The sequence below is a fragment of the Eriocheir sinensis genome, chromosome 11, assembly GCF_024679095.1.
Source record: "Eriocheir sinensis breed Jianghai 21 chromosome 11, ASM2467909v1, whole genome shotgun sequence".
Classification (NCBI taxonomy): domain Eukaryota; kingdom Metazoa; phylum Arthropoda; class Malacostraca; order Decapoda; family Varunidae; genus Eriocheir; species Eriocheir sinensis.
In genome coordinates this window covers 16,886,404-16,958,492 of record NC_066519.1, presented here as the reverse complement: position 1 = coordinate 16,958,492, position 72,089 = coordinate 16,886,404, and positions in this window count along the sequence as shown.

Here is a 72,089-nt window from a genome sequence, read left to right as displayed (position 1 = left end):
TCATTCCCTCCTCCTCCTCTTCCTCCTCCTCTGCTTGCTACAGTGTTCACCTCGTTGTTTATTCCCCGTAAATGTCTTTAAACACCAACAAACAGAATCGGTGTTTATTCCGGGAGTGTTTTTAAACATTAGCAAACAGTGGAGGGCGGGAGGCTTTGCAGCGAGGTGTGAACGAGTGTGTGTGTGCGTGTGTTTGTGTGTTTGTGTCACGTACTGTTTGCGAATGTTTAAAGGTCCGGGAGATGGGAACGCGAGGGGGCGGGGTAGTGAACTCGAGCCGGCACACACATGTATCCTGAATGACACAGGGTATGTTTCCCTCTCAGTACAACGCAACACACACACACACTCAACACTACCGACCCTCTCACTCTATTTTATCTCGCTCAATACAGCACAACACTCACGCAGTCCTCATTTCATCTCGCAACACAAGACAACACTTACATACTCAGCTATGTCGACACTCACACTCTGTCTTTCATCTCACAACATAACTCACACATACTAAGCTCTTTCGACATTCTCACTCTATCTTTCACAACACAACACACACATTATAAGCTCTTTCGACATTCTCACTCTATCTTTCACAACACAACACACACATTATAAGCTCTTTCGACATTCTCACTCTATCTTTCGTCTCGCAACACAAGTCAACACTCACATTTAGCTCCTTCCGTCAATAACAACCCACAATATCAACAAACTCCTCATCGGATCTTTATTTCATCTATTTTTTCTAACTATTCTAAATGCAACTTCACTAAAATGCGTTCTTTGTAAAAATTCTTTCTTAAAAAATTAAACTTAACTTCCTTTTTCTTTTTCTCACTCCCATAATAACAATAAACTTCTCGGATCTTTATTTCATCTATTTTTTCTAACTACTTTCAAATGCAACTTCACTTAACGCATCTTATATATTCTTCTGTAAAAATAATAAACAGTATAAGCGATTTTTTTTTCTTAACTTCCTTTTTCTTCTTCTCACTCCCATAATTATACCAGCCTCCTTTTCGGGTCTTTATTTCTTCAACTTTTCTAACTAATCTATATGTAACTTTACTTAAGACGATTTCAATATATTCTTCCGTGAAAATAATAAACAGTATAAGCGATTTTTCCTTAACTTCCTCTTCTTTTTCGCACTCCCACGGTAGCAAACAACTCCTTGGATCTTCATTTCATATAAGTTTCTGTCTACTGTAAATACGACTTCACATAAAAGGGTCTTCCATCTACAACCGTAAAAAAAGTATAAACGGTATTTTTTTTCTTAATTTCTCTCTCCGTCAGCTTCCTCGGTCACCCTACCATCAACGGTCCCAGTCTTTGATCCCCTTTCCACTTCCTACCTTGACAAACCTTAATAACACCAATTTGTTTTTACTCTCTCTCTCTCTCTCTCTCTCTCTCTCTCTCTCTCTCTCTCTCTCTCTCTCTCTCTCTCTCTCTCTCTCTCTCTCTCTCTCTCTCTCTCTCTCTCTCTCTCTCTCTCTCTCTCTCTCTCTCTAATTCATTTTTGTTCTTTTCCTTTTTCTCTTCATTTTTTCTCCTTCATATATTACTTTCTCCTTACTTCGTGTTGTTTCTATATTTCTCTCTCTCTCTCTCTCTCTCTCTCTCTCTCTCTCTCTCTCTCTCTCTCTCTCTCTCTCTCTCTCTCTCTCTCTCTCTCTCTCTCTCTCTCTCTCTCTCTCTCTCTCCTCTCTCTCTCTCTCTCTCTCTCTCTCTCTCTCTCTCTCTTTCTTTCACACACTTTCTAGTCACCCGAACACCAACCCTTATCCTAAAACTGCTTCCCTCCTCTATTCTTTGTAAGCACCGTGTTAGAACCATCCTCTCTGTTGCTATCTTCCCTCAGCTTCCTCCCCTGACAACCCCAGCAGCACTAACCTCACTCTTACACTCTTACGCCCTCACTCTGTCTCCCTCGCTGTGTTGTATCGACTTGAAAATGCTGTGCAGAGTTTTTAGTGCATCTGTGTACGCGAAAATCAATACTTTTTACTGCCTATCAACCCGAGCTAGTGTGCATGTGTGTGAGGGGAGGTGGGTGGAGGGGAGTGAGGCGTGCGTGTGTGCGTGTGCGTGTGCGTGTGTCCAGCATGTGTGGTTCTCAGCGGCCGAGTCTCGCTTTCAATTAATTTTAGAATTGGCAACGAACTTATTCAATTCCCGGGAAAATGCAGACTTTTTTCTCCTTTTTTTCTAGTTTTGCATTGTTTTATTTTCCCCACGGTTATCCTCCACTACTACAACATAACAGAAAATACTCCGAGTGTCCCTAAAAGCAACGGCCCACTAACACTCTTTTCCTCCTCTCCTCTTTGCTATTTCAGTTTCTCCTCCCTTTCTCTTTACCCTCGAGAGCCTCCGCTGAAGCTTTTGCCTGATCCTCCCTCTTTTAAGGCCGCCCGGGAGGATAACTAGAGTCGGAGGAAGGGTCAAATATCGAGCAGCAAAAATGGAATAGAAAACAGCGCAAGGAGAGGTGGCATGATATCACTTCCACGTCCCTCTCTTTTGTAAACGGCTGAGGAAGAAAAAATATGCATCCAAAAATCAATTAAAAGAGATACTAACAGCCTGAATCACCCCAAAAAGGTCAAATATCGGGCATCAAAAACCGGAATAGAAAACAGCGCAAAGAGAGATCACTTCCACGCCCCTCTCTTTTGTAAACGGCTCAGGAAGAAAAAATATGGATCCAAATATCAACTAAAGGAAATACTAACACAGCCTGAATCACCTAAAATGGTCAAATATCGGGCATCAAAAAAGGAATAGAAAAGACAGGAAGAGAGGTAACATGAGGTATATTTGCCTTTCCCTCTGTAAACGACTCCGGAAGAAAGATAATTCCGTATACATCCAAGAATCAAGTAAAAGAGGTCAAATATTAAGCATAGAAAATAACAGAAAATAACTGGAAGAGGTGCCGTGAGGTCAATTCTCCTTCCCCTTCCTTCAATAAACGACAAAAAACTAACACAGAAAATAACTGAGAGAGGTGCCTTTAGGTCAAATCTCCTTCTCCTTCCTTCAATAAACGACAAAAAACTAACATAGAAAATAACTGAGAGAGGTGCCTTGAGGTCAGATCCCCTTCTCCTTCCTTCAATAAACGACAAAAAACTAACACAGAAAATAACTGAGAGAGGTGTCTTGAGGTCAGATCCCCTTCTCCTTCCTTCAATAAACGACAAAAAACTAACATAGAAAATAACTGAAAGAGGTGCCTTGAGGTCAAATCTCCCCCTTTCTTCAATAAACGACTCTCATAAATAATAAACATTCAAAAATCAACTAAAAGAGAAAAAAAATAACAGCTTGAAGGACCTAAAACCTAAGAAACAATAATAACAAAAGTCTACGAATGAACAGACTCATTAACACACCTCACTAACACAAGCAATGAACACCAAAGAAATCAGTGACTAAAACACAAGAAGAAACAAATAAAAACGAAAGCAACCATGACATTAATTACAGTCCTTCCTTTATCCACAACTCATTAACACACGAGTAATAAATGATTCACTAACAACGTAGCTGAAAATGAACAAATTGGACGCAGCCTGGACGGTAATTCTTTCCTCACACGCCTCATTAATGCAAAGGGAGACATCTGAGCATCGAGTAAGGAGGGATCTAATAAGGCCAGAAGGATATTGAGTCGGTTACCAATACCATAATACATTTAAAGAGGAAGGAGGATCGGATGCCAGTTCGAATCGCCCTTTCATCTCTTAGCTACTCGTAAACACATAAACACGAGAAAAAAACGTAAGAGAGTCAAGGAAGAGGATAGCTAACACATCCTGAGACGTATAACATTAAACATCATTGAGGATATACCAAAAAAATAAATGTAAAAAGTGGCAAAATGTAGATCAAGTTAACTCTCTCTATATTCTGTCGCCTTATCAGTAATGCAAATAAGATACATCCGAATATTTTAAAAACTGACACAGCCTCAAGGTATTACATCAAATATTAATAACGTCAAGGTAAAAAGAGAAGGAAAGAAGTGAAATACGTTAATCTCCGTTTCCTTCATCAAACACTCTGTAACACAAATAATATTCATCAAAATGTCAACCAGGAGGGGGAAACTATAACAGATTCAAGGATAGCATATAAAATATCAGTAAAAGTGAGGAAAAGAACACTATGGAGATTAGTTTTACCTTCCCCTCTCAATGCAATCTCCTCTCATTCAATTAATCACTAACAATATTCAACAACAGAAAAACAAGGTGTATTACAGTTTGATAATTTACCTGATCCGTATATCTATTATTTTCTTACATGTAAAAGTGGACACAAATTCATAAAAAAAAAAAAAAACAGAAACGACAAGAGAAAAAACAAGGTGCATGACAGTTTGATAATTAACCTCATCCGTATATCTATTATTTCCTTACATGCAAAAGTGGACACGAATTCATAAAAAAAACAAAAAACAGAATCAGTAAGAGAAAAAACAAAGTGAATGACAGTTAGGTTAATTTACTTCATCCCTATAACCACTGTTTCCTCACATGTAAAAGTGGACAAGACTATAAAAAAAATAAAAAAAATAGAAAAACAGAAATCAAACCCCTATTAAAACAAGGTGGAGCATCAGATATAATACTCCGGTAAGCCTTGGATCAATCGAAGCGAGGGAAGGACAGTAAAAGCGCACAAAAAACGCATAAGTCCCACACTGTCATTCATCACGAGTCGCAGCCAGGGACCTGACGCACGTATTCCTAGCCAGCACGCCCGCCACACATCCGTCCCCGCGAGGCAGTAACTTCCTTTTGGCGGCCCGGCGTTACACGGCGTCACGCGGAACTTTTACTGTGTACGGGAAAGTTGAGGTAGGATGGTGGAGTTCCCAAGTTATGATTTCGTTGGAGTTCATGAATATTTGCAAGGCTTGAAGCGTTTATCGATAGCCGTGTATGAGTTCAAAAGGTAGGTTAGTTAGTGAAATGTTGGATATAGATGAAAATTAGTACTTGAGATGTTATTTTATAGTTACATTACGCTGTGAGAAGTTGGTAAATGAGACAAATAAAGCTGTTGTTGTTTTACCCTAACTTAAGAATGCCTAATTATTTGAAACATTTATTTATAGTGTTATAATTATTAAAACCTGACTGGTCGAAATCTTTACCTAGATTTACCATAAAACAGTTTGTATATATTTAGACATTCGAAACTTTTCTTTGTTATGGTTACGTTACAATATCTTAGGAAAGTATACTCGTATTAACACACACACACACACACACACACACACACACACACACACACACACAGACGCACGAGGGCAGCACCGGCAGGGGTTCATTTCAGTCAGGCCTTGATGAGTAATTAGAGCAATGACATTTTCGACGAAACTAATGACCGAAGCGCCTAATGACCCTTTGTCGGTGATTCGCCGCAGCCTCGTAAGTGAGAACAGCGGAGAAGGGAGACAAGGGGAGATGACGAGAAGGAGAGGAAGGGAGATAATGATGAGAAGGGAGCTAGGTTCAGAGAGGACAAACAGGGAGAAGAGGAAGGATCAAAAAGGAAATGATGGAGATGAGAAGGGATGGAATGATAAAGGATGGAAGGGGAGAGGAGTTGGGAAGAGATGATGATAAGAGGTTGGAGTAAGAGGTCAAAAAGGGAAATAGAGGGGGTTAAAGAAAGGAAGAGAGACACAATAGAAAAGAATGAAGGGAAGGGAGGATAGAGGATGGTTACCTAAAGGTTGAAAGGGGAAGGGCCGTGAACAATGATGAGGAGGGGATGGGGTAATAGAGGATGAGAAGGGGGCGGGGGGTAGGAAGAGTTAGAGAGAAAAAGGGAGAGACATGAAAGGAATAAAGAAAGAGAAGAATATGGAGAGAGGATATTAAAGAATGAAGGGGATAAAAAGGAATCAAAGGAGAGAAAGAAGGAAAAAAAGGAAAACAGTAATAAGGAATGGCAGGAATAAGGAGAGAGGATATTAAAGAATGAAGGGGATAAAAAGGAATCAAAGGAGAGAGAAAGAAGGAAAAAAAGGAAAACAGTAATAAGGAATGGCAGGAAAGGGAAACCAAAGAGAGGAGGAAGAAGGGAAAGGAGAGGAAATGAGAGGGAGGTCCTTTTTAGGGTTAGCGACGTATTGGTAAACAGAGAACGTCAATTATAGACGAGATAAATAAATGTGTCAATTATCGGCGACGGAAATTAGCTGGTGGCAACGACAAAGAACTTACTTCCATTATCTCCGGATCAGCGGTTGTCCCTTGTCAAGACACGGCCACAATTACCTGGAAAACAAGGAAAAAATAAGGTTAGTGATATGGTTAACTACTACTACTATTACTACTACTACAGCTGTTACTACTACTTATACTAATATTATTTTTTACAGCAGAGGAGACAGTTCAAGGGCGTAAAAAATAATAAAACTAATGGAAAAAGCCCGCTACTTACTGCTCCTGAATAGAGTAGAGAGGATTGCCCATAAAGAGAAATCAACCAATACCTAAAACCTATTGATATTTGTGTTGCTGTTATTACTGTTATTGTTATTATTATCATTACCATAAATTTTCATCTCCTTTCTTCCCGTCATCTCTATTCCTTACTTCCTCTTCCTGGTTCTCCTATTTATCCATCTGCTTCCCATAGTTCAATTTCCTTCTTCTCTCCTTCCTTCCCCTCCTCCCCTATATTAAGATTTATATTATCATTATTACTATTTATATCATGATCACTTTTATTATAGTTTCCTTATATTTTTTCTCATTCTCCCAATACTGCTTTTTGTTCATCATCTATTCATTTTCTTCGTCATATATATACATACTTTGTTTTACCTTCCTTCCCTCAGTATTCCTCATAATCCTATAATGATCACTTTTATTATAGTTACCTAAAAAAAAGTATCATTCTCCAAATACTACTTTTCATCATCTATTCATTTTCTTCGTCATATATATACATACTTTGTTTTACCTTCCTTCCCTTAGTATTCCTCATAATCCTATAATGGAGGATAAAACAACCTAAAAACAACCTAAAAACAACCTAATCAAAAAAAATAACACGACTAAACGGCGGAACACGAACCAAAACCAGAACAAAAAGTAAATAAATATAATTCCCAAGAACAAGAATAAAGAGATGAGGTCCCGGACAAACCATTTCAGCGGCGCGCGATGAAGCTTTCGCAGCGCGCTATTCCGTGACAAAATCAATCCCGGTGTCAAAGAAAACGATATATTCAAGAGTAACTGCAATAAAGGTGAGGATATATTGAGATGGGCAGAGAGAGAGATGTATGCTTTCGAGTTCATCTTTCCTTTCATTTTCATTCTCATTATTGTTTTCTTTCCACTTATTCCCATTTTCACTTTCTCTTTCTTTTCTATTTGTATTCATTTTCCTTTTTCATTATTTTCACAGATTGGAGGAAGAAGAAAACAGGGAGAAGGAAGAGGAGTGAAATAAAGCAGCAGAGAATCAGGAAAAGAAAAATAGAAAAGGAGGAAGAGGGGGAGGAGGAAGAGGGGGAGGAGGAGGAAGAGGGTGCCGTGAAGTAAGCGTGAACGATGGAGGGAGGAAGGGCAGGGAAATAAATCCAGAATAGAGGAAATTGAATGGAGCATGAGAATGGAGCTGAAGTGGCCGTGAGAGAGAGTCAGTATTATCATATTCATATTTTATTCTCGCATCTGTGTGGCTTAGGGGAAGTAGAAATAAAATGTATAAATAAATAAACAAGTATCCAACAATTTATCTCAATTTCATCATTTTTATCATGTTTACTAGGTACTATTATCATCGTCATTATTTATATTATTATTTTACTCTGGTCATTGTTATCCGTAATTATTAACTTCACTTATTATTATTACTATCATTATGATTTATGTCCATCATTATCGTTTATATTCACTTTCATCACAGCCGCCATTACTCAACAGTCATTGCTTTCACGCTTTTTTTTTTTTTTACCTCGGTGTTGTAATAAAAATAATGCATTGTGGAGATTGGTTATGCATTAGTGCGGGCGTGGCGGCTAGGTGGTGGGGTGGGCGTGGCGGCTAGGTGGTGGGGTGGGCGTGGGTCATCTTGCTTCCTCCCTATCTCATTCACAATTTTCAGTTCTTTCACTTTACTCTCTTTTACTTATATATTATCATTATTTGTTCGATTTTGATATCTTTTTCACTTCCCTTGCTTCCCTTTCTTTCCTTTTTTATTCTCATTTTCTTATATATTATCATTCTTTTTTATTCAATTTTGATTTTCTTTCATTTCCCTCGCTTCGCTTTCTCTCCTTTGTATTCCCGTTTCTTCCCTTGCTCTCCTTTCATTTATCTTTTTCCTCTTTTCCATTTCTAATTATTGCCAGTTTTGATTCTTTGCGTTTCCTTACTCACCTTCTATCTAGTTTCCCCTTCGTCTACTTTCCTCTTACTTCTTCCTGTGGTCACTTTTCCTTTTTCTTTTCTTCTCTTTTCTATCTTGTATTCCCTCTTTTATTCATTCCTGTGATTCCTTTCCTCTTTTGCTTTCTTCTCTTCCTCCTTTTTATCAAGTTTTTCTACCTTTCCCTTTGCTTTTACACTTTCTTTTCATTAATTTTCCTTTTCCTTTTCTTCTCTTTGCCTTCCTTTTCTCTAGTTTCCCTGCCTTCCTTCTTTCCTTCTTTCCGTACTCAGCAAAGCCTCCATGTCTGCTGCGATTCGGGGTAAAAAAAAAGCGAGTGAGAATTTTTGGGAGCAGAAAGAGCCCGCATATCTCTCTCTCTCTCTCTCTCTCTCTCTCTCTCTCTCTCTCTCTCTCTCTCTCTCTCTCTCTCTCTCTCTCTCTCTCTCACATTAAGTTTCTTTCTTACATCTTTCCTCTGCCGCCATTCTTTTCCCTTCCTTCTTTTTTGCCTTTCTTTTTATATAACTCGTTTCCTCCTCCTCCTTCCTTCTCTTTTTCCTTTGATATGTCCCTCAATACCTTTCGTTCTTTTCTCCTTTCTCCTCTTTTTTTCTTCTTTCCTCTCCTTCGCTTATCTCTTTCGGACGTTCTGATGGTCATTTTTACCTTCTTTTGTTATTTTTGAGTTATTTCTTCGCTCCGGTTCTCATTATCGCCAACGTCCTTTTCTTTGCTCATCATTATCTTCTTCCTTTCCTTTCCCTTCCATTCATGCCCCCCTCATACGCTCTCTCTCTCTCTTTCGTTTAGTCTCCATTCCAACTGTGACTAAGATTTCGTTTTCTTTCGCTAATCTCCTTTACTATATATTTGTCTCCTCCTCTTCCTCCTCCTCCTCCTCCTCCTCCTCCCCGACCATTAGCTTCTCATATTCGCTTTCTTTTTCTCCATGTCTTTTTGCTATGTCTCTTTTCTATGTGATTCTCATTCTCACCTTAGTCTACTTTCTTTAATTTTTATCTTCATCTTCCTCTTGCATTTCTTCTTTGTCCTCTTTTCTATTTCTTCTTCTTCGTCCTTTTCTTCTCCTACTTCTGTCTTCTTTTTCTTTCCTTTTTCTTTTTTCTTTTTCTTCACCTCTTTTACCCATTTTTTCCCAATTTCATATCATTACTAATACTTTACTTATCCTCCTCCTCCTCCTCCTCCTCCTCCTGTTTCCTCAAATGCTGCTGTATATTTTTTCCGCTTGTTAGTCTCACAGAAGGTTGAAGGAACGAGTCTTAGGGAGAAGGGCTGGAAAGAGAGATAAGAGAAAGGGAGGAAGAGAAGGAGGGAGAGAGGGAGGAGGAGGAGGAGGAGGAGGAGGAGGAGGAGAGAAAAAAAGGTGATTAGTTGTAGCATGACGCTTTAAAAATAATGAATTAGGGTCTTTGCTGGATTGTGGCATTTGGAGGAGGAAGAAGAAGAAGAGGAAGAAGAGGAGAGGAGGAGGAGGAGGAGAAGGAGGAGGAGGAGGAGGAGGTATCCGTCAGTACAGATTTAAAAACTGTCAAAGATTAGGTAAGTCTGATGAGGGTTCAGAATTTATAGTGGTAAGATACGAAGAAGAAGAGGAGGAGAAGAAGGAGGAAGAAGAAGAAGGAGGAGGAGGAGGAGAAGGAGGAGAAGAAGGACGAGAAGAAGGAGAGAAGATGAATGGATATATTGCGGTTGAGAGAATGAAGGGAATGAATAAGATTTGTGAGAGCAATAGAGAATCAAAGGAAGGAAAAGGAGGGAAAGGGAGGGAGGGAATGAGAGATACACGGTCCAATGAAGAGATAGGAGAAGGGTGTAAGGAAGGGTTATTCTGAAGACGTAAATAACCCGCGGGAAGCCATGGCATCGGGTTGATATGAAGAAGAGGAAATGGTGGCCGCCCCTCTTGTGGTATCAATAAGTTTGGAAGTTAGGTTATGTTTTCAGTGATTTTTGTTCCTCCTCCTCCTCCTCCTCCTCTCCTTCCTCTTCTTCTTCCTCATCGTCTTACTTTTCCTCCTCTCCTTACTCTCCATCCAACTATTTTCTATTGGTCATCTTCTATATATACTGTTTTTCTCCTCTTCTTTCTTCTTGTCTTCCTCTTCCTTTTCTTCGTCGTCGCTGTCGTCCTCCTCCTCCTCCTCCTCTTCCTCCTCCTCCTCCTTTTCTCCATCTAATTCCTTTTCCATTGATAATCTTTTGCATTCACTATTTTTCTTAATCCTCTTTCTTCTCCACCTCCTCCTCTTCATTTTCTTTATCATCTTCCATCTCCTCTTCCTTCCCTTCATCTTCTGCATTTTATCTTTTTCTTCTTCTTCCTCCTCTTCCTCCTCCTCCTCCTCCTCCACCTCCTCCATCGACACTTGCTTATCTAATACATAATGTTGAAGACAAATAAAAAAAACTAATAAAAACGTGTGTGTGTGTGTGTGTGTGTGTGTGTGTGTGTGTGTGTGAGAGAGAGAGAGAGAGAGAGAGAGAGAGAGAGGGGGCTGTTAGGCGTGATAGGTAGAAGTGACAGGTGAGGAACAGGTAAGATTGAAGAGAAAAACACAACTGGTCAAGAAAGTTTCCTCTCTCTCTCTCTCTCTCTCTCTCTCTCTCTCTCTCTCTCTCTTGGCCCCACTCTTTCTCTCTCTTTCTTCCCTTCCTTCGCTTCCCTTCCCCACTAATTCCTCTTCCTCTCTCTTTCTTCCCTTCCTTCTCTTCCCTTTCTCACTAACCCCTCTTCCTCTTCCTTCCCTTTCCCCTTCCTTCTCTTCCACGCCCCACTCTTTCTCTCTCTTTTCCTTCTCTTCCCTCGCTTCCTTTTCCCCTCTAACTTCTTCCCTTTTCTTCAGTCAGTCAGTCACTCACTCGCTCGGTCTGCGGGTGCATTTAACGCCTTCAAGAGCTCAGGGACAGGCGGGGGTCATTTAGCTGCAGCGGGTCGTGGTAGTAGCCGGGGCGAAGAAGCATCAGGAGGGAGGTATTCACGCGACGCTCTCTCCGTCACCAACTCTCCAACTTTTCCAATCAGAGTATTGACAACGACACTTCAATCGCGGGTCAGAAGGCGAGAGAGGGTGGGAGAAAGAGAATGAGAGGGAGAGAAAGAGAGATAATGGGAGTGTGGGGGAAAGTAAGAAAGGAAGAAAAATACACTAGCTCCCTCTATCAATTAATGTATTAATTTCTTTCTCTCTCTGGTTGAAGAAGAAGAAGAAAAGGCAGAAAAAGAAGAAATAAAACAAAAAACACAAAACAAGAACATTAACTAAAAGAAAACAAAATCAAGATGAAAAAAAGAACAAAAAACAATAAAAAATGACAAAAAAAGAAGACAAAACCCCCCATAGAATAAGTCACCCCTTCAAAACAACGCCAAACAGACCATCCATCCATAGACACACACACACACACACACACACACACATCCATACCTTACACACAGACACTCACACGTTCGTTATATAAGGGCGTCGTTATTTCGCTAATATACGAGGGCGAGTTGCTGCTGCCGACGTTCCTTTCTTTCCTATCCGTGAACACATTCGGCAGGAAGTGGATCATTTGTTTCGTCCGGCACTACAGTCTTCCATCCCTCCCTCTCTCCTCTCTTTCTTTATCTCGGGTTCTTGCATTCTTCCCACTCTCTCTCTCTCTCTCTCTCTCTCTCTCTCTCTCTCTCTCTCTCTCTCTCTCTCTCTCTCTCTCTCTCTCTCTCTCTCTCTCTCTCTCTCTCTCTCTCTTTAACTCCCTCTTCAGCTCCTCGGTTCCTTTCCTTCAGTTCCTCACGCCCTTTTCCATCCTTCGCTTTATCCTCTCACTTGTCTCTCCTTATGCCTGTCTGTCTGTCTGGAGGAGGAGGAGGAAGACGAGAAGGAGTAGAAGGGAGGGAGAGAAAGAGATAGAGGGAGGGAGATATATAGATTGACAGAATTTATTTAGGCCTATGTTTGCTGGTCTTTGTTTAGATTCTATTAATACTCAAAGTGGTTAACGGAAGAAAAACATATCACGAGGATGTACATAAATATCGTTACCATTATTGTTAGTGTTATGATTTATCTAACTATTACCATTACACAATTAATATTTTTCTCATCATTAATACAGTCCAACACGTCCTCTGCAAATATTTTAGGTGATGGGTACTCAGGTGACAGCTTAAGTAAATAAAAACTAAAGCTAATAATTGCTATCATCATCATCATCATTAGCATTACCAATAGCAGGAGTACGTATAATCCCTCGTATATGTGTACTCATTATCCTCTTAAACATGATAAATACGTGTTTTAAAAGAGTACTAGGCATTTATTTTCTGAAGAACGAACCTGACTTAATCCCGCTCTTTTCCCATCTACATACTGAAGGTCTCTTGACACACACACACACACACACACACACACACACACACACACACGAGGCGCTAATCAACTAAAGAGCAGGAGAGTCAGTGGCCAAGAGGAGGGAGAGAAAAGCTACTAAGCCTCCACTTCCTCCTCCTCTTCCTCCTCCTCCTCCACCTCCTCCTCCTCCCGTCCATCTCCATCCTCATCACCACTGCCAGGTCTAATAACAACCAAAAACAACACCAAAAATAAGAGAAACTTGCCTCCATCCACCACCACCACCACCACCACCACCACCACCTCCACAACCACCACCACCACCACCACCATTAGACAATACCTTTATACAGTCTTCTTTATTTCTCTATTATTTCCACCGGGTAACAACGCAGCTTTAAAAATAGATTCTTTACCTTCTACGAAATTTAACTGATTAATGTTTCTGCTTTACAAATCTCTATGTATTATTGTTTTCACGCAGTCTTACGCGAAATCATTGTTGTTCTCGCTTCTAAAAGCCAACCTGATTCTTTACCTACATCGGAATTCGTTGCTGACATTCAATAACAAAAGATTCATTCAAGGTGACCTATTTATTTTTACCTCAATTTGAGAATGATAAAGCAACAAAGTATCAAAAATCCACAGACACTTCACCTAAATATTCGACTTCGTTAATGAGATGCGATAACAGACAAAAAAAAAGAACTTCACAGAGATCTACAATTTACCTCAAGTTTCACCAGGTAACGAAAGCAAAACAATATCCAAAAGCCAGACAGTTACTACATCAACTAACTCAACTTTTGACCTCGATATTGGATTCGATATACGCAAATTCGTGTATACAAAACTTCCACCTAAAACTATACCTTAAAACAAAATTGACTGCCGATGAAACACACACACACACACACACACACACACACACAACTCAACTCTCTCTCTCGATTTCTGTATATATATATGACTCGATGACAAAATTTCTCGACTCAAAATTTCTACACATGTACTCCAAAGCCCTCGTGACGGATCAGCCGCGTCCTGCACTTCACGTTTTCAGATATTTTTCCTCCGCGCGCTGTTCCCTAAATATTTCTCTTCCCCAACAACAACGCGAACCTTTCCCCCCGTATGCCTGTAGCCTGGTCTCTAACACTGGCTCCCTCTTTCTCTCTCTCTCGCTCTCGCTTTCTCTCCCTCTCTATCCCTGGGCAGCAGCGTCCCTTGTCGTTGGTCCTGATGCTATTTCTGTTCTGTTTTATTCCGCTCAGTTTTCCGGTGACCCGCCGCGTGTGTGTGTGTGTCTGTTATATTTGACGGCAACGATTTTCATTCTCGCTCCGTCCTTTTCTGGCCTCGCGAATCCATGTGTGTGTAGGGTGTAGGGGGAAGGTGGGGCTCAGTGTAGTAGGGGGTAGGGTATGTGTGTATGTGTGTCTGTGTGTAAGGGGGGACGTTGTGTGTGTGTGCGTGTGTGTGTGTGTGTGTTTACCGTTACACTATAAAAGGGATTTATTATATTCTGTCGTAATCGTCTTGGAAATTCAGTGCAGGAGTAAACGGAGCAGACGTGAGAACATTTTCCTTCTCGTCCCCCTTTTTTTCGTTATTCAATGTTAGATTCGTCTACTATTTATATAAAAGATAAAGGCTACGTGGCTCTCTGTAGGTCCGAATGAAGATAAAAGGGAAGAGGATGCATAGGCTTTCCGCTTTCTCTGCTGTTTAATCCTTCGTTTGTTAGTAATGTGTTTTTTCCTCGTATGGTGCGTAATATTGTTGGGTTAATCCACAGTGTCTTCAATACTCAAGGAGACTCGCTATACTGCTAACATCTGCGGCCACCTGTTGCATGGACGCTTACATATGTCACGCCATTGTCCAGAGAATGTATTATACCACTTTTCCTGCCAGTATTCGCTCCGAAAAAAAAACTGTACTACAAAGGATAATGTCTATACTAAGTGTAAGTTGTTGCTTTAGTTTCTGTACATCTTTTGGGGGGGCTAACTATATGATGTACAGCGTTATTAGTCGACCGTCTTAGGCCTTGAAGATGTCTCAGTCACCCCTGTATGATTTAGGGCCGTATTTTAACATTTCGTCGCCCAAGTTTACATATTTTACAAGGCTTTCGTATGACTTGAGGGTATTTCCAGTAGTAGTTTTATGACCTTGGTTGTAAGTTGACCCTTCCTCAGTAGCATAAGCCTAAAGAAACACTCATTAGAACCCGATTGACCCCCTCTTTGACCCTTATAAATAGTTGATGTGAGAAGCAAAACTGTCTTATAATACCGACCTTAGTTAGAAGTTTAATAGCCCCTCCGATCAACAATTCAAAATTCTACAAAAAAAAGGATATCTTGAGGGCACACTGGTACTTCTTGACAAGGAAATACATCTTAAGGTGAGAGGAATGTTCAAATGTGCTAGGGGCTTATATGGATAATGATAACGAAGAGGTGTGGGTGAAAGGAAAGTCTTAGTACAGGCATCCATCACACAGCTTCACCACCAAGCGATCCGCCAGCAATAGGAAGTGTTTTTGGGTCTGTATCCCTGCAAAAAAAAAAATCTATAACGAAAAAAAAAACTGTCTTAGATATTTTTTTACATGAAAGGAAGCAGCTCAAGGGAATAAACTAAATGTAAAAGAAAAAGTCCGTTAAACGCTGCTCCTAAAAAAAATAAGATAAAAGCGAGCAGCGAGTAGCGAGCTTTTTTTTATTATTGTTTCCATTTTGTGTGCCCTTGAGCTGTCTCCTTTGTTGTAAAAAAAAAGACGTAATCGCTACAGAAACGTTGACAATGCAATACGAAGACGTTGATAATTCTATCGTCCCTGAGAACCAGAGAATGGAGCCGCTGCACACAACCTTCCCTCGTGGCAAGTGCAGCCGAGGGAATGAAAACGAATACGACTCCCTCTGTCTTTCTCTCTCCTCCTCCCTTCCCTGCAGAACCCCGCCGTCCCGTGTTCGACCCCCACCACCTGAGGGGTTGATGGACGGAAGGGGAAATACATACACGAATTTACGTCTATTGGCAGCGTCCGGTTTGGAGGCACACGCCGAGCCAACAACGGGAGGAGCAAAAGAAGAAAAACAAAAAGAGAAAAAGAAGCGTGAAAAATTGCGTCCAAATGTCAAAGATGAATGACTGTCGAGAAGTTGGAGTAATAGTTTTTTTTTTTCTTCTTTTGCTTGAATGGGAAAGAGGAGAGCCAAAGGAAGAGGAAAAGGAGGAGGAGGAGGAGGAGGAGGAGAAAGAGGAGGAGGAGCAGGAGGAGGAGGAGGAGTAAAGGGGTACGAGTATGCAGAACCGGAGGACAATATGGAGGGAAAAAAAGAAAAAAATAAGAAAATAAGAAAGATCTGAGCAATGTTGTAAGAGGGTGTATCTGGCCTCTCTCTCTCTCTCTCTCTCTCTCTCTCTCTCTCTCTCTCTCTCTCTCTCTCTCTCTCTCTCTCTCTCTCTCTCTCTCTCTCTCTCTCTCTCTCTCTCCGGCACTATCTTCCGCCCTATCATCAGCAGGGACGGGATTGGATGGTTGCGAGAGTGGGAATGCTGCTGTTGGGAGGTGCAGGTGGTGGAGGCGGTGGTGGCGGTGTTGTTGTTGTTGTTGTTGTTGGTGGTGGTGGTGGTGGTGGTGGTAGTGGTGGTAGTAGTAGTAGTAGTAGTAGTGGTGGTGGTGGGGTTAACTGGTAGATACAGGATTAAGATACATAGATAGAAAAATAGATAAATAGACTTAAAATGGTAGAAAAATAGACATGAAACAGTAAATAAAAAAAAAACAGAGACAGACATGAAGCAGTAAAACAAAAGTGGATGAAATATGACAAATCACAAAAAGACCAAAAAATCACACACACACCCCCACACACCCACACACACACACACACACACACACCAATAAAACTCGTCCTTATCGCCATTAACACACACACGCACTCACCCAACTCTGCCTAACAAACTATAATTTCCTTGCGTTTAATTATTGGCGTTAAAATGCAGTTCATGAGCCGCCAATTACCTCGAAGACCCACCTGGCCGCTGCGTTACCTCGTTTTAGACTAGAAAACGTTATATATATTTCTTGGGGTTTTATTTACAGTGCTTGGAAGGAGTAGAGGTGGAAATGAAATATATACATAAGATGATGAAAGTAGAAGTATATAATAAGAAAGTGAGTATAAAAATGCTATCAATGGAGAAAAGGGAAATATAGGAGTAATTTTTTTTTTATTACTTTGGGGGAATGAAGTTACGTCTCAAGTGATGTTAAATTTCGCTTCTGGAGAAAGATTTGGAGAGTATTTATTTGTGACAAACTGATTTGATTTTTTATTGATTTTCTTTAAGTATCACACTTTATTTATTTGTCTATCTAACTATCTATCAGTCCTTCTACTTAACTCTCATTTTATCTACCTCTCTATCTCTTCATTTTTCTCTCTTTCGTCTATATCTATCAATCTACATATTTATCTATCTATTTATCTATCTACCAATCTATCTACTTAACTATCCCTATCTATTTGTTTCTCTGTCTCGTACATATACACACCAAAAAATGAAGTAAAGATAAATAGAAATATATATACACTAACATATATCAAAAAGAAGTAAAAAAGTTAATAAATACATAAAATAATGCTTTCATGAATATACTAAAGACAAACTTCAACGTCAAAACATCACAACAACTAAAAAAAAAAAAAAATCCCTCGGTTATTTTTTTGGGGGACGCATGAAAACAGAAGTAAATTAAAAGACGAAATAAAACAAAAGAACGAAAGAAGAAGAAGGAAAAGAAGAAGAAAAGGAACAGCAAATTTAGGAGACTCTGCAAGACTACGGGAAAATTAGGAGGGAAGGGAAGCTAGGAGAAGGGGGAGGTCGGAGGAGGAGGAGGAGGAGGAGGAGGAGGAGGAGAATGAAATACAGAGCAAGAGACAGAAAGAAAAAAAGGCAAGGGAGAAAAGGAAGGGTACAGAGCTATTGGGTGAGAGAGAGAAGGATATGTCAGAGGATGTAGGACTTGTCATGAGAGACGGAGGGAAGGAGGAAAGAAAGAGGTGAGGAAGAGACGGAGATGGAGGTAATTTATAAAAGGAGGAGGAGGAGGAGGAGGAGGAGGAGGAGGAGGAAGAAGCAGAAGAAGAAGACGGTGTAGGAAGAGGAAGATACACAAGGAGGAGGAGGATGAAGAGGAGAAAGAGATGAAAGAGAAGGTGAAGGAAAAGAAGGATCGACAAAGAGGAGGAGGAGGAGGAAGAAGATGCACAAGGAGAAGGATTAGAAGGAAGAGGAAAAAGAGAAAGAAAAGAAAATGAAGGAAGACGAAGATTCACAAGAAGAAGATGAAGGAAGAGGAAGAAAAATAAGAAAGAAAAGAAGATGAAGGCGAATGCAAAGGAAGGAGAAGAAGAAGGAAACCAAAAAGTATGAAGAGAAGGAGGAGGAAGAAGCGGGAAAGAAACAAATTAAAGATAGGAGGAGGAGGAGGAGGAGGAGGGGGAGGAGGAGAGGGAGAGGGAGAATATGGAGAGAAAGAACGGAGTAATGGCAGACTCAGACAGACCAATGTATACGTATGGGTATTAAGAGTGACATGGGAGGAAGGGAAATGGGAGAGGAAAGAGAGGAAGAGGAAGGAAGAGATAGGGAAAGGGGTAATAGTAATATGAGGGGGGAGGAAGAGGAAGAGAGGGAGGAAGGGAGGGAGAGAAGGGAAGGGGGGGGGGGGGGGTAAGAGTGATATAGAAGGGAAGAAGAGGAAGGGGGGAGCAAAGAGGAAGAGGAGGAGGAAGAGAGAGCAATAGAGACTTCCGTTATCTGCTCTTTTTCCCTCCTTCCCTCTTTCATTTCTTTTTCATTATTTTCCTCCTTCTCTCTCTACCTATGTCATTTTTTTCCTATCTTTTCTGCGTTGCTTTTTCTTTCTTTGTCTCTGTTTCCCTCCTGCTTACATTATCTGGCTTTTTTCCTCTTTCTCTCCTTCGTTCTTTCTTCTTTATTTTCCTCTTCCTCTCTACTTATGCATTTTTTCCTGTTTTTTTTTTTAATTTCTGTTTTTCATTTCTTTTGTTGCTTTTTATCTTTTTTGTTGGTTCTTATATATTCTCTCTCTCTCTCTCTCTCTCTCTCTCTCTCTCTCTCTCTCTCTCTCTCTCTCTCTCTCTCTCTCTCTCTCTCTCTCTCTCTCTCATCTTCTATTCATGCTTCCACTCTCGTCTAACTTCAGTGCCTTGCTTCGTAACTTAACTTTTCTTTCTTTCTTACTCTTTAAAAATTAGCCTTTCATTTCTTGTTTTTTTACTCTTTTTTTCCTTTCTACTCATTAACTCGATTGCTCTTAATTTATGTTTACCTTTTTAATTACCTTCCTTTTTTTTCTTTTTATTCTTTCTACATTTTTGCTTTTTCATATATCGTTTCCGTTCATCTCCCACCACGTGTTCATTCTCTCCTATTTTATGTTTCTTAATTATGTTTCTTCTTTCTGTTTATTTCTTTTCTTAGAACCGGTTTCCTTTATCTCTCTCTGTTCTTAATCCTTCACCTTTTCAGTTTTCTTCCTTCTATTTTCTTTCATTTTCCTTTCCTATATTTCAACTTGTCTTCTCTCTCCAGTCTCCACCATTGCAGGCCTTCTTTCTTCACTTTTTACGTTCACAATCTTTCTCTATTTCCCTTCGTTTTCCTTCTTTTTTTCCATTTCATCCATTCCTTTTCTTGCTTCAATTTCTCCTCACTTTCTTTTCCTATATTTCACTTTGCCTTCTCTTCACGATTGCATTCCTTCTGTCTACATTTCTTACTTTCGCAATCTCTTTCTATTCCCTTCGTTTTCCTTATTTCTCTTCCAACTTCAACTTCCCTCTCCTCTTTCTTCTTTCTCTATCTTTCTTTTCTTTTACCCATCGAGTTCTTTAGGCTCCACTTCTTCCTTCCCTCACTTTCGCAATCTCTCTCTCTCTCTCTCACTATTTTTTTTCTCATCCCCGCAAACTCGTCTTCACGCTTCAAGCAAAACTCGCCTTTTCTCAACCTCGGGAGACTCAGACGAACAAACTGAATATCATTTCGCATCCTCTCGACTCCACTAACGGCCCTTTATTTTCTCATTTCAGACTCAACCAAATTCACGCTCACACCCACCCACACCCACACACAGACACCCACCCATACCCACACCCAAAACCCACCCACCCACACACACATACATACATACATTCCTTTTCCTACTTCAATTTCCCTTCACTTTCTTTTCCTATATTTCACTTTGCCTTCACAATTGCATTCCTTCTGTCTATACTTCTTGCTTAACCAATCTCTTTATATTCCCTTCGTTTTCCTTCTTTCTCTTTTAACTTCTTCCCTCTCTTCTTTTTTCTTTCTCCTTTCTTTTCTTTCACCCATCGAGTTCTTTAGGCTCCATTTCTTCCTTCCCTCACTTTCGCACACACACACACACACACACACACACACACACACACACACACACACACACACGTACACATACAAATAGCCACCTAATACATCCAGCATGGGTTATCAATAGACTGTATCGCGATATATATAAAAAAAAAAAACATACCTATTTTCAGTGAGTGGTTAAAAAATATGTTTATCCGTCTCTATGTCAGTGTCGATTCTGCCCCCACGTGTCTGTCTATCTGTTTGTGTGTCTGTCTGTCTGTCTGTGCGTCTGTCTGTCTGTCTATCTGTATGCATGTGTCTGTGTCTTTCTGTCTGACTGTCTCTGTTTATATTTCCTTCTGAGTTTGCCTGTCTGTCTATTTGCTTGTATGTATGTCTTTATTTTTCTGTTTGTTGTCTGTTTATCTTTACCTATCTCTTTCTATCTATCTGTCTGTCTATTAGTCTCTGCATCTGTCTGTCTACATATATATTTGTCGATTCTTCTGTCTATCTGTCTATGTCTGTCTGTCTGTCTGTCCATCCAACTTTCCGTCTCTCTCTCTCTCTCTCTCTCTCTCTCTCTCTCTCTCTCTCTCTCTCTCTCTCTCTCTCTCTCTCTCTCTCTCTCTCTCTCTCTCTCTCTCTCTCGTTGCATTACCGGCTCACGGCTTTATTTCCTCCGATCGATTATTGTGCGTCGTAAAGAAACTCGCCCAACGACATCGTTACACTCGCGGCCACTTACGCTTATTTTCATTATTTTCACTTCCTATTGCGCTTGTGGCTTGGCGGTGGCGGTGGTGGTGGTGGTGGGGAATAAAGTGGAGCTGGAGTTGGTAGTAGTGGTGTTGGGAAGGGTGGAAGAGGTGGTACTTGTTATGGTGGTGATATTAGTAGTCGTAGTCGTAGTAGTAGTGGTAGTAGTAGTAGTAGTAGTAGCAGTAGTAGTAGTAGTAGTAGTAGTAGTAGTAGCAATAACAGTGGTGATATCCCTCTAATTATTTCTCCTTTTAAGCCAACTACAATCAAGGGAGAAGAGAATGAAGAAAGAACGAAAGAGAGAGAAACGTTACTTTGATGAAGAGAAGTAGGGAAGAGTCTGGGAACTGGAGGAGAGAAAATAAAAACAGGAAGAATAATTAAAGAGAACAAGGTAGTGCAAGAGAAACAAAAGGAGGGTAAGGATGAAGAGAAGGAGGAAAGAGGAGGAGGAGGGTCAAAAGGAGGAAAATTTCGGTCTGAAGGTCAAACTAAGCCAAAGATGAGTCCCAGAAAATTAAAGACGAAAGAGATGGATGAGAGACGGAGAGTGAGGATATCAGCTGAATGAAGGAAAAAGAGAAAGACGAGGAAAAGGGGAAACAAGAAGCGGAGGAGGAAAACAGGAAAAGATTGCAGAAGAGGAAGACACGAAAGAGGAGTAAGAGAAAAAGACGTCAAAAGAGGAAAAAGTAGGAGGACGAAAAAGATAAGTAAAAGGAGGAAGAGGAGGAGAAAGATAAGTAAAACGAGGAGGAGGAAGATGAAGAGACAGAGGAAGTGGATAAGGATGACGAAGAGGAGGAGGAAGAGGGAGTGGAGAAAGAAGAAAACGAAGACAAGGAGGAGGAAGAGGAATAAGAAGAAAAAGAGAAATAGAACAACAAACAAGAACAAGCACACACATACTAACAAACAACCCTCCCTTAACCAACTACCTAAAAATCCTAACTGTGCCTAAAAAAATAACCCCAAAAAAATTACCCTTTATCTTTTTTACCTGGAACTTGTCACCTGGCGCCGCTCGGTTCGTGGGCTCCGCTTTGTAAACTTGTTGCGGTCACGCGGAAGCAGGGAAATGCGAGGTGAGTGATGGTGATTCCTTAATTAATTTACCTGGCGTGAAAGTAGGCCGCGGCGGTGGTGGTGGTGGTGATGATATTGGTGGTGGTGGTTTGGGGTGTTAGAATGGCATGGTTAGGTGTAGTAGTAGTAGTAGTAGTAGTAATAGTAGTAGTAGTAGTGGTGGTGGTGATGATGGTGATGGTCATGAAAGCAGTAATTGTAGTGGTATTGAAATATATAGTTGTACTTGTAATCATATAGTGAAGGTGGTGATTGTGTAAGTGGTATTAATGGTGATGACTGCATTATTAGTGGTGGTGGTGGTGGTGGTAATATATGATTCGGTGTCGTATAATTTATGTTAGTGCTAATGATAATTGCATTGGTGATGGTGGTAATGATAATGACTGTTTGCTTTCCTGTGCGTTGTGATGTTGTTGATGATGGTAACACAATAATCTGAGGTCGTAATGGTAATACAATTTAGTAGATGTTTATGGTTATGGAAGGGATGACGTTGGTTTGTGTTGATGTAATGTTAGCGATGGTGGAAGTAATAGTTATAAGTAAGAGTAGAGTAACAGTAAAGTAATAGATGTGATAATGGTGAGAGGATTCATGTTAGAAGGTGTGGCTGTGGTTGTAAAATTGATAATGGAGATAACTGTGGTAATGATAGTTGATAGTAATAGTAATAGTAAAAATAATAAGTAATAGTAATAGTAATAGTAATAGTTGTGATAATGGTGATATAATTCATGTTAGAAGTTGTGGTTGTTGTTGTAAAATTGATAATGGTGATGATGGTGGTAATGATAGTTGATAGTGGTGGTGGTGATGGTGGTGGTGTTGCCGGTGTGTGCGTTGCGGTAGTGTTACTGATGACGCAACACAACATGATTCACTACAGCCTCCCACAATCAGCTTTATAATCCCATTCTGTTCCCGTTCATCCGCGTGCTTCATCTTTTTTTGTGTGTGCGTTCGCTAATCCGTTCATAATTATCAGCCTCTGTATTCATCAAACTACTTAGTGGGCTGTGTGTGTGTGTGTGTGTGTGTGTGTGTGTGTGTGTGTGTGTGTGTGTGTGTGTTGATTAATCCACATATGTTATTTTCACCTGTCAGTTACTACCCACACTCCTAATTATACCTGCCCACACTTACCTATTCTAATCACCTCAATAAGCTTACGCCCACCTGCCTCTGTCTGCATCCTAAATCTCCTTAATCAACATCATCCTACGTAACTATGCCCAAGCTCACCTAATATCAAGAGCTAACACTAATTAAACCCCACTTGCACCTGTTTATATACACTCTAAACTTTCGCTGATGTACTTAAGAAACCCGAACACTTGTCTATTCTACCCTACACCTATTTTCACCTATTATTATCTACTTATGCCCACTACTAAGTTATATTCATCTATCTATGCACTCTTTTTTTAACCCATCACTGCCTGCCTCTACAATTTACCTATTCATTTCGTTTTAAAGTAAAGGAGGCAGCTTAAAGGTAGAACATGAAGAAGAAACGAACAAAACCACTCCTAGCAACCTATCTACTCTCTTCAAGTACCTCCATCTACCCGTTTACCTTTTTTTTATTTCGTTTTATAGTAAAGGAGGCAGCTCAAAGGTAGAACATGAAGAAGAAACAAATAAAACCACTCCTAGCAATCCGTCTACTATCATCAAGTACCTCTATTAACCAAGCTAAGTCCCATTCCACTCCCTATCCATCGTATACACTTTGCTATCTATCTACGCACGGCACTTTAGCGCATTACCGACTGTCAACGCATATTACATACCCAATTAATCTGTCTACATTTACCACGTCCATCCAACTATTTAAGCCCACCGTATTCACCTATATACCTATCAATGCACGTCAATTAAAACCATTACTGACTGTCTACGGGAATTATAACCTTATCAATCGGTCGACACTCACCACGTCAATCTATCCACCCATTGCTAAGTCGACTGCCTACCCTTTTCCACCCCTATCCACCGTATTCATCAATTTAGGAACCGTAAGTAGCGGGCTTTTTTTTATAGTTTTCTTTTGTTTTTACGCCCTTGCACTGTCTCCTCTGCTGTAAGAGAAAATCTATCTAACTATGACCGCTACTTTGAGCCAAATTACTTAGCTGTTTAACTTGTCTACCTTCACCATATCCCTATATATCCAACTACCTAAGCCCATATCCACCCCTTCCCCACCCCTATTCACCTGTTTACGCCGCCACCTGCTTAAACCCAGAGTAAGGAGGAAGCGCGTCCTTGCTCCCTTAATGAACGATACAGGGGCGTCGGCGAGGCCCTGAACGGATGGCCCATTACTGCAACAAACGGTGTCCTGCGCTAATGGGTGACTTTCTGGCCCTCTCATGGGGACGCCCGGCCACACCCTCACGCCGCAGGGGGTCACACGCGCTCCCCCTAACAACCCCCCCCCCTCCCCCCGCGGACCCTAACTGATGGAATGCGCAGGATATTGGCTTTACGTTAACAGTTTTTGCCTTTGTGCCCAGTTTAAAATGTTTGGTAGAATGTTACACTTATTTGATTATTCTCTCTGCATGCACAACGACCCTGGCTAGATGTACGTGTGTGTGTGTGTGTGTGTGTGTGTGTGTGTGTGTGTGCCCCTGTGTGTGTGTGTGTGTGTGTGTGTGAGACCGCAGCGCACCACTGAACGCCCCCCTCCCTCCCCTGCTTGACTCCACCGGCCCCCTCTTCCTCTCCCGTCCCTCTTCCTTCCCTCCACCTTTCCACTCGCTCCTCCTCCCTTTTCCTCTCCCTTCCTTTCCTTTCCACTCGCCCCTTCCCCCTTTCCCTCCCCTCCCTGCCTGACTCCACCGCCCCCCTCTTCCCTCTCCCTTCCCTCTTCCTTTCCAATTGCCCTTCCCCCCTTCCGTCCCCTCCCGGCTTGACTCCACCGCCCTCCTTTCTCTCTCCCCCATCCCCTTGTCATCCTTCTCGACCTCTAACCCTAAGAAATTGCGGCGCGACCATAAATTATTTTGATTATTATTTACAGCCTGCTTAGTTATCCCTGTCCACACTGAGCCCTAACTTCTGATTGCATATTAACTCCCTTTGTCTTCATCCCTTTCTCCTTTGGTCTGCTTCAGTGTGTCTCTTTTCCTTTACGCCGCGTGGACCCCCAAAAAAGAAAGAAAATTACTCGCTGGAAAGACTGATCTATATGGAGACGTTACTCACTTCTCTCTTCAATCTGTTCTTATCTACTTTTTTATCTGCTTTTGTCTATGTTGCTTTCTAGGTTTTTCTTCCTTTTTTTATTTACTGATTTGTGGGTTTTTTGTGTATACTTTTTCCTGTTTTTTTTTTACTTTTTCTTGTCTTTTTCATCCATTGTTTCTTTCTAACTTCTTTATGTGTATATTTTTTCCTTTTTTTTTCACTTTTTCTTGTCTTTTTTTATATATTATTTCTTTCTAACTTCTTTATGTGTATACTTTTTCCCTTTTTTTTATATTTTTTCTTGTCTTTTTCCATCCATTATTTCTTCCTCACTTATTTATCTACGGTGTTAATGTGTCCCGTTCATTATTTTTTTATCTTCTTTTTCTGTACTCAGTTGCGGATTTTCTGGTTATTCTTCTTTCTCTGTTTTCTCTTTTCTTCGGTCTTTCTCGTGCTCTATTTTCACTTCCATTCACTTTTTCGAGGTTCTTTTATTTCCTATTCACTTTTTTTGATCTACTGTTGTCAATGTGTTCCTTTCATTGCTCTTTTTCTCCTTTTTACTAAGTTCTCTGGCTACCCCTTTTCCTTGTTTTCTCTTTTCTTCTGTTTTTCTCATCCACTATTTTCACTGCCATTCACTTTTTCGAGGTTATCTTATGTCATTTCTTTATCTACTTTGTCCATGTTCTTCGTTGATTCCTTTTTTGTCTTCTCTTTTTTACGAGGTAGTTGATTCTCTGGTTACTCTTTTCCTGTTTTCTTTGTTTTCCTGTTCTTTTGCATCCACTACGTCACAATCATTCACTATACATCTTTATCTACTGTGTTTCGTTAATTCCTCAATCTTCTTTTCTTACTAAGGGAAAAATTCTCTGGTTACTTTTCCTGTTTTCTATTTTTTTCCTGTTCTTTCTCATCCACTACGTCTTAATCATTCACTATACATCTTTATCTACTTCCTCAATCTCCTTTTGATACTAAGTGTAGAATTCTCTGGTTTCTCCTTTTACCTCGTTTTCTATTTTTTTCCTGTTTTTTCTCATCCACTACGTCACAATAATTCACTTAAGTACTTTTTTATCGACTGTGTTTCGTCAATTCCTCAATCTCCTTTTGTTACTAAGTGTAGAATTCTTTGGTTACTCGTTTCCTGCTTTCTAATTTTTTTCATGTCCTTTCTCATCCACTACGTCACAATCATTCACATTACTTCTTTATCTACTGTGTTTCGTTAATTCCTCAATCTCCTTTCGTTACTAAGTGTAGAATTCTCTGGTTACACCTTTTACCTCGTTTTCTATTTTCTTCCTTCTTTCTCGTCCTCTATTTCACCTCCATTCACTTTTACGAGCTTGTTTAATGTCTTGCTCTGTCGTCTTCTCGTTCCAACTCCCCTACTGTCATTTTACTCTTCAAGTGTTGTACTCCACTTCAATCCACTGCTTGTACAAAGGTCAGAGGTGGAGAAGAACATTTTCCTTCCCCTAATGTTCCCTGTGATTTGATTTTTCTCTCTCTCACGACTCCTGTTTATTTTTCTATCTTTTTTTTATTTCTTTGATGTTATATTTTTTTTTCATTCATCGTCTATTTGTTTTGATTTTTTGTGTTACGACCCTGATTTTTTTTTCGAATATCTTTGTCTTTCCCTTTCAATCATTCTGTACTCTTCCACTTCTCATCTTTTTAATATTTGACCCACGACTCCTATTCATTCCTATTGTTTTCCTTTTTCATATTTTCTTCCTGTCTTTTCTTCCCTTTTAACCTGTACGGTCTCACTTCTTGTCTTCTTTTTATACTCATCAACGTTGTAAATGCTGTCTTTTCCTCTGTCTTCTTTTTCTGGCTCTCTTTCTCTCCCTCTCCCTTAACTTATACTGATCCACTCTCCAAGGTATAGACGAACTTTCCCCGGTTTTACCTATTAATCTATTATTCTCTTTACTAATTCAGTCTTAGTTTTTATGGTCCTATTCCCTATTTTAACTATTTCATTATATTCTTTTATCTTACTCCTACTTCTTTACCTAGTTTATCACATTCCTTTTGGTTCTATTCACTTTTCTTCACCTATTATAATTCTTTTTGGCCTACTCCCTTTTCTATATATATTTTATCCTTCTGTTTGGTCCCACTTCGCTGACGCCTTCACTCTCCTTCCCCCTCCTTGAGCTTGTACTATAGTTAATCTTCAGTCCAACTCGCAAGCACTCGTTAAAGGCGTCCACTATACATTTTTTCCTTAGTTCTCGTTCTCTCCTCTCCGCCACTATCCCGTGACCTCGTATGTTCCTTTCTTTTCCCTTCACCCCCTTCTCTTTTGTGCTCAATCGCTCCATTTATTTCTTTTTCTCTCCGTCGGTCCTTCCCCCACACCAGATCCTTTATTTTCCTTCTCTCTCTCTCTCTCTCTCTCTCTCTCTCTCTCTCTCTCTCTCTCTCTCTCTCTCTCTCTCTCTCTCTCTCTCTCTCTCTCTCTCTCTCTCTCTCTCTCTCTCTCTCTCTCTCTCTCTCTCTCTCTCTCTCTCTCTCTCTCTCTCTCTCTCTCTCCTCTTTTTTTAGGTTGGCAGCGGCGCAGTTTTCGCAATTTTCCAAAACTTTTTGCAGCCAATTTCCGTTCTTTGCCGGCCTTGCTCGCGTTTTTTTTCCCCTTTTTCTTTGCTCGGCCTTCACTCTCCCGACCTTTTTACTGACCTTCCATCTGTCTGACCCGTATTCTATTTTCTCTCCCTTGTCCTCTAACACATTGTCACTGCTAAAGGAGGAGGAGGAGAAGGAGGAGGAGGAGATGAAGGAAGGAGGAAACAGGAGAAGACGAGGTCGAGTTACCGTTAACGGAGTGGTTGGAGGCGTCAGGTCTCTCTCTCTCTCTCTCTCTCTCTCTCTCTCTCTCTCTCTCTCTCTCTCTCTCTCTCTCTCTCTCTCTCTCTCTCTCTCTCTCTCTCTCTCTCTCTCTCTCTCTCTCTCTCTCTCTCTCTCTCTCTCTCTCTCTCTCTCTCTCTCAATCCTTCCCTCACACACACACCTCCATCCCATTGCAGTCCATTCCATTGCGTTCCATTCCATTCCTACAGCCAAGCTTCTTCCCTCTCCTCCTCTTACTCTCATTCCTCCTCCTCCTATTCCTCCTACTGCTCGTCCTCCATCAGAGTTACACGAGGCTCCCAGCTAATCCCCGTGGCCAGATATGAGCGCATGGAAGGTTGGTATAACTCCGTAGTGCGTCATTAAAACTGCTGGAGTGCTATGCCGGCAGCTAAAACTCCCGCTCCTTCTTAATGCGTGTTCGTCCGTCGGCCTTCCTAGCTGCCGTCTTGGGCCTGGGAGTTATGATGAGTCTTGGGCGGCTTCCTCTATCTGTCTGCCTGTCTGTTTGTCTGCCAGTGTGTCCGTATGGCTTTCTGTAACTCCGCTGTGAAGGTATCTGATGTACTTTAGCGCTTCTCCGTTTGTCTGTCTGTGTGTCTGTGTCTCTCTACCCTTTCTTGCTTTTTACTGTTTTTGCTTGCTTTTTAGTCAGTATATGAGCTTATCTAGCTTTCCTTCTGTCTATGTTTATCTCTATCTTTCCGTCTATCTTCCTTCGTTTCCGTCAATTTTCTTTGAAGAACGATAATTTTTGCGCTATTGCTTCTTCCGTTTCTGTATGTTGCTTTATTTTTTTTTTATTTTATTTTTTTTTTTTTTTTTTTTTTTTTTTTTTACAGCAAAGGAGACAGCTCAAGGGCACAAAAAGTAAACATTATTAAAAAAAAGCCCGCTACTCGCTGCTCCTAAAAAAGTCCAAGCCGAGGTGTAAGAAAGTTTCGAGTCAGGAGGAGGGAGGGTGTACTCCCCCTCCTCCTGAGTTCAATTCGTAGGCAGGAGGAAATACAGATGAAGGAAGTTAACTCTTGCATAAGGTTTGGACAGTATAGGAGAGCATGTAGGAAGTCGAGCAGTGCCAGGGCCGCGGAGGGGAGGGGCATGCAGCAAACAGTTCAGAAGAGCAGTCAGCGTGGAAATATCGATAGAAGATAAGGCAACATTGCAGGGAATTTTTGAATAGAAGACTATAGACTATAGGGAGGAGGAGGAGAGCTGGAGGAGAGCCTTTGCCTCCACTCTGTCCAGAAGAGCTGTGTGGGGAGCCCCACACATGAGATGCATACTCCATACGAGGGCGGACAAGGCCCTGTATATGGACAGCAACTGTGCAGGGGAGAAGAACTGGCGGAGACGGCAGAACGCCCAGCCTCGAGGAAGCTGATTTAGTAAGAGATGAGATATGAAGTTTCCAGTTGAGATTTTGAGTTAAGGATAGACCGAGGATGTTTAGTGTTGAGGAAGGTGATAGCTGGGTGTTGTCAAAGAATAGGGATAGTTGTTTGGAAGATTGTGTCGAGTGGATAGGTGGAGAAACTGTGTTTTTGAGGCGTTGAAGGACACCAGGTTCTTCTTGCCCCAATCGGAAATAATAGTAAGGTCTGAGGCTAAGCGTTCTGCAGCCTCCAGCCTTGAGTCGTTAAGTTCCTGAAGGGTGGGTCTTCTATTAAAAGAAGTTGAATAATGCAGAGTGGAATCATCGGCGTAGGAATGGATAGGACAGTTCGTTTTGGAAAGAAGATCATCAATGAACAACAGAAAAAGAGTGGGAGATAGGACAGAACCCTGTGGGACACCACTGTTAATAGATTTAGGGGAAGAACAGTGACCGTCTACCACGGCAGAAATAGAACGGTCAGAAAGGAAACTGGAGATAAAGGTACAGAGAGAAGGATAGAAACCGTAGGAGGGTAGTTTAGAAAGCAAAGATTTGTGCCAGACCCTATCAAAAGCTTTTGATATGTCCAGCGCAATAGCAAAAGTTTCACCGAAACGGCTAAGAGAGGATGACCAAGAGTCAGTTAAGAAGGCTAGGAGATCACCAGTAGAACGCCCCTTGCGGAACCCATACTGGCGATCAGATAGAAGGTCAGAAGTGGAATCCGAATCTCCGTCTGAATCGTCCTTGAATGTACGATAAATATTGCAATGTCGCTTTTTTAGACTGCCTTTCCGTCTGTCTGCCAATTCATTCATCTATCCTGGGTTTGAAATTGTGATTCTTCTTGTGCTGTATTTCTTTCGTCTTTGCGTCTGCCTTTCTATCAATTCTTCCTTCCTCCTATTGTCTTCGAGGTTCCATTATGTCTTGCTTTGGTCTTTCTTCTGTCTGTTTATCCATTCTTCCGTCCTTATATTTCACCTTCAAAGTTACGTTACGTCTTCCTTTGGTCTTTTTTCGTCTGTCTAAATACTCCTCTTCTATTCTGTCTTCGAAGTTACATTATGCCTTCCACTGGTCTTTCTTCTGCCGTCTGTCTCTCCGTCCACGCTTCCCTACACTTTCCTTCCGTCTGGTTAGGTTTGTGGGTCAGTTTTTGTTGCCTTCCTCTCATATTTCGGTCAAGAAGATGCTGATTTTATATTCCCGGGGAAGGGACATACAATCCAACCCTCAGTTTTATGAGTATGGGTGTTTTCCTTTCTATCATTTAGGGTGGAGGCTGATGGAGGGGCCTCAATAAATAGCAGGGGAAGGAACGGAGGAGGAGGAGGACGAGAGAGGACGAGGAGTGGTTGGGCTCTTTATGTCCCCTAATTTGTGAGTAAAATAAGGTATATCTCGTTCCTTAGGTTTAATGGGACAGGGTTTTTATGTAATTGAAAAAGGGGACGTAAGGAAGAAATAAGACTCAGTAAAAGAGGCAAACAGACAGACAGACAGACAGACAGACCCTCCCTCACACACACACACTGGTCATCCACGCAGCCATCCGCCCATCCATTCGCCGTCGCCCTGCAGCCGTAAAATAATTCTGGAGGTGTCTGTGGTATTCGTAAAGGCTCGAGGCGTTGGATCCCTTCATTCATTGTATTGATTTCCCGAAGCTGCCTGGCTGACTGACTGGCTGACTGGGTGGCTGGTTCAGTGGTTCAGTGGTTGGACTGCTGACTGATTGGCTGGCTGACTGACTGGGTGGCTGTTGACTGGGTGGCTGACTGACTGACTGGCTGGCTGGTTGAGTGGTTGAAGTTATATGTTTCTGGCTGGGAGGGTTGATGGTGAGCTGGTTGCGTTGGTGGATAAGTGGGTGGGTGGTTGGGCGACTAAATGACCGACTGACTGACTGGCTGGTTGAAGTACTGGTTAGTTTTACTTGCTGAATGAGACTGAATAACTGGCTATACTGGTTTCGTGAGCGGTTGGCTGATTGGGTGAATGGGTGACTGGCTGGCTGGCTAAAGTGGCTGGTATGATGGCCGGCTGAATGGCTTGCTGACTGGCTGGTGGGCGGACTGGCTGGCGTGAGCGGTGGGCCAGCAGGCGGCGCGGGGCTGACTTCTCTGGAAATTGGGTTGCAGTTGAACGGCCGGCGGAGGTCATGTTCCGCGGCACTTCGTCATGTCTCGGAAAGGTGTTCGCCCATTTACCTCGCGCGGCAGGTACGAGCCGTGAAGTATGGGTGTCCGGCTTCATGGAGGGTGAAGCCGGGCGCCACGTTTTCCCAATGATTTGTGTGCGTGTGACTCCCTGGATGGCGCTTCATTTCCAGGCCAAGAAATAACTGGTTGGACGAATGGACGAAGATGGCGGGGATGATGGTGGGGGAAGGGAGTTTAAAGGGGGGTATAGGTATAACTCGTGCAAATAAAGGGGGTTCAGTTTATACTCTTCAAGGTAAATATGGGGATGAATGTTAAAGAAAGTGTTTATTGTAGTGGTAATAGTAAGGAGTGTGATGGTGGTGGTGTTGATGAGGGGGGCGTTTAAAAAGGGCAAGGGTAGTAGAGGTATAAATTTCTTATCTTCACGGTAAATAGGACAAGGACTGTAGGTGAAGGTACTTTTCATGGTGGCAACGTTAATAGTGCTGGTGATTAGGAGTCTAGTCTCCCTCCACAATAAAAATTAGAGGGAGGGTTAAGTTAATGATGCTAATTGTAGTGGTGACAGTAATAGTGTTAGTGGTGATATTGGTGGTGGTGGTTCAGAGGTGGCGGTTGAGGGTCCAGTCTTTCTTCTCAACCGTAAACTGGTAGTGGTGCATGTGATGATGATGGTAATAGTGGCGTTGACAGTAATGGAGGTCAAGGTGGGAGTGCCTCAGTGTGGTACTCGTATTATGGGGGCCTCGTCTCTCTCTCTCTCTCTCTCTCTCTCTCTCTCTCTCTCTCTCTCTCTCTCTCTCTCTCTCTCTCTCTCTCTCTCTCTCTCTCTCTCTCTCTCTCTCTCTCTCTCTCTCTCTCTCTCTCTCCCTATCTACTATTCCCTTTTTTCTCTCCATCTATTCTACTTTCCTCTCTCTTTCTCATCTCACTTCTTTCTTTCTACTCCTATCTCTCTCTCTCTCTCTCTCTCTCTCTCTCTCTCTCTCTCTCTCTCTCTCTCTCTCTCTCTCTCTCTCTCTCTCTCTCTCTCTCTCTCTCTCTCTCTCTCTCTCTCTCTCTCTCTCTCTCTCTCTCTCTCTCTCACGAAAAGTAAACTGGGACACAAAATGGAGAGCAACAGTTAACAGTCTCATTATTCCTCGATTTCCCAGTCAATTTAGGTTCGTCCAACTCGCCTTAACTCGCACAGAATAGCTCTAAGCCATAGCCAAGTTAGTTTAAAGTCGCCAAACTCTCATCAAGTCATTTTTGGGCCACGCTCTGCAATCCCCCCCCCAAACGCCGAGCCGGTCCTGACTTACGCGGATAGGACGAGCTTAAGTCTTCTTTCGCGAGACCCTGGACGAGACCTATTCTTGCATCAGGGAGCCGAGTCGAGGTGGTGGTGGGAGGGGTTGAGGGGGTTTGGGGGCTTAACTGATCGCAGGCGGGCAGGAGTATGCTGAGTTTGCTACTTCGCCTCGCTGAACTCACTCCAAACTCTCTCCTTCACTACCCCTCCTCTCCTCCTCTTTCCATATCTCTCTCTCGGATCAACGAATATGCGTGTGACTGAATCTTGTGGAAATACTTGGACTACTGTACATTAACACTGCAATTCATAAGTATAAGTAAAGTATAAGTGAATCTATAGGTACACAAACACTAACTGACTGACTGACTGACTCGACGACTATACAAACATGAAACTAGTTGAATGGGGTTTAAAGGTCGGTTTGGTCAGACGACTCCGCCTCTCACATAAATTATTTCAAGAGGCCAAAAAGGAGACCAATCCCGTTCTAATGACTGTTTTTGTAGGTTCATGTCACGGAAGAATGATTAGACTACCAGAAGGATCACAAAACCACCTCTGAATCTGCCCCAAACTCCTACGAAAGCCTTGCCAAATATGTGACCTTGTGATCCGAAATGTCGAAGAATATGAACCTTGGTATATCACTATGACTAAGAACGCCATGACTCACATCTGACACACTGACGAAACAAGGGTAACTAAGCGTGTAATTGGCAGGCGTGACTTTCATTCGCCTATTAACTTGCTTTATAACTGACTCATTGACTGATAAACTGAGCGGCGGATGGCGGGGACGAGTGATTACCTCCGTGACAGCAGGTGTGGCTCATTAGGCGCCCGTGTGTACATTTGGACTGAGTTGCTGATTGGCTATTAGTTATCCTTCCGCCGAGTGATTAGTTGGCGAGTTCTGATCATGAGTTCCACCGGCTGACTGACTGACTGACTGACTGACTAACTGATTGGATGATAAAACCCACGAATGAATGATTGAATGGCTGGCTGACTGAATGGAGAGCTATACACAGACTAGTAACTGTGCTGACTGACTGACTGACTGATTGACTGACTGACTGACTGACTGGATGATAAAATCCACGAATGAATGACTGAATGGCTGGCTGACTGAATGGAGAGCTATACACAGACTAGTAACTGTGCTGACTGACTGACTGATTGACTGACTGACTGACTGACTGATTGGATAATAAAACCAACGAATGAATGTTTGAATGGCTGCCTGACTGAATGGAGAGCTATACACAGACTAGTACCTGTGCTGACTGACTGACTGATTGACTGACTTACTGACTGACTGGATGATGAAACCCGCTCCCAAATGACTGACTGCCTGACTGATTGAATGATAAAAACCCCGAATGAATGACAGAAAGGCTGGCTGACTGAATGGGGAGCTATATACAGACTAGTAACTGTGCTGACTGCCTGATTGACTGACTGACTTACTGACTGACTGACTGATTAAATGATGAAATCCGCTCCAGAATGATTTATTGACTGAATGGTGTAATATGAACATACTAGTAACTGTGCTAAATAACTGATTGATTGACTGACTGACTGACGTTGACTGGAAGATGAATCCCGCTACTGAATGACTGACTAAATGACTGACGAAGTATAGACTGACTACTGATTGTGTTAAGTGACTGGCGGACTGAGTGTTCATTTGATTTGACTGACTAACTTGCATGCATACTGAGTTATTCCTGACTGACTGACTGACTAAACTGGCTGACTGACTTCTTTCGTATTTGAGCTTAATCCTGACGTCCTTTCGACACTGGTAACTTCTTAAACTACTGACTATTACTACTGAGCTGGCCTTGTGCTGAGTGACTGACTGACTGAACACTTAACTGGCTGACTGACTTCTCTCATAATTGAACTTAATCCTGATGTCATTTCCACGCTAGTGACTTCCTAACCTCCTGACCTATACACTCCATGACATAACACCTCCACCACCACCGTCAACAAATATCACAACAACAACATCACTAACTACATCAACACCAACAACCCTCATTACCGTGACGGCCCCAAACAAACAACCAAACAGCGGCGGGCAACACACACACAACACACACGCCTTCATGAACGCCGGGCGGAACAGCGCTGGGGGGATAAATCATGGGGACAATAATGAGAACAAATAACGCAAATACATTAACTCAACGGTCATTAAACAGGGCCCACACTCGCAATTAATGACAATAACACCGGCTAATCCTCAGGCCGGAATTAATACTACCAAAATTAACCCACTTGATTTACGCTACGCCGGGAACATTATAGCAAACAAAACACAAACGCACGGACGATAGGAGAGGATAATACACGCGCCTCACGGTAAATACACGATACATTAGAGTCGTTAATGCTAATTTTGGGAGGGAGGAGCGGTGGTGGTGGTGGTGGTAAGGGCGGGCGGGGTTTAATTCATACTACAGGTGATCCTCCGCGCTGGGTGTGCAATGGCTGTTTACCTGGGCTTGTAATGACGCCGTGGATCAAACTTTTCGCCAGGTGAGTTTTGGCACTTATGAGGTTTATACAGGTTGTTTATTTATTTTTTGTAGTTTGTGTTATTGGTTTGTTTACAAGTTATTTTACTTTTGTTTACTTATTATGTGTTTCTCGTGCCTGTTTTATATATTATTTATTTATGTTTACTGTTTATTTTATTTGTTTATTTCTTATCGGCTTCTCTGTTTAGTTTCTCTTATTAATCTATTTGCTTATTATCCTTACTTATCTATTATATATCTCTTTATTTATTTTGATTCATTCTTTCTTTACCGTTTCCTTTCTGGTGGTTGTGAGTTGTTGTTAATATGGAAATTTGTTTTATTTTAACGATGGCTGAACTTCAAAAACTGCTGTCATTATCTTTTATCTCTTTCTAACTTAATCTTTATATCTATCTACATATATCTATACATTTATCTATCTACCGTTCTATCTATTAATCTCGTACCATTCATCTCCTTTCACAGTCACTCTTCTCTCTTTTTCTACATATTTACTACAGATTTCCTTTATATTTCCTTCTATTTCCGTATTCTTTTACTTTCCACAAATTTCATATCGATGTGGAATCCAACTCGAAGTCATGAAGTCCTTATACTCCTCTCCAATTCCCCCTCCTCCTGTATCCCCCTCCCATATCCTCTTTCCTCCACTCAACCCCTTATCCTATTGCATCTTTTTTCTTTTCTTTTTCTCTCTCGGAGGTTTTCATTTATCCTTATTCGCTCACTCTCTTTTTATCTTCTTCTTCTTTTTTAGTTCGCTCTATTTTTTCCTCTCCTCGTGTTTTTTTTCTTTTCTCCTTCCCTCCTTTTGTGACATTTTTACCTTATGTTTTTCTTTCATATTTCATTTTGTCTATTTTTTCCTGCTGGTATGTCTTATTCCCTCCTCCAGTGTCATTATTTCTCTCTCTCTCTCTCTCTCTCTCTCTCTCTCTCTCTCTCTCTCTCTCTCTCTCTCTCTCTCTCTCTCTCTCTCTCTCTCTCTCTCTCTCTCTCTCTCTCTCTCTCTCTCTCTCTCTCTCTCTCTCTCTCTCTCTCTCTCTCTCTCTCTTCCTTATCCCTCCTCTTCCCCTCTTTCATCCTTCTCTTCACTCATTCACCAACATCGCTTTTTGATTCTCCTTTATTATATTTTTTACTTTCAATCCATTATCAATTACTTATCTTCTCTCTTTCACCTGCGATTTTTTATTTCATCTTCTTCTTTCCCTTTATTTATATTTCCTCTCTTCCATGTATCTTCCACCTTATTCTTCCTTGTTTCTTCCTATTATACATTTCTTTCTTTCTTTTTCCTATCTGTCTTCCTTTCTTCAGTTTTCCATTGCATTCCATTTCCTCTCTTCTCCCCTCTTTCAATCTGTCTTTCGTGTTTGTTTTCTTCTATTCCTCCACCTGTATATCCCTCTCTTCTACCTCTCCTTTCTCATTCTTTCCTATTTTCCTTTCTCCGGTTCGTCCTTCCTTCTTTCGTATGGATTTTCTTCTAACCCTCTACCCATGACTCGTCTCTTCCGCCTCTACTTCACCTCCTCCTCTCTTCCTCCTTCTCATCCTCTTCCCTTCGGCTTTTCCTTGCTTTCTATTTCTTCCCATCGTCCCTCTTTCGCCTTCGCCTTTCTAATTTATCTTCTCTCCCTCCCTCCGCATACCCTCTCTTTCATCTCTCCTTCACCTCCTCTTTTCTTGCGCCTTCTCATCCTCTTCCCTTCGGCTCTTCCTTGTTTTCTGTTTCTTCTCTTCGTCCCTCTTTCTCCTTCGCCTTTCTAATTTATCTTCTCTCCCTCCCTCCGCATACCCTCTCTTTCATCACTCCTTCACCTCCTCTTTTCTTGCGCCTTCCCATCCTCCTCCCTTCCGTTCTGCCTTGCCCGGACACACACAAGCCGTTGGCCTGTTGTATTTCACTGTCCCTCCATGGCTCACTGTAAACTGTGTCGCATTTCCTCCCGTTTGCATTTTGTTGTCCCACATCACGTAGACTTGCCCCTCCTCCTCCTCCTCCTCCTCTTACTACTACTACTACTACTATTATCATTACTACTACTACTACTACTGCTATTGCTACTACTACTGCTGCTGCTACTCCAATTCCTTCATTCATATAATTTTTTTTCTTCCTATTCTTCGTTTTTCTTCCACCTCCCATATACTAACACATATTACCCTATACTAACACTCCTATATACTGACACCTCCCATATAGGTCTACTAACACTAACTATATTACCCTATACTAACACTCCCATATACTAACACCTCCCATATACTAACACTATATTACCTTATACTAAGATTCTCCCATCATTTCATTTTTCTTATGTTTCTAAGTCTCTCATATCTCCTTCTTTTATTCCACTTTCTTCCTCTCCTCTCTTTTACTTCCTCCTTCACTACCGCTACCCTCCCTAACTTGCCTCTTTCTTAATCTCCTTCTCCTTATCCTCCGTTCTCCTTCTTTCTTTCTTTTTTTTCTTGATTTCATTATTTTCGATCTTATCTTTGCGTTGCCCACTTCCTCAGCGTGTACGATCATTTCTGTTACCTGTTCCTTTCCTCCGCTCTTCTCCCTCCTTCTCCTTCTCCTCGTCTTTCATCATTAACTCTACTTGCCATATTGTTAACTTTTCCATCGTCAGTACTTTCTAATCTTCCTTCTTTATTATCAGTTTCGTCTTTGCTTTCTGTTCCTCCTCTATTTCTTTTCTTCTATCATCGGTCATCTTTTTTACTATTTCCTTCCTTGCCCTTCTGTTCCTCTTTTTCCATCTTTCTCCTCTCCTTTCCATATCGCCATTTCCCGTTTTAACTTTACTATCGCCAATACTTTTCCCTCGTTCTTTTTCTCTCGGCTATCACCATCAACATCCGCGTCTCCTCTTCCTATAACTTTTTATCGTCAATACTCTCCCATCGTCCGTTTTCTTTCCCACTATCACCATCAGCAGCAGCATCAACATCGACGCCGCCGCCGCCGCCGCCGCCGCCGCTATCACCCTCATCTTTGACATTTAACTTTCTGACGACTCGAAGGAAAATATCACACTCGCGATGGAGGGCTAACTTGTTTGTCACTGGGTCGATGGCAAAGCGACTCTCTCTCTCTCTCTCTCTCTCTCTCTCTCTCTCTCTCTCTCTCTCTCTCTCTCTCTCTCTCTCTCTCTCTCTCTCTCTCTCTCTCTCTCTCTCTCTCTCTCTCTCTCTCTCTCTCTCTCTCTCTCTCTCTCTATCTCTCTCTCTCTCTCTCTCTCTCTCTCTCTCTCTCTCTCTCTCCTCTTCCACCTGCGTCCTCCAAATTATCTCTCCCCTCATCTTTGTTTCTCACCTGCCTTCTCCTCTTCTTCCCCCTCCTCCTCTCTCCACTTCCACGGCCATCCTGTTCTCTTCCTCTCTTCCACCGCCTCCCCTTCCCTCTCTCCCTCGCTCTCGGAAACAGTCGCTTTCATGTCCAGTCATTATACTCAGGAGGATCTTTGACTCACACAGACACTCGCGCACCGTGTGATTGAATCGGTCTGTTCTAAGTGCGTGAGGCTCATCGCGCTACTCGCCGGCTGCCGGGCTGATGCTGGTGTGCCTCCCTCCAGCTTGCCCGCCGGGATGAACGGACGCCCAAATGACTGGCTGGCGGGCGGTCCTGCTGATTGGCTGGCTGATTGTGCTGCTGACTGACTGACGGACTGGGTGGCTGATTGACTGGGTGACTGACTGTACTATTAACTGACGGACTGACTGACTGATTGGTTGATTTGCTGGGTTACTGTTCGATTGGTTAGCTGTTTGTGTTACTGACTGACTGACTGACTGACTGGCTAACAGACTGATTGGTTGGTTGACTGACTGGCAGGGTTACCGTTTGATTTGATGGTTGCTTGTGGTACTAATTAACTGACTGACTGACTGACTGACTGAATGAATGAATGAATACTTAATTGATTGACTGACTGGTTGGATTACAGAATGATAAGTTGGCTCCTTTCGTTACTAACTGACTAACTGATTGACTGCTCGACTGACTGATTGATTGACTTACTGACTGAATAGCTAAGTGGTTGACTAGCTGGGTAAATGTTTGATTAACTACATCTACTACTGACTGACTGACTGGATGTGATACTAACTGATTAAAAGTCACAATAATCTTCTGAACACTAGAATGGCAAAGTGATAACAATGCATTTCTAACACTAAGGTCGCTATTGCAAAACACTTTCGCTTCTCACATCAGCAATTTCTAAAGGTCAAAGAGGGGGTCAGTCGGGTTCTAGTGAGTGTTTCTTCAAGCTCACGGCACAGAAGAAGGGTCACATTAACACCAGGGTCATAAAACTACTCCTGGAAATGCCCACAACTCCTACGAAAGCCTTGTCAAATATGTGTTCTTAGCCAACGAATGCCTTATAATACGACCATAAGAGAAAAAAAAATAACTTTTTGATTAGGCTGACTTAGAGGTTTAGGAGGGAGGAAAATGGGGAGGGGAGTAGTGAGGAGACAACCCACTTTCCGATCAAAGCCTTCAATACCACACTAAACATTTACACCCTTCGCAGAGACCATTAAAACTCCACACACGCGGCGCGGTGACATTAAGGCAAATGGGCTGCACTGATCGGAGAAATAAACCACATCTCCCATTTTGCTCCCTTCGCCGCTTCCTCCCTTCTCACTTTGCCATTCACTTTCTTGCCTTCTTCAACCCATTCACTTTCTTCTCCTTCCTGATATTCTTCTTTCGTCCCCATTTCTCATATTTCAATCCTCTTTCTGGCCTTTTTCCCCTCTCGACCCATTCCTTTTTCTTCCCATTCCTTAAACGATACATAGTTGATTTTGTTCATTCGTCGTTCACACTCCTTTCCCTTTCATATTTCTACTCTTATTCTGGCCTTTTTCTCCTCTCGACCCATTGTTTTTTTCTTCCCATTCCTGAAACAATACATAGTTGATTTCGTTCTTCCTTCGTTCCAACTTCTTCCCATCTCATATTTCTATTCTCTTTCTAGTCTCTCCATCAATTCATTTTTCTTTCCATTACTCGAGAAGGTGTCATACGTAAGTCCTCCCTATTCCCACCCTCACATCTTCCCCTTTCACCCCATTTCCACCTTCTTCCAGCTCTTTCTCACATTCATCTTCCTCCCTCTTTCCCAATATACGCCTCTCAGCCTCTCTCTCGATCTCTTCACTTTCCTTTCCATTCCCTAACGTACCTCTGAATCTAAGGCTTACATCAGTCCTCTCTTAACCATTACATCCTCCCCTTTCACTCCATTTCCAACTCCTCCTGAACCTCTCTCTCACCCATGCCTTCCTTCCCCTTCCCTCTTTCGATCTCACGTCTACTCTTTTCAACCCATTCCCTCCTCTTCTACCTCTTTGCCCTCACCTTCCTTCCCCTTCCCTACCGTGCGCCTCTTAGCCTCATCAGCGCCTTGGGTTCGCGGCTGGTAGCGGAGTGAGGCTTTTGCGTGATGGGGAGGTCTGATAGGGACTGTTCTTGCCCTGGTAAAACGCAGCGCCTGTGACACACGAGCTGGAAGGTGGCGTGATAAGGTGTCGCGGAGGGGAGCAGAGGGCGAGATATGGCGAGAGGAAGACGAGGAGAGCGCGAGGGAAGAAGAGGAAGGAGCGAGGGAAGGAGAGGAAAAGGAGGGAAGGAGGAGGAGCTCGATAATGTGTCAGTTTGCCGCAAGAGGAGGAGGAGGAGGAGGAGAAGGAGGAGGAGGAGGAGAAGAGGAGGAGGAAAACGCTCTCAGGAGGAAAAGACAGCGGCAGGAGAACGCGAGAAGGGCAAGGAGGAAATAAAGGATGCTGGGGAAATTAAAGCACTTTGAGAGAAGGAGAGTAAACAGGGCAGACTAGGGAAAACTTAATCAAACTAGACAACATGGGAGTAATGATTGCTTACGGGAAAACAGGTGAGCAAACGGGACAAACTAGGGAAAATTTAATCAAACTAGACGACATGGAAGCAGGGATAATGTAGAAAGGGAAAATGAAGGGGTTGCTTGGGAACATATAGTGCTAATGAGGTATGGCGGAAGAATAACAAGATTGAGGGGGGCAATATAGGAAATGATTTGAGGATACCAAGAAGGGACTGAGTGTAAGAGGACATGGTGGAGACAGAGGTTAGGGGATACAGTGAAATTGAAGTACAGATAAGGTGTGATGGAGAGGCACCTACAGAATATACAAGGCAACATAGACTGAGATGAAAGACTGAATAGAAAGCATCGGAGTTAAGAGGAAACGATAAAAATGACATAGACGCAGAAAAAGAAAAAAAAAACAGCACCATCACATTCCACACCACACAACCAAGACCACGAACCAAACCAGTCACACCAAACCAACAACACACAAGCACCCCCCCCCCCCCCACACACACACACAAAGAGAGCGCCAAACAAGCACTATCGGGCAGCACCTTCAGCCGTCGCCAGACTTACTCAGCACCGCACCAGCACTTCTTATTCGGCGGAGTGGCGACGCGATACGACGAGAAGAGGAAACGAGAGGACGAGGGGAAGGGTACGACAAGGGGACAAGGACGGGACGGGACGAGGAGGAGGGGGGGAAGAGGAAGACAAGGAGAAAAGGGACGGGAAATGGTATGGGGTTGCCCGGTGCAGTTGCTGTAAGGAAGAGGCTGAGAAAAGGGCAGAGGCGGAGTCAACAGCAGAATGGAAAGAGTGGAAAGGGTTGTGAGATGATGAGGCGAGGGAAGAGGCGGCGCTGGAATGAGGTAGACTATCGTAAGGCGAGGAAGATGCGGGAGATGAAGAGGGGGAGGGAGAGTAGATGGGAGAGGAAGATTGCTTGCAGGGGAAGGAGGAGGTAAAGGCGGGAAAGAGAGTGGGAAGAGTTGAGTGATGATGAGGGGAAGGAAAAGGCGGTGATGGAATGGGGTAGAGAAGGAGGAGGAGGAGGTAGATAGAGGAGAAAGTAGACTGCAGGGAGAGAATAAGGAGAGAAAGAGGAATATTTCTCTGGTAATTTATGAGTATTTGGATGACTGACTGCTCCTGTGTTTCCCCTCCTCCCTTCTGGACGAGTTTTTGGTGGAGTGGATGAGGAAAAAAAGAAGGTTGAAGAGGAAACACCACAAGATCACCACCACCACAACCACCCACCACCACCAACAACAACAAATCAACCAACCTTTCCCTAGACACACACAAATATTTTTTCCTTCAACCACCGAGGGAAAAAAAAAAGAAAAAAAAGTCGAACCCAGAAGGAGCAGGATTGAAAAAGAAACACGCCGACAAAAGACAGTCTGGGTGTCGAGCATAAAAAAGAAAGCTACGAACGATTTTTTTCTCCTTTTTTTCCCTCTTTTTTGGGGGGAGGGGCTTCGAGTACTCTGAAAATTTCCATAGCTCAGTCTTCTTTGCTGATTTCAAAAGGAACCAAAATCTTGAAACTGCGAGGAGGCGTGGCAGGGGAGGAGAAAAGAGTAGGAGTGAGAATATAGAGTAGGATGGACACGGAGAGACTGGGAATAAGGGTGACGCTGACGAAGAGGTGGACGAGGGCGAAGAAGAGGAGAGTGAGACGAAACGAAAAGAAGGGATTAAACGAAGAAGAGTACAAAGAAGAGGAGAGAAAATAAACAGACAGCGAGAACGAAGAGAGAAAGAGAATAAAGATGACGCAGACGGACGAGGGCGAAGGAGGAGGAGGCGAGGCGAGAAGAAAAGTGAGAAAACGAGGAAAAGGGACGAAGAAAAGAAGGAAGAAAGTAAAAAAATTAAGAGGAAAGCGAAAACGATGAAGAGAACGAGAGAGAAGAGGAGGAAAGGAACGAAGACAAGGCGAACGTAGACGAAGAAGAAACTGAGAAAGAAAAGGAGGATGAATAGGAAAACGGAAACAACGTGAAGGATAAGAATGAAACGGAGAAAAAACAGACAAAAAAACTTAAAAAGATCACAAAAAATGAATGAGTGGAACAAAACAAAGAAGGGGACAAGAATGAAATGAAAAAAAGAACAAAGCAAGAACAAGACAAAGTAGAGGACGACATCGAAAAGACAGAAAGAAGAAAACGAAGGCGAGAACCGTGAGAGTCGGAGTCACAGTCAGCAGCAGCGGCGGCGGCGGCGGGGCTAGCGACGGAGAGTGAAAGGGAACGAAGAAAAATGTGAGGGACAACTGAGGCGAATTGTTGAAGTTGTACAGCGGTGCGGGAGTCGTGGGAGTGTGAAGAGGAGTGACTAGAGCAGCTGGGAACAGGAGGAGACGAGGCTGGAAGGAAATACGAGGAGATAGGAACAGAAAGCAACGCAGGAAACAGTACGGGGATCGGAGGAGAGAGAAGGGAAAGGGAGAAAAAGTAAATCAGAAGGTAGTACGAAGCTAAACATAATAAGAGGATAGATGCAGTTACTAGAAGAGATGCGAACAGGAGAAGATGAAGCTGGAAGGAGAAAGGAAGGAGAGAGAGGGAAAGTAACAGAGGAACTCGTAGGAACAGTCACCACGAAGCCAAAACAAAATACAAATGACAAATAAAGTGCCTAGAACAGCTGCGAATAGGAAGAGACGAAGCTGGGAGAAGAGAAGAGAGTAGAGAAGACTTAAAACAACGGGAAGCAAAGCAGCAACAAGACAAAACAGACTCCATGATGCCAAAACATAATAAAGGACATATGAAGTTTTAAGATTGGCAGCCACGAGAGTCTCCCAAAAACATGATACCAGGACCGGATCGAGGGAGGAAGGAGCGTAAAGGAGCAAAGAGCAACATCCGCCTTCACAACGACAAAACGCAATAGAGAAAGACAGATGTAGCAAAGTAGACCCGCAGCCACAAGACGCGTCAAGATTAATGGCAGCCTGAAAAATGAAGTCAGCAACAGAGATCGAGACTGCGTGGAGGGATGAGGGAAAATAAGACAACGGGCAATAAAACCGTCAACCCAGAGACAGAGTACGGGGGAGAAATATGAGATACTATATAGCCCCGCAGCCATTAAACTTCCCCCAAGAACCACAGGAAGCAGAAGGAAGTGAACCAAACGAACTATATACTGCATCGTCTCTCTAATAATAATCTTTGACCTACTTCCTTAACTGTAAAAAAAAATTATAGTCGCAAACATTTTTACCTTGATCGTCATCCTTATGAAAGTTAACCTAGCCCCGTACATAACAGACAAAATTTTTATTGAGATTCACTGTCCATAAATCATAGTGAAAAAAAATATTAACAGAAAGATTCAGTAATCCCAAGAGCCCATTTAATTTTACTTTCAATGGCCCAAAAGTTGAGTTCGATACAGAGAAAAGTTATATTCTCATCAGAAGTATACGAATAAACATAATCATTGCAATCATATTCAACTATTCGTACTGTTCAACATAATCGACTATTTAACGACACAAGATATACAGCAACCCCAAGAATATGTAAATAAACACCTAGGTAACCAACATTAAGACTCGTAAAGCTAAGAAGCCCGGAAAGCTTGTCACCATAAAAACATCCAAACACAAACATATAATACCCGATACATAATATCTGAAAATACACAAGCGCAAGAAGGGTTTAAAGATCACCAAATTCAGAAAAGAAAGACGAAAATAAACAGTCATCTTAAGACCACCCAAACAAACATACACACTGCCTAAAACCCCAAATACGTGACCCTTGAAAAAAATACACACAAAAAAAAAAAGTCAAGCCCTCCCAAGCGTATCCAGCTCATCAACTTCAGCACTGCGTCAGAACATTGCGTGCGAACCAGTGCCACGAGACCAGGGCCGCCCCGTAGTGCCAGAGGGGCCGCCGCTGCCAATACTGCGAGGTCTCCGAGGTCTCTACACGGGTAATTGCATCAACCTTTGCCCTGTGCTTCCCTCCCTCGGTCTGGCCGCCCCGCACGAACCGAGATTTAGTTTTCCTGTGTCGTGGATTATGGCGTATGGGAGGCAGCAGGAATTGGCGGGCCTCACCATCTCTATCTCTATCTTCTCCTCCTCCTTCTCCTCCTACTTATCCAGTCTTTCATTCTCCCTATCTTCCTCCATGTCATTCCTGCTTGTCCATCCTCCTCCTCCTCCTTCAGTCTTCCTTTCCCCCTAGCTTCCTCTACACCATTCCTCCTCTCTCTCTCTCTCTCTCTCTCTCTCTCTCTCTCTCTCTCTCTCTCTCTCTCTCTCTCTCTCTCTCTCTCTCTCTCTCTCTCTCTCTCTCTCTCTCTCTCTCTCTCTCTCTCTCTCTCTCTCTCTCTCTCTCTCTCTCTCTCTCTCTCTCTCTCTCTCTCTCTCTCTCTCTCTCTCTCTTCCCGTCTTTCCTGTTATGCCTTCCACTGTCCCATTCCTGACCCTCTTTCCTCACTCCTCTTCCTCCTCTTCCTCCAGTCTTCCATCCCATTAGCTTCTTCTATACCATTCATTCTTCTATCTCTCTCTTCCTGTCTTTCTCGCTGTGCCTTCCTCTGTCTCATCCCTGACCCTCTCAACCTTATCTCCTCTATTGGGCTTCCACTGTCCCCTCAGCCTTCCTATCTCTGTCTCTGTCTCCTCCCTCTATCTTCCTCTATATTTCCATCCACGATCGCCTCGGAAGAAGAGTGGGGATAAGAAGGAAGAAGAGTGGATAGGCAGGGACGAATGTGAGTAGGTAGGAAGAGGTAAATTGGTAGATAAGATATAGGTAGGTAGGAGGAATGGATGGTAGGTAGAGAAAAAGGGGTAGGTAGGAGGAAAAGTGGATAGGCAGAGAAAAGTAGGTAGGAAGAAAAGATGACAAGTTAAGAAAAAGGGGTAGATCGCAGGAAAAGTGGATAGGTAGGAAGAAAAAGTGGGTATCTTCTCCCTCCTTCCCTTTATCTCCCTGGTCCCTCTCTTTCCGCCTCTTTTCTCTCCCTCCCCCTGCCGCCTCCTCCTCCTCACTCCCTCTATCTCCTCCCTCCGTCCTTGCCCCGATCTGATATGTGGAGTAAGCCAGACACATGTACGCCTTGCTCTGGGGGGACTTTGTAAACTTTTTTTTTCATATCATCACTATTTGGTATTACTTTTTTTTTTTGGGGGGGGGGGATAATACGCAGCAGTTGTTGTATTTGAGGGTCAATTTCATGGGTAATTTTCTTCATTTATTACTGCCGGAGAACTTTTGGGAGAATTACAAGCATGATTTTGACATTTTCGAGGTTTGATGATATTTCTATTAGGTCCTATTTGTAATTCATCAACCAGTGAATTTTGGAGGGCGAAAACATACATTATTCCTCGTATTTTTTGAGTGCTTAAGAGTCTACTATTACCTTTGCTTGTCTTTCGGTGTTTTTGATAAGTTTGGGTGGGAAAAACATAGGCCAGGTCATCCCCTATAATTTACTTTACATATTATTCACCTAACAGCCATTTTTGGGGGGTGGACACACTTTTTTACATGTATTTGTAGTTTGTGAGTATAGTATTTCGTTTAGCTGTCTTCTGGCGTCTATGCTCATAAGTTCGCTGTGAAAAATCATATACCGGGTCCTTTTGGGGGTATAGAACATGCTTTATTTCATTTAGTTTCAGTATTTTCAAGTCTACTATTACGCTTGCATGTCTTCTGGTGTCTGGTAATAAGGTGACGGGGTAAAATCATATCCCGGGTCATTTTGGGGGGTACAGAACACGTTTTATTTAATTTAGTTTATGTATTTTCAAGTTTACTATTACGTTTGCATGTCTTCCGGTGTCTTTGATAATAAGTATAGGGTACAATCATAGGCCGGGTCATTCCCTAATATCGTGCCTGTCCAAGCCGCGGCAAAGCGCCTGATCAATAGTTTCAGGAACGGGCGCAAGGACCTCCCCCTCGCCCTCCTCCCTCCCGGCCTCTCTTGCTTCCCGACGGCACAGGGACGGCTCAGCGGCGCTCCACTCCGCCCGCCGCTGTGCCACTGAGCCGTTCTGCGCCTTTGCTCTTGGCACGGAAAGTAAGGCGAGGTGTTGATGACTGGACGCCTGAGACAACGCGAACCGTCGACTATGAACCAAAGGGGAATGGGGAGACTGAAATTGAAAGGAAGATACGGAGATAGATAGACAGATAGGTAGATAGATATAGACAGGTAGACAGATAGATGGCCGAGAGGAAAGATGGACAAAATATATATAGAGTTAGGTCGGTAGGAAGGTTGCTAGTTAAGAAGGTAAGTAGGTAGGTGTGTGGGAAAATAGATAAACAGATAGACAGACATACAGGCTGATAGCTACACAGGTAACTAAAAATACAGACACTTGAAGATAGAAATAGAAACTGATAGGTAAAGAAGAATAGATGGTAAGAGACTCGTAGACAGACAAGCACACAGATACGCAGACAGACAACAGATAGACAGACAGACCGACAAGACGAACACACTACATAATGCGTTGAGTCTACATTAGCGGGAAGGAGCAGGATCACGTCCGAGGGAGAAGGTCCCCTGAGAATAACCCAAGTCTGAGATAAACCTGGTCAGAGGAAAGCTACAAGACTGACACTGCGCCTCTCCCTCTCACTCACTCCTTCCCTCCATCTCCTTCCCTCCCTCTTCCCCTCCCTCTCACCATTTTCTCTCTAAGCTACAATGAATATGCAAGTGAAGCCGTCCTGGTGATCTTTGAATGCGATGCTACGATGCGTCCCGGAATCAGCCATCAGCGCCCGTCACCTTCACTCCGGGTTCACTATCAAGTCCTTTGTTTGCCTTTCCAGTAAACGGTAAGGCTATACAAGTCCTGATCGCCGGGTCTTGTCTCTCTCTGTAGCTCTATCTATCCATCTATCTGTGTGTGTGTGTGTGTGTGTGTGTGTGTGTGTGTGTGTTATCGCCAGCTGTCCAATATTCCCGTGTTTATTGTGGATGTGAATGCATTCTCTCCCCTTTCTGTTTGGTTTCTAGGTCAGTGGAACGAATCAAGGTGAATCTTGGTCTGATTGGATATGTTTGTTTACCTCACCGTCTGTCTGTCTGTTTGTTTACTTGTCTATTACCGGTTCTTTTCACTGTCCTCTGTATCATATCACACCGTCTATTTTTTTGTCTGGGATCTGTCTGTCTACCTACCTATTGCCCTGTTAGAGAAGTTAATTATGTCACTCTTCATGATCACCTATTTATATTTGCGTATTGGTGTCTTTAGGTCCCAATCTGTCTGTGTATATATATCCCTTTATTGTATCTTTGCTTGTTATTCTGTCGTTCAATCTGTATATCGGTGCATTTTTCTGCCCAGCCGTTCTTATATCTGTCTGACTGTCATTTTATCTGTCTGTCGTCTTGTCTATGTTGTTTTGTCCGCGTGTCTGTGGTTTTGCTGATGCCATGTGTGTCTGTCCTGTCTGTCGGTCATGTCCCTCTGTCCATTTTGTGTGTTATGTCTGTCCTGTCTGTCTGTCCATTATGTGTTAAGTCTATCGTTTAATGTCTGTCCTGTCTGTCTATCACATACGTTTGTCCATTCTGTGTGTTGTCTGTCGCTTTATGTCTGTCCTGTCTGTCTGTAAAATCCGTCTGTCCATTCTGTGTGTAATGCCTGTCGTTTTATCTGTATGTCTGTCTCACATCCGTCTGTCCATTCTGTGTGTTAAATCTGTCCAGTCTGTTTGCCACACCCGTCTGTCCATTCTGTGTTATGCCTGTCGTTTTATGTCTGTCCTGTCTGTCTGTCACATCCGTCTGTCCATTCTGAGTGTTAAGTAGGTCGTTTTGTCTGTCCGTCTGTCTGTGCGCGTGATCCAGCAGCGTGAGGCATGGCTGGTGAGGCGTCACGGAGCCGCCAACCAAACCCCGGGCGGGTCACGGTGACGCTGGCGGTGACATAAACTCGTGGCGCCTTTGTGTGTCGAGACAGATTTTAGTGTTATTGTAATGATAAATCCAGGCGCCGCTACTGCCGCTGTTAGGACCCGTGCTAAGACTCTCCTCCTCCTCCTCCTCCTCCTCCTCCTCCTCCTCCTCCTGTCGGTTTATATTTAGAGCCCCATTTATTTTCTTATTGTAACTGTGTGTTTTTATTGTTATTGTCGAGTGTCTCTTCTATACTAAAGAAAATCGAATATACTAGTTTGATCAGCGTTTTCTCTTCCAGGTGGAATTATGTGTACTTAGAGAAATATTAATGAAAAATAACTCAAGATGTAAAACTAATACCACACACAATAAATAAATGAATAAAGAAAGAACGAAAGATAGAAAGAAAGAAAGAAGGACCGAAAGAATGAATGCAAGAGTGAAGAGAAAGAAAAAAACAAAGAACGAACGAATGAAAGAAAAAAAAAAAAAGAAAGACAGGAAGAAAGTTAGAGAAAAAAAAAAAACGCTACACATTGATATTGATAACCTAACAAAATAACACACACACACACACACACACACACACACACACACACACACACACACACACACAAAGGCTACACATTTAATGCCACACACACACTTTCCGGCGCCTCGTCTCTATTATGACAAGGACGAAAAATGATGAGTCGGGTCTTGCCTTGTTCCTTCCTGTGATTTAGAGGAGGCATCAATCTCTCCTTGTCTCCCTCCTTCCCTCATGTGTTCTCCCCCTTCCCCTTTCGTCTTCTTTCTTCTTTCCTTCTTCTATTACTCTTTTCTTTAACTTTTACTTTTTTTCACTCTTTTCCTGAATACTTCTTTTTACCTTATTCTTTTCATCAATTTCTCTCTCCCTTCCGTGTTCTCCTCCTTCCTCTTCCTCCTTCTTCCTTTTCCTTCCTTCCTTCTTCCATTATTTTTTCTTTAACTTTTTTTTCACTCTCTACTTCAACTACTTTTTTTACCTTATTCTTTGCATCAGTCTCTCCTTGCCTCCCGCCTTCCCTTTCTTGTTCTCCTCCTTCCTCTGTCTTTTTCTTCTTCCTTCCTTCCTTTCTACATTACTCTTTTGATGGACTTTTTTTTAATACATCCTTGTCTTCTTCATTCCCACCCTTGTTCTTCTTGATCTTTTTTCTTCTTTTTCCTTCCTTTATATATTACTCCATTCTTTTCCGTCGTTTTTCTTCACTATTCCTTCCTTGTTCTCATCCTCCTCTTCCTTTTTTTTCCCTCCTTTTCTTCATAATTTATTCTTTGAGTATTCTTCTTCGACGTCTATCTCTTTTTATCAGCCTACCCTCGTTTTCTTTTCTTTTTTCTCTTCTGCACTTTTTTTTAATCTCCCTATTTACCTCTTTCCCTCATTCGTTCTACTCCTTCCTATTCCTCATTTTCCTTTAAATCTCCATCACTACGCTTATTTTTATCTTCCTTTTGTCTTCTTTATTTTACCAACATTTTCATTTGTCCATCCCTCCCACCACTGTTCTCGTCTGTCTTCCTCTTCCTTCCCTTCTCCATCCATCTCTTCCTGAACTGCGTGTCTTTTTTTTTCTTCCCTCGTAGTCTTTTGTATTTATCTTTATCCTTTTGTTTTTATCTTCTCACTCCTTTGTCTTCTTTTTGTCTTCGTTTCAGTTTTTTTCTTTCTTTTATTGGCTCATTTTATTGTTCTCGGGCAATGAACGTTTTCCTGCTTCATTTTTTCTTTTCCCTCCATCATTCATTTCTTGCCAAAAAGTTTTCTCTCTAACTATAATATTAGAGCAAAGGTGTTGGACTCTCTCTCTCTCTCTCTCTCTCTCTCTCTCTCTCTCTCTCTCTCTCTCTCTCTCTCTCTCTCTCTCTCTCTCTCTCTCTCTCTCTCTCTCTCTCTCTCTCTCTCTCTCTCTCTCTCTCTCTATTGTTCTCCTTTCATTCCTTCTTTTATTTTTAGCAGATTTATCATATTTCTCCTTTTCCTCCTTCCTCTAAACTGACTTTATTTCCCTCTTTCTTTTTCTTTCTTTCTTTCTTTCTTTCTTTCTTTCCGTGTTAGTTTGCCTTCCATATTCGTCCTTTTAATTTTCTTTCGTTTCCGTTTCCCTTTCAGTTTTCTTTTCCAATATATTTTTCCTCAATTAAAATTTTTTCCCTCCTTTTCCCCCTCCTCCAATTTACTAATTTTCCTTTTTCTTATTTTTGCCTCTCTGTTTTCCTTTTTATCTTTCCTCTTTGTTTTTCCTCCTCCTCCTCCCTCCCCTCCATCCTCTAATTTCCCTTTTCTCTCTTTTTCTCTTTTTCCCTCTGTTTTTCCTCCAACTTACTAATTTTCCCTTTTCTCCTCTTTTCCTCTTTTTCCCTCTGTTTTCCTCTTATATTCCACCTCCAACTTGCTATCTTTCCTGTTTTTCACCGTTTTTCCTCCACCTTTTTCTCCTCCAACTTACTAATTTTCCTTTTCCTCCTCTTTTCCTCTTTTTCCCTCTTTTTCCTCTTTTTACCTCTGTTTTCCTCTTATATTCCTCCTCCAACTTGCTATCATTCCACATTTTTTTCCCGTTTTTCCTCCTCCTTTTCCTCCTCCTCCAACTTACTAATTTTCCGTTTCCTCCTCTTTTCCTCTTTTTGCCTCTGTTTTCCTCTTTTATTCCTCCTCCAACTTGCTAGCTTCCCTCATTTTTTTCCTATTTTTCCGCCTCCTTTTCCTCCTCCTCCAACTTACTAATTTTCCGTTTTCTCCTCTTTTCCTCTTTTTGCCTCTGTTTTCCTCTTTTATTCCTCCTCCAACTTGCTAGCTTTCCTCATTTTCTTCCTATTTTTCCTCCTCCTTTTCCTCCTCCAACTTGCTATTTTCCCCCAGGCATTTCTTCCCTCTGGATTTTCCTGCAACGCGTTAATCTTCCGTTATAACCTAGGAGTTCAACATCACTCTTTTGCCTTCCTTCCTCTCCTCTCTTTATTACTCTTTTTCCCGTTAGTTCCTCCTCCTTTTTTTATTTATTTTTTTCATTTTCTTACTTTCCTTTTTCTCCTATCGTGTTTATTTATTATTCTTCCTCACTCATCCGTTTTGTCTGTCTTCAATTTCCTTCTAACCTTTTTCTCTCATTTTTCTCCTTCATATTTCTCGTATAGTTCTTCTCTTCTTTTCTCCTATATACTTATATTTTCTTTCTCTTTAATTTCCATGTTTCATCTATTCTTTTATTTTTTATCTTTTCCCCTCTCTTTTATTATTCTTTTTCTCGTTACTTCATCCTCCTTTTTTTACATTTTCTTACTCTCCTTTTTTCTCCAATCGTGTTTATTTACTTCTATTCCTATCTCTGTTTCTTTTCTTTCTCTTAATTTCCTTCTATCCTCTTCCTTTTCTTTTTTAATATTTTTTTCACATTTTTCTCCTCCATATTTCTCGTATAGTTCTTCTCTTCTCTTCTCCTATATACTTCTATTTTCTTTCTATTTAATTTCCATGTTTAATCTCTTCTTTTATTTCTTATCTTCTCCCCTCTTTTATTATTATCTTTCTCGTTACTTCCTCTTCTTTTTTATCTTTTTTTTTCGCATTTCTCTTTCCTATTTCTCCAGGCATCTTTATTTCCTTTATATTTATTTTCTCGTTCGCTTTAGTTTCCCTCAGTCATCTCTTCCATTATTTCGCTCCCTTTTATCATTTTCTTGCCCCTAAATCTGATTCTCGTTTTTTCTTTTCCTCTTTCGACTCCTCTCCATTTTCACCTCTTTCGTTTCTCTCTCTATTTCTTTACCTTACTTTTTCACGGCTTTTCTCTTACTTTCGGACATAATTACTACTTTTTATCGCCTTTTTTTAACTCTTTTCTCGACAGTATTTTCCTTTCTCAATTATTCTCCATTCGCACCTCTTTCGTTTTCCTCTCAATCTCCTTTCCTTAATTTTTCACGACTTTTCTCTTACTTTCCGACATGATTACTAATTTTTAACATTTTTTTTTTACTCTTTCCTTGACAGTCTTCTCCTTTCTCAATTATTCTTCATTTTCACCTAGTTAGTTTTTTCTCTCAATCTCTTTACCTTACTTTTTCACGGCTTTTCTCTCCGTTCTGGACATAGTCACTATTTTTTAGCGCCTTTTTTTTTTTTACTCTTTTCTTGACAGTATTTTCAGTTCTCTGTTTGCTGTCCTACTTTGCTTTCATTTTTCATTTCATTTTTTCCTCAACAGTTCCTTTGCTTTTCACATTTTTCCTTTGCATACTTTGGGGATACTTTTTGAACCTCTCCTCGTCTCTCTTTAGTAACATTTCTCTCCACATCGTTAAATCAAAATTACTGGTATTCCGACGACTAAAGTTTCCATTATGATCATTGGTATAGTTTTATATATATATATATATATATATATATATATATATATATATATATATATATATATATATATATATATATATATATATATATATATATATATATATATAAAATATGCAGTGTTTTATAATGTTCCACGTCAAACATATAAGACATAATAACAAACAATAGTCACCTTTACCTGAAATATCTCTTGAGTACTGACATAAATAGTTAGGAAAAGTTATGATATAAATTACTGGTATGCCCATTTCAGCTTCAGTAATAGGCAATAATTTCTATATAAACACAAAACTTAACGAATAACAATTAACATACATAAATAACATCAATAATACATACATCTTTCAACGTGCCTCACATACGACAATTTTCATGGATATACTAAAAAAAAAAAAATCCTTTTTTTGTACTGAAAATATTAACGAACTAAAAAAAATAACTTATCATACATTAAAATAACAAACCTACTGTAACTGCACATCGAAAATCCTTAAACTTGACTCATATATATAATAATTTTCGTTCCCACACTGAAACAAAACCATAAACAGCATCCCTTTTCACTACGCGTAAATTAGAACCTGAAAACAGCCCCAAAACACTTGAAAAATGGCACAACACGTGGGCGCTAAGAGGCTTCCTGAAAAATAGCGCTCAACAGAATCCTTCCTTTGTCCCGCGCTGCGCCTCGCCGTCAATATATTAGTTTTTAGCATATTTCGTACCTGACATGAATCCTGGCGTCCCTGTCCCTCTCTCTCCCTCTCCCTCTCTCTCTTGACGTTTAATAACAGCGAGACGACGCAAGCCCCGAAAAAGTGTATTAAATGAATAATTATTGACAACATTTTCTGGGGCAATATTAGCGAGCCTCTGACGGTTTCTTTTTAGTGTGTGTGTGTGTGTGTGTGTGTGTGTGTGTGTGTGTGTGTGTGTGTGTGTGTGTGTGTGTGTGTGTGTGTGTGTGTGTGTGTGTGTGTGTGTGTGTGTGTGTGTGTGTGTGTGTGTGTGTGATCACGTGCTGCCTACGTTCCTGACTCGTTAATTACAGGTGACATTCGACAATTAAACGAAAACGAATCGAAAGTTGAGTTTAAAAAAAAAAAGGAAAAAAAATAAACTGCGAGAAAGATTTTGTTTTAAGTTGTTGAGAATCAGAGTCAGGACGATAAGATAAAAGAAATGAAGAAAAAAAAAACGTTCTTTCTTTTGCATCTCTCCTCGTAACAAACTTTCTTCTCTTCTACTATGCTCCAAGTCGCACAAAACAATCTCTCTCTCTCTCTCTCTCTCTCTCTCTCTCTCTCTCTCTCTCTCTCTCTCTCTCTCTCTCTCTCTCTCTCTCTCTCTCTCTCTCTCTCTCTCTCTCTCTCTCTCACACCCTTCTACTATTCCATTTTTCTCTTAATCTATTCTACTTTCCTCTATCTCTTCCCCTTTCTTTCTTATCTCACTTTTCCCTCTACTCCTAACACCACCTCTCTCCCTCTCCCTCTCTCTCTCTCTCTCTCTCTCTCTCTCTCTCTCTCTCTCTCTCTCTCTCTCTCTCTCTCTCTCTCTCTCTCTCTCTCTCTCTCGGTCTCGTTCCTTATCTCTGTTTCCACGTCTCTTAGTTACTTGAATTTCCTGCCTCTTCATACCGGCGGCGGACAGTATTTAGGGTCATTTCCTATTTCCTCCCTCCCTTGGTGACCACTGAGGGAGAAGGAAGGAAAGGGAGGGAGCCGGAGGGACGGGAGAAGAAGGAGGAGGCGGAGGAGGAGGAAGAGGAAAAATGGGACGGGGAGGAGGGTAGCAGGAGTAGGGGTGATCTAAATGTAGAGGAAGGAGACGGAGACAGAAAATAGAGTAAGGACGAGAAGATGAGAGTATGAAGGAGAAGGAGAGATAAGAAGAAAAATTAATAACGCAACGGAGAGGGAGATAACACAAGAATACAGTAATACAAAATAAAACAAGAATACAAGAATGAAGGAAATAAAAGAGAAGAAGGAGGAGGTGGAGGAGGGAGGAAAAGGATGATGGTAGAGTAAGTAGCAATGTGAAAATGAGGAAAGGAACAGAAGCAAGGGAGGAAACGAACAGAATTAGGACGATGTGAAGAATAATCAAGATGGAATGAAGAAAGAAGGAGCAAAAGGAGAAAGAAGAAAGGGAGGAGGCAGAGAAGGAGACCAGAAAAGAGAAAGGTACACGGGATGGGACAGAGATGTGAGATGTGAAGAATAATTAAGATGGGATGGAGAAAGAAGGAGCAAAAGGAGAAAGAAGAAAGGGAGGAGGCAGAGGAGGAGACCAGAAAAGAGAAAGATACACGGGATGGGTCAGAGAGGGCGATCATGACGGTAAGGATATAGAAAAGGAGCAAAAGGAGAAGGAGGAGGCGAGAAGCAGTTGGAGAATGGGGAACAAGGGAGGGCTAGAAAGGATTAGAAGTGAGTAGACAAAGAGCTACCTCGTATCTAAGGGAGCTATGGGCAGAAAGTGGAAAACAAGACCCAAATCTCAAGGGGTCTTAAGAGATATACAAGTTGGAAAATATATACGGCAGGGAAAAAGAGAAGACGGCCTAGAAAGATAAAAAGGAGATATAGATAAGCATCATATGCATACGGAAATGTGAGTATAAGAAATAGAAGGAAGTATAGGAGATAGAAGAATATAGTTTAATTTTAGAGGTAAGAAAAAACAAATACGGCAGAGGAGCAGCGAGGACGGGAAACTAATGAAAAACAGGAATGGAGGAAACTATTAAGTGAGCCGTGCAGGCCTAAGGAAGAGATAGACTGGGAGGAAGAGGAGGCGGTACAGAGGGAAGGGAGAGGAGGCAGAAGATAGGGGAAGGAGACGAGCGTAGGAGGGGAGGGAGAGGAAGAGGTAGAGAGGGAAGGGAGAGGAGCAGAGGAGGGAGGGAGAGCATGGGAGGGAAGGCAGAGAGAGCGAGGGAGGGAAACAGGATAGGACCAGCGTAGGAGGGAAGGGAGAGGAAGCGGTAGAGAGGGTAGGGAGAGTGGGCGGTAGAGAGGGGAGGGAGAGGAGCAAAGAAGGGAAAGAGAGGTGCAAGGGAGGGGAGGTAGAGAGAGCGAGGGAGGGAAACAGGATATGATAAGGAAAGGGACAGGAAAACTATAAAGTCTTCGGTTTTCCTACCTTTTTGAAAACGGAAAGAAGCCCACATTAAGGTTTCCCCCTCATACGAAGTTAGAGACTCGAAATGGAGAAATAAATGTATAAAAAAATGTTGTAGGCGACCGTGTAGAAGATGCAAGAGAAAAATAAAGATACTAGTTGGTTTTTATACTAGAGACTCCTATTAAAACTGAGTGGGTAGTTTATAGAATACTCCTAAATGGTGTCGTGATGCAAGTGTTACTGTAAAAAAAAATCCGCCAGGGCTACCAACGGACTGGACCAGACAATGAGAGGGACAATCACGACAGACACTAAAATTATGAGGTTGAATGAAGAATCTCTCTCTCTCTCTCTCTCTCTCTCTCTCTCTCTCTCTCTCTCTCTCTCTCTCTCTCTCTCTCTCTCTCTCTCTCTCTCTCTCTCTCTCTCTCTCTCTCTCTCTCATACACACATAAAACTCACGGCCCCTTGCACATTCCCTCACCACGTTTAATACCATCAGTTATTAAAACGACCACATACACAGAAACACACCATTACTATTAAACCAAGCTAACACACAATGCAAGCGTACTGTAAATAAAGGATAAGTGTCATCTGCATTACTAAGAAATGATAAGCAAGGTGAACTAGACTAACAAAGCTTGCAAAAACTTACGTAGCTGTTCCCTCCTCCCTCCCATCAGGCCAGGTGTTATGCATACCTGTGAAATAAACAGATAATAGGGTCAGGTAAGTGTGAGTTTCGAGTGAACAATCTGCAAGTAAAGGTCGGTATGCATAATTGATGTGTGTGTGTGTGTGTGTGTGTGTGTGTGTGTGTGTGTGTGTGTGTGTGTGTGTGTGTGTGTGTGTGTGTGTGTGTGTGTGTGTGTGTGTGTGTGTGTGTGTGTGTATGACTTAATGTCGTACTTTGTGTTGCCAAGAGTTTATGATTATGCGACAGAGATTTAAGTTAGAAAGAGAGAGTGAGAGAGAAATGGAGAAAGATAATGTGTGTGTGTGAGTGTGTGTGTGTGTGTGTGTGTGTGTGTGTGTGTGTGTGTGTGTGTGTGTGTGTGTGTGTGTGTGTGTGTGTGTGTGTGTGTGTGTGTTATGGAAAGCAATTTGAGTTCACCATTCGGCAATATCTCGCTTCTATATCTCTCCTCTATTCTACCCGCATGAACTCCATAGTCTTTTACGCAAACAAAACAACCGGAAACTGCTTGGATGCAACAACTATTCAATGGTGTTATTAATTCATTTATACTCGGTCAGGTTTAGAGTTCCCTAATGAATAAACAAACGCTTCGAAAGTTTACATACACATTTTTAAACATGAGCCAAAATGAAAGTAAATGCAGTTACGGCAGAATTCAAATTAACTCGCAAATATTTTTATGTACTCTGCAATATTATGGCAATAATCAAAACACGCCAACATAAAAATAAATAAATAAATAAAAATCACAACCAGCTATCCCCCACAACGAATTATGTATATATACTTTTTCAATATCTAAATGCACCCAACCGGTTCTTTTCGAGGTAATACGATCATGCGGATTAAAAACACTAAGCCTTCAACAAACACTACAGCAACAGAAACATCAACAGCACCACCGGCAAAAAACAACAAAACCACCGATATTAATTAACAACAATACAAACAATAAGAATCACATTTGCAAAAGAGAAAAGGTCAAGTAGGATCATATGGACTAAAAAACTTACCCTTCAATAACCACAACATCAACAGCAACAACATCACCATCAATAACAACAAAAACAACCATAGAAATAATAATGACAACAACAATCACATTTGCAAAAGAGAAAAGGTCAAGTAGGATCATATGGACTAAAAAACTAATCCTTCAATAACCTCAACATCAACAGCAACAACATCACCATCAATAACAACAAAAACAACAAGAATCACATTTGCAAAAGAGGAAAAAGTAGCTTGCAATCTCACGCTGAAAGTCACCTTCGTATCGACCTAACATCACCAGGAATACAAAAATTACATCAACATCAAGAATAACAAAGCAATAACAGCAAAACCAACCATAATAACGAGAATAATAACCACACCAGCAAAACTAAAAAGTACCTTGCAGTCACGCGCTCAAAGTCACCTTCATACCAGACTCATACAATGTTTTATCTCCGTGAAGAAGTTTAAACTATTAATATGCGGATGGGGGCAAGGCTTGGAGGAATTTCCCGACATATTAAACAGCATTATTAGTTACTGCGTCTGCCTTTTTAGCTCAGTCTCCCGGGGACAGAGATTACAGACGAGCGAAGAGGAATGAGAGAGAGAGAGAGAGGGATGGAGAGAGAAAGGAAAGGAGAGAAGTACAGGAAACGAGGGATATGTAAAAGGATGAGGGAAGGGAGGGAGGAGTATAGATGAATAGTAGATGAAAGGAGAAAGGACAAAGAGAGGGAGGAAGAGAGAGGGAGAGAAAACGAGACAGCGAGAAGGAGAGAAAGGAGAGATAACAATTCAGTATTCCTCTACTTCGTATCGGTATGTTTGTTTGTTTGTTTTTATATTTATACACCTAATAATGCCACCAATACCACAACAACAACAACTACTACTACTACCACCACCACCACTACTATCCCATCTACCACCATCATCACCACTATCACTACCACTACGACATCACCACCACCCTCGACAAACGTACACGCACACGCACACACACACGCACACGCCGTGAAAAACAGACGCCCATGTAATCGAGTTGTTGTGTGCGTAAAATTAGTATCGGAGGCAACACACACACACACACACACACACACACACACACACACACACACACACACACACACACACACATACACACACACACACAGAAATGGGACTCTTGTAATGTATCTGATTCCGTGACCTTCATTGACCAAGCTCCTTCCCATTACGAAACATCACGCTATCTTCTCTCCCTCCCTTCCCTCTCTCCCTCCCTCCCTCTCTTCCTTTCTTCCATCCTCCATAGCCCTCCTTCCCTCTTTCCTTCCTCACATGTATCTCCCTTCAATACCTCTCTTTTCTTTCCCTTCCTCCCTTCCCTGTTTTTCTTACCCCTCCTACTCTCTATCCTCTCTCACCCCCTTTCTTCCTTTCTCCCTTCCTCAATAATTCCTCCTTCCCTGTTTCTTTCCTCACGTGTATCTCCTTTCAATACCTCTCCTCCACTTTTCATCTTCCCTATCACACTCTTCTCTTCTTACCTGTTTTCCCTTTCTCTCCTTCTCTCTTTTGCATGCACCTCTTTATCAATTCATTACCTCCCCTTTCTTCCCTTTCCCAATTTATCTCTATTTTCCAAACTATTCCCTTTTTCTTATTTCATTTTACTCCTCTTCCCTTTCCCCTTCAATGCCTTTTTTTGTCAATCATCTTCCGGTAGTTTACGCTTTCCTTTCTTTGACTGCTACTCTTTTTCTCTATTCCTTTTTCTTTCCGTCAGCCTTCCTTTAAAGGTTATCTCATTTATCTTCCTTAATTTGCTCATCCATTTTTTTTTCATTTATTCAACTTTCATTATCACCTTCCCTTTACAACCTTTTTCCCTTTGGCTTTGACACCTTTCCATTTCTGTTAATTAGATTCAGGTTTGATTCACCCTTCCCCCTTTTTTATATTTTTTCGTTTTCCATTACCAAATTTCAATAACCGATCTGTATTTTTCCTCTATTATCATTTTGTTCCACCGCCTTTTCTGCTGTCAATTATGTTCTGCCTTTATTGTACCTCCATTATATTTAACTTTTCCATTTTCCACTTTTTCCCTCGTCGAACATACTTTTCCATTTAATTTTCCTGACCTCTCATTTATCCTCTGGTCATATACTTTCTTTCATTTCCTTTTCCTCTTGGTATCGCTTCCTTATCCTCCTTTCTTTTACAACTTTTCTTTTACTTCACTCCCGTCTCCCACGACTAACATCCATTTTCTTCTTCTTTGCTGTCTTGTTAATTACTACTTCGTCCCATTTTCCCTTCCCTTTCCTTTAATCTCCCTCTCTTTCTTTCCCTATTCCTTCAAGTATCGCTTCCTCTTTTTCCTTCCTTTAACATATCTTCTTAATTACACTCCCTTTCCCTACGACTAACCTCACAGTCCATCTTCTTTGCTGTCTTCCTAATTACTAGTATGTATCATTCTCCTTTAACTTTCCTTTCCCTCAGTCTCCCTCGCGCGGTCCATTGCCCTCCCTCACCTTGGCTGTTAATATGAAATGCTACATGTCACTATTTTCCCCTCTGAGACCGCGGCTCGACCCTCAGGAGTAATAAATTTCCGGTTATCAGAGACGGAAAGTTCCTCGTGCAGGGTAAGTCCCGCCACTTGCTCGCCTTTTATCTTATCTCGAGACCCGTAAGTCAGCTAACTGTCTGTCCGTCTCTGTTGGCTGTCCGTTTCGCTCTTTTTGTGTCTGGTTGAAGCGCCGGGTCAGTGTTCTTTCTCGACGTGGTGAACTGTTACTGTCAGAGGGGCCGGGAGATAAGGCTGGTCAGTGTATGTATGTGTGTGTGTGTGTGTGTGTGTGTGTGTGTGTAAGTGAGTGTATGAGGGTGAGGGAGAGGAAGAAGGATGGTAAGCAAGAAAGAAAGGAAGGATGAATGAATGTATGAATGAAAGAGAAAGAAAAAAAAACAGTGAAAGAATGAAAGGATGAATGAGGGTGTGTGTATGTGTGTATTTTATTTTTTTGAGTTTCTGTGTTGAATGCTATAAATATACGTTAGTTTGTCACCCCTTTCCCAAACTATATCACAGAATACACAATACGTAACAAATGTATGATTAAGAACTCGCATTAATCTACGGTATATGCTCCGACGATTTCACTACACATTACGTCGCACAATATATACAAGGCGGTGTGACAAAGGGAAGCAACGTATATGGTGCAACTAGGCCCTTAATGCTGTAGGAATGGAGTTAACGCTTTGAGGATGTGGCTGCTGCGCTACCATACAATAACAGAGAGGAGGAGAGGTGAGGCGAGACTGAATGCTGACGTAAGGGGAATAGTGCGTCAGAAGTGGTGTGACTCAGGAAGTGTTGGCGATGACGGAAGGCTTGTGTTGGCGGTGCGGTGTCTGTGTTATGAAGTTAGCAAAGGACTTGGCAGCGTGGGTGTTGGCGGGCACGGAGCCAGACTTTGATGAGACGGAAGAAGGTCAGGGAGATGAAAAGCAATTGGGGTTCGGAGAATATACGGTTTAAATATTCGGGTAAAGAGGTTAATTGGTGCGTGGGAGGAGGGAGGGAGGTATGCGTGTGTGTGTGTGTGTGTGTGTGTGTGTGTGTGTGTGTGTGTGTGTGTGTGTGTGTGTGTGTGTCTAGTTAGCTGAAAATGGCGAGCCGATGCACTGTTGACCAAATTTACAGTTCAATTTAAGCGCACAGTTTTGTTGGTCATACTCGCCTGTAGTGCTGTAAATTCGAGTCCGAACAGCTTGATACGGATGCCAATATAGACGTACAATGAAGGCTAAAATGCATTCGAAAACAAACGAAATTATATTAGACTTTACACGGCTTAATTTACGGCAATGGATAGCGCGGGTTGATTAAGATTGATCACAGACATAAACAGATGGAATTCAATCGGCACACGAATCTATATATAGGCGCAATATTATTTTCAGAGCAATAAACTACCTACACAATAAATAAGAAATTAATTTGGGTGCCAATCAACAATTAATCAACAAAAATATCATGCAACGAAATATATTTAACTGACAGATGAATGAATAAATAAAACTTGGCTCCAGGTTATAAAAGTAAAAAACAAATCACAAAAAAAGAGAAAAACTACGAGTCCATTCATTAAGGTGAGAAGTACTGAGGATTTTAGTTGTCATTATTTTTGTTCCATTAGTTTAGTTGCAGTTCTTCACAGTATAGTCATTCCTCTTTGCAATAAAACATGCTAATTATCGTTATACTTTCAACATCTATTTTTTAACTAACCTTACTGGGAGTGGTGGTAGATGTTATGGTGGTGGTTCTGTTGCTGTTTTGTTGTTGTTGTTGTTGCGGTTGGTGGTGGTGGTTATAGTGTTGGTTATGTTTTGCTAATGTTATTTTTGTTATTCTTATTTTGTGTTGCGGTTGTTTTATCACACTTTACTTATCTACTGTTACCTTCGCTATTATTTTTACGCATCGATTTTACTGTTATTACTGCTGAAATCAATCTTTATTTCACGTTGATGGTTGTGTGTTTAATGCACTTCCAACACAAAATAATTGTCGGCTATCATGACGAATTATATTTAAAAAAAAAAAAAAAGTCAACCGCGTGACAGCCGCCATCATCACATTTGCAGCATTAAACTCCAATCCCATAATGGAGTCGGAGCCGAAACATAAAACAATTAATTATATATAACAAAAATAGCAATAATTTTCCACAAGCTGGTGAAATTGTTCCCATTCTGTATGTGTGTGCGTATGCGTGTGTGTGTGTGTGTGTGTGTGTGTGTGTGTGTGTGTGTGTGTGTGTGTGTGTGTGTGTGTGTGTGTGTGTGTGTGTGTGTGTGTGTGTGTGTGTGTGTGTGTGTGTGTGTGTGTGTGTGTGTGTGTGTGTGTGTGTGTGTGTGTGTGTGTGTGTGTCTGTCTATCTGTCTGTAGTCTGTCTGTCTATCTGTTATTTTCCCTGTCTACTTATATGTTTGTTCAGTGGAGTCTATCTGTTATTATGTACGTCTCACAAACATGTACAAAAAACAAAGAAATATAGACAGACAAACAGTGACACTAAAATACTAAAACAATACCAACCAGCAATATTAGAACCAAAGGAAATGAAGCCAGCTATCCATACTTACTTTCCACTCATCCCTTTTCATAACCTCCACTCAAAACGGGGAAAAAAAAGTTGAAAGTAAACCTCTCCTAAAACCACCTTCCGTCCAACTCTCACACAATTTCCCTCTCGCTCACAGCACTCCATAACTGCCCAACGCACAAGCCACGTCCCTTACCCAACCGCCCCTCACCTTGTCGCCTTCTCTACTCCTCTTCCATCCCAGCCTTTCCACGCCTCTCATCATCACCACATCCGTGTCTCTGTTTGCGAAGGTGGAGGTGGTGGTGCAATTAAACGAGTGAGCAGCGGTGTGTATATTCACGATGAGTGGAGACGGATACGCATCAAAGACGAGGAAGGGATGGACGGATGGAGGGAGGCAGAGAGATAACAGTGGATGACAGCAAGGAGGAGAAGGACGAGGAGGACTAGGATAAGAGGGAGGAGGATTTAATAGAACACAAGACTCACAAAAAACGGATTAATTGATGACTATGAATAACAGAAAAGCAGAAACGATATTGCTAAAGCAGATCAATATTTATAAGAACAAGGACGAGAACAGAAACGGCGAGGAGGAGGAGGAAAAGGAGAAGAATTAAAAAGAAAACAAAGAATACCGAAGAAGATAAATTGATAACGATGAATACAAAGAACAGTGAGGACATTAGTGAAGCAGAACAAAATTTAGACACACAAAGGAACACGCTCAAATCAACCAAACAAACCCAAACAAAAAGAATGACCCACAAACAAGCATAACCCGGTCACCAGACTTCGCCGGCACTAACATAACCAACCTTCAGGGATCGATGCGAAGGTCAGGCGGCGCGGCTATCGGAGTCAGGGCCATAATATGCAAAAACGTGGCCTACACTTCATACCGCGCCGCCATCCATATTCTATCTCCGGCGGCCGACCCGATAAGCCCCGAGAGACACCAGGCTGACGCGGTGGGCAATATTCTGGGGCAGTTTATTTTTGTCGCCGTGAAGTGAAAAAATGATAAAACAATAACTAAAAATACTCAATCGCTTCTACTTCGCACACCTTTGAAGACACCTACAAATGCCGAGCTAATGTGCCGGACAATATTCTGGTAATGTTATTTTTGTCGACGTGAGGTGAAAAAATTATAAAAAACAATAACTAAGAATATTCAACCGTTTCTACTTCGCACACCTTTAAGACACCTACAAATAACAAGTTGATGTGCCGGACGATATTCTGGTAACGTTATTTTTGTCGCCGTGAAGTGAAAAAAAAAGTGATGACAAAATAATACCGATGAGAAAGATCAATCGTTCGTTCTTCGCTCAGACTAAAATAGCCTTTTGACCTATTTAATGAGGAGCAAAAGAGGAATGATAAAGATAACTATATGAAGGATTAATCACTTTTGCAGTACATGTCGTTGCTTTTGTTCATTTATTTTTCAAAGGTGGAATATCAAGACACTTCTAAACAAAAAAAAAAGTTCTTCTCTACGGTGTATTTGTTCCTTCCCGTATAGTAACGATCCCTTATTGTTATTATTTTAAGTTTTTTTTTTTGTGTGTGTGTGTGTGTGTGTGTGTGTGTGTGTGTGTGTGTGTGTGTGTGTGTGTGTGTGAACGTGCTTTTTCATCAATACAAAATTTCCCTCCCGTTTAGAGAGAAAAGTTCCAACACAAACTAAAATAATTCAATTCCTCGTGCTTCGTACATGTTGGGTTCATAGACAATCCTTTTTCTTGCATAAGGTTTTATGTATGTATGTATATATGTATATGGATTTGTTTGTTTAAATGTTTGTCTGTCTGCCTATCTGTTTGTCTGCCTGTCTAATTGGCTGTGTTTATCTGCTTGTCCGTCTATCTGTATGTCGTTGTCGTTGTCTACCTATCTATCTGGCTGTCTCTAACTATCTGCCTCTCTGTCTATCTGTCTTCGCCTGTCTGTCTGTCTGCATCATAACAGTGACATTTTCTTTCTTTCTGTCTATTTATCTATCTATCTTCAGAACTATCCATATTTTCTTTTCTTTATGCATCCAAATAGACTGTGACGTTCTATTTATATCTGTCTATCTAGCTGTCTATCTATGTATCTATCTATCTTCCTGTCTCTGCTTTTTCCGTAACAACAAGGCAGCCACTCTCACCCCGCACAGGAAGATCATATCCAACAAACACACACGTTTCAATACACACACGCATCTCAGGTTGGGTGACAGTCCCTTTGCTGGAAGCGATTTTTTTTATTCACAACCAACAAAACTTTACTTTCATTCCCATATTTTTTTTCGCATGTTGCAAAGCCCCAGAGATATGTGCCGGACAGGCCTGAAGGAGAGAAACGAATTGGTGGCACTGGATAAAACGAATGCAGACAGTTCTTGTAATATTTGTTTTTCCTCTATGCATCAAAACAGTGACATTCTATTTCTATCTGTCTATCCATCTATCTATCTTCAGAACTATCCATATTTCTTTTTTTTCTTTATGCGTCAAAATAGACTGTGACGTTTTATTTATATTTGTCTAAGTAGCTGTCTATATATATATTTATCTATCTTCAGAGCTATTTATTTATCTCATTTTTAAGTATTTTCTAATGGCATCAACAAAGATAATAGAAAGATCGTCTATTTATAGAAGATTTCTATCCTTTCAAATCAATCAGACCATAAAATTACAGCCTCAATTAATCTATCTAGCTGTTTATCTATCTATCCATCTTCAGGGATATTTATACGTTTATTCAATTTTCTAACAGCATCAAGACAAACATAACAGAAAGAGCGCCAATTCATCAAACATTTCTACCCTTTTAACTCAAGCAATACATTTAATTGCATTCTTTGTTTATCCACACGACAAATCAGACCGTATATCTATCTGAACTAATGCAATGATAAACGGTTTCATTCTCAAGTTTCTTATTTTTCAACCGCAAGGCAACCAATTGCATCATCCGTCAACCAATTCACGTCACTTCGTCAAACCACAAAGCCGCGCGGGGGTAATGGACAACACCGGAGACAAATTAGTCGGATCGGGGCGGCAGCGAGTAAGCCTTGCCAATGGTGAAAAAGAGGCAGAGACTTAAGCGGCTCAAACAACGCAGCTCGCCGACTTTTGCCTCTGTCTCGTGCACGCACAGAGAGCCACTGACTTTATTATGAAACAAGTCTGGGTATACATCGTTTTGACTGTGGCACAAAGTAATAGTCAATCAATGTTCACTGACAAATAAAGTAACCGAACACTGGCAATGAGAATACAAACACACTTCCGCTGTATGATAGTTTGGGGACAGGTTAAATTCATGTTGAGTCGGTTAGGTGGAATTTTTTATTTGAAACGTTCATACTTTATTCACATCGCCTCGTAAATAATCTGAGTAAAAACGATCACAGAAACTCATAACAATTCTTCACTTCATAATATAGTAGAAAATCAAATTAGGCTATGAATTTAGGTTTTGTTTTTGTTAGGTTTTGTATTTAGGTTATGCACTGAGGTTAGTTAGATTTTAATTAGGTTAGGTACATGGGTTATATAGAACACGTTTTTTTTTTCATGAAACAATTATATTTATCTTGCGTGACATGGCGGATAGACTAAGTGGATATGTACTGGCACGTAAAATAAAACAAAATAACATCACTCTTCGCTATGCCGGGACGACGAGATCAGATTACGTTATGTAGGCAAACTGAATTTGACTTGTTTTCTTTCTTTCTGGAACACAAACTAGAAAAAAACAAACAGAGGACGCGGCACAGCAAACAGCAAAAACAAACAAGATCAGTTCACGCGATATAGGTCACAGGAAACGTACCCGCATTTCTTTGGTACGATATTAAACAAACAAACTGAGAATCATGAAAAAAAAGCAGAAAAAACATTAACTGAATCCATTGTTCTGGCCCTTTAAGATCCATTGGGCGAACTGTTTCTTTTCCTTATGGAACGTTGAACTAAACCAAATACAACAAAATAAACATGCAAGAATATACCAGAAAACAATTACTAACTCCACTGTCCCGAGGCTTTAAGATACACTGGGCGATGTGTTCAACTGAATGTTTTTTTAGGGTACGTTTTCTTCTTGTCTCCCAAAACCGCGGCGGAATTTGTGGTTGGCTAATCAATGGGAGACTCAGTTACCTGGGCCGCGGCGTGTCCAGGTAAAAGGGGGGATGGTCGGGAGGGTCGTAGCACTAGATAAAAATGACAGACAAACAACTCAGAACCAGTCAGCTGTACGTGTGTATGTTTGTATGCATGAGCGTGTGTGTGTGTGTGTGTGTGTGTGTGTGTGTGTGTGTGTGTGTGTGTGAAACAATATTGCAAAAAAAGAAAAAATAATCCCTTTGCGTATACCGAGTGAAAACGTGAAGGAGAAAATAGTGTGAAACGTTTTATTTGCACCTATGCGATGTGATGAAACGTTTGTTGTTGACGATACTCAGATGTGTGTATGTGTGTGTGTGTGTGTGTATGTGTTTAAATATCACATCACCTCACTATATATAATTGCGATAACTGACATCTAAATCGGAAAAAGAAAAAAATCAATTACTACCTTTGAGACACAATACGCAAAAAAAAAAAAATATGTTTCCTTTCTACAGTTTTAATTTTTCCAGTGTCTGTGGACGAAAAAACAAACATTACACCGAATACTCAGAATTCCAATATAACCACATTTCCTGGAACGGCCCAAAAATCGACAATAAATGCAGTTTACAGTATTTTGAATTCAATCAACTTTTCAACTGAGGCATTTGTGTAGTTACCAACCCCATGCATATTTCCCCCACGTACGAAATGCAATCACACGTTGTTCAATTAAATAAAAGTACAAACAGGGAAAAGACAGAATATAATACAGGAAGCTCAACAATGGGAATTAAAACGAAAACAAAGCTAAACATGTACCAATCTCGTTTGAACAATTTAATGACTTCCGAAACATTAAATTTTGCAGACATATTTACCATTCTCCATGATTTCTCAATACGCGACAGTCCCCATTGCCCGCCTTGAATTGAAATATACGCGATGATTTCATGCAAACTAAGACAAAGCGTAGTTGAACAATCTTCATTCATTGAGACTTCATAAGCAACACAGAAGAAATTTTCCTTAACACCAAACCTGAATGGAGAGATACATGACTACACTACCTCGTTTTAATATGCCTCAAAGCTTCCTCACCTCCCTACATGGACTCAAATACCTGCCTTCCTATTCATTACACTAGACAAAGATTACAAAGTTCCACGAAAGCTTAACGAATGGCAACCTGACCACCCCATTCCGCTCTCATACGCTTCTTTACAATACTCATCTCCACAATGCGTTTACGAATGGCCTTCATACATCGCAAAGAACTGTATTCGTCTTCACATTTAGCGCACTAACACGAGGCATTACCGTGTGCGCCGATGCTAAATGAAGAGAAATGCTTCCCTCACCCCTGCAGAGGCGCTCAGTCCCGGGGAGAGAGAATGAGGCTCATCTCCCTCACGAAGACTTATGGGTTCCCAGCCTCCCCTCCGACCCAACCCATTACTGGCCTCCCGGAGAGTGATCGCGGGGCTTAGAGTGTGAAGGCGCTAGGTGACTCCTGCAGGGGACGAAGCTGGAGCAGGAGAACGAGAAGAGGCGGGAAGAGAAGGGGATGGTTGATGAAGAGTGAAGGTAAAGACAGGGAGGAAGGGAACAGAAGAATGAAAGCACGTAAGAGGCAAAGGTGAATGAGATAAAAGGTAGATGTAGATTATGAGGAAGAAACAAGAAGAAAAGAAGTAAAAGGAGAGGGAAGTAGAAGATGAAGACTACATTTAAAGACAATAAGGTAGACAGGAGAAAGAGGAGAAATAGGAAGACAAGTGGCTTGAAAAGTAATTATAGGATACAAACTAAGAAAAAATACACGTAGGTCAAAGATAGCAAGGAAAAGCGAACGATAAGAGTATATATGAAAGAAAAGTAGGAAGAAGTGCAAGGAAAGGAGTAAGAAGAGAAAAGGGTTGAGAATGAAAAAATGAGAAGTGAATATGTGAAGGCAAGAAAAAAAAAGAGGAGCAGGAAGAGAAACAGAATAGTGAGGATGAAACCAAGGTGTAAGAACAAGAATAGCAAAGGGAAGAGAATAAGTAGAGGAGGATATTGAGGATTAAGACTTGGAAGGCTGCGAGCGAGGACGATAAGGAGAAAGAGAACTAAGAGGGAATTGTAAAGGATAAGGAGGACGATGACTTAGGTGAGAGCAGAAGGGGAGAGAAAAGGTGACGAAGAGAACGACAACGATAACAGAGTATATGAAAGAAGAAAAAAAAGCAGAGGAAGAGAATACAGGATGACAAGAAAGAAGGGAAAACGGCATCATAAAAAGAGGGAAAAAAAAGAAGAGAAATCAGAGGAAGAAGAGAAGATGGTGGATAAACAAAGACAAGAAAGATGAGAAAAAACAACATCATAAAACAGAAAAAAAAGACAAACACAAGAACGAAAACGACAAAACAATAGAAAACGCTCGCCAGGGAAACAATGTCACGTGGTAAAGGGTCAAAGAGGCCAAGGGGAGGCGGTGAAAGGTTCGAGTCCCAATACACGGCAAGTCACATCAAGAAGGTACACAGGGAATAGGCGGCAATAGGGATACAGTATGGAGGTTCTGAGCTGAGATGCCGACAAGGGGTGGCCCGAGGGAGTACAGATGAAGCCGGGAGACATGGAGGGTTAACAGGAAACAAGATGGAGATACTGGGAAAGATGGAGGAGGAGGAGAATTGAGGGGAGGAAGAAGAGGAGCTAACTAGGAGGAGGATAAGGAGGAAGAGGAGGAGTAGGGAAAACATGGAGGGTTAACAAGAAACAAGAGGGAGATACGGGGAAAGGAGAAAGAGGAGGAGGTGGTGGTGGAGGATTGAGAGGAGGAAGAGGAAGATAAGGAGAAGGAAGAGGGAGAGTACAGAAGGAATGGAAGGCTAATATGAAACAGGAGGGAAATACAGGAAGAAGAGGATGACGATGAGGAAGTAGAGGAAGAGGATTAAGAGGAAGAATATGAGTAAACCCAAAGGAAAAAGATAACAACGAGAAGTAAGAATATGAGTAGGGAAACTAGGAGATACAAGGAAACGAAGAGGAGAAGGTAGAGGAGGAGGATAATTGAGAGGAGAAAGAGGATCAAACCACATGAAAAGTAATGAGAAGGGGATGGAGGAGGAGAATTAGGAAGGAGGAGGAGCAAATCAGAACCAGAGGGAAGATAAGGAGGAGATTGACGAGGGAAAGGAGAGGTTAGCAAGGGAGAACGGCAAGTGGGGAGAAGATAGAGGAGGAGAAGTAGGCATTGGGGGGAAGTTAGAGAGGTGATGCAATAGCAAGGAGATACAGCGTGAGGGGGATCAGACTCCAACAGAAACTCAAGCGGAGAGATAAATCAATACGTCAGAGAATCCACTCTTCCTCGACATGGCCTTTGACGGATTCGATTCTAATCTAAAAAATACAGAAAACTCAGGAGCACACCGCCGGAAATACAGATCAGATTAAACCACCTCGCGGGGTACAAAAGATGTGTGAGACCCGGCAACGAAAATATTGGAACAGAAATCAAAAATAGAGTCGCATATCCAAGCTGGCCAATCACAAACCTTCTCCCCCACTCCTTGCCCGATCATTGGCTCTTGAAGGCCCCCAGAAGCCGTAAGCGAGCCGGGGGCCACGTCAATAAAGGTCAATATTCAGTCTTCCACGAACGGAACAGACGCGAGGTATTTGAAGACTGGGAAAAATGGGAACGGGGAGGGAGTGGAACGGGAGCAGACGCCACCCCGCCGCCGATACCCCCGATGACAGAGGCTCCTATGAATCAATCCATTCTCTCCCTCTTCTTTCATTCTTCTCTTTTCCTCGTCAATATCCGAAGGCAAAGGGATTCTCGTCTTTGTTCCGTGTCTCTTTTTCCCTCGTTCTTTCCGCTCGTCTGTCTCTTTCGTTGCGACAAGTGGATATTACTGTCTGTTATTTAGTCCGTTTCTCTGATCAGGGACGAAGTTTGAAGCCCCGGGGTACGAAAAATCTAAGGAAGAAGAAGAGGAAGAAAGGGCACGAGATAACAGACAATAATAGAGGTGATGCCAATCCTGTGTTTGCGAAATGAATGAATACCATCAACCAATAAGGAAACAGAGTGAATATAGATAACCGAAGTAAATAGAGATGAGACAAGACTAAACAATATAAAGGGGGATTTTTTAGAGAAGTGATGAGAAAGAGCTATTAATAAGGCATAGGATACAGACGAGGAAAGAGAAGAAATTCAGGAGTAAAGCAGGGAAGAAAAAAGATAACGAAGGGAAGTGGACGGGAGAAGAGGGAAATAAACAAGGAGGAAAAAGGAAAGAAA